The sequence below is a fragment of the Haemorhous mexicanus genome, chromosome 16 (genome assembly GCF_027477595.1).
Source record: "Haemorhous mexicanus isolate bHaeMex1 chromosome 16, bHaeMex1.pri, whole genome shotgun sequence".
NCBI classification, from domain to species: domain Eukaryota; kingdom Metazoa; phylum Chordata; class Aves; order Passeriformes; family Fringillidae; genus Haemorhous; species Haemorhous mexicanus.
This window is the reverse complement of record NC_082356.1, coordinates 14,448,814-14,520,667: the sequence shown is the minus strand read 5'-3', so window position 1 is coordinate 14,520,667 and position 71,854 is coordinate 14,448,814. Positions and strand designations below refer to the sequence as shown.

The 71,854-nt window shown below is 46.3% G+C and overlaps 1 protein-coding gene across 1 annotated transcript; it reads right to left on the bottom strand.

Moving 5' to 3' along the window:
* Nucleotides 1–53,156: 53,156 nt before the first annotated feature.
* Nucleotides 53,157–54,089, bottom strand: LOC132334993 (olfactory receptor 14C36-like). The gene has a single exon (XM_059861114.1). The coding sequence runs from the start codon at nt 54,087–54,089 to the stop codon at nt 53,157–53,159; it is 933 nt and encodes a 310-aa protein (XP_059717097.1).
* Between the last annotated feature and the right edge of the window lie 17,765 nt (nt 54,090–71,854).

Here is a 71,854-nt window from a genome sequence, read left to right as displayed (position 1 = left end):
TCTGGATTGAAGGGACTTGAGACAGTAATTCATCTTTGGACTCAAGTGTTTATTATTTCTTATCAGTAAAACAGTCTCATTAATGTGAGTTCAGCAGCTTTTCATTAGAAGGCACAAAATGGCTAACAATATCTTGTTCCAAGGTCTTTTAAGACTAAACTATCCAATTAAGAACTGACACCTAGATTATTTTCCCTTTTAACCCAATAGCTGATCCCAAAGAGCTTGCAATATGGAATTTCTGCCCAATTAGAAAAAGCCACCCAAACCCATGAAGAAGAAGGAAGAAGAAGCATGAAGAAGAAACCCAGGTTGACAACCTGTGCCATCCGTCTTGCTTCCATCCACAACATACTAAAAATCCCAAAACCTAAATTTCTCAGAATCAGAGTAGACCAAGGCCCAAAACCTGGAGGTGATAAGAATGGATTACAACTACAACCAAGGAATCTGCATGCTCTAAAAAGGCAGACCCAAGGAAGAGCCATGCGAAACAGTTCTTGAAACATGTAAACTGCTTTGGGGAAAAGTTTGCTATGCATGAGGGTCCATGAATATTCAACAGGCTGATGTAATGGAAAAGGTATTTCAGGGGGATCCCCGAAGGTAACAGGGTGCTCCTGGCTGAGTGCCAACATGCACCGGCTGTAATAACTTTTACTCCATGGTCCTGGTCTCCCATTGTCCTTTATTAAACATTTTACATTTTCACAGGAGAGTGAACGTGTTTTTCACATTTAGGAATGGTTTAAGTTTTTTCACTTTTCACGGGAGGGAGTCTTGAAGAGCTACAAGTGGCTAATCTGCCTGCAACAAGGACCATTCCACGGGCTCTTGTCACCTTTCCCAACACGTCTGCTGCAGCTCATGGAGGGTGAAGCCCTGGAGGCTCCTTAGGGGTGGTTATGGACGATTGCAGGCAGTGCCTCGATGCCCTGGATCAGCGGTGCCCCATCCTGGGAACCCCCACGTTTTCCAAACAGGCATCATCTCCTTCAGGGTGCTTCCTTAAGAATCTGAGCTGTACATTGATGACAGAGGTTACAATCTAAACCATTCCCATCAGTCAGTAATATAATTCAGGTGTTAAGATGTTGGAATGTTGGAGGACAGAAGACAGATGATGGACTTTGGACCTGGTTAACATAAGAGATTTGATACCAGGATGCCTTGGCAAAAGCAAACAGAACTTTGAAAATTAGACCTAGATTGCAAGAAGATTGAGTCAGATGGGTTTACTGGAAAAAGAAAATCCCATTAAACTCTGCAAGCAAGGGATGTTGTTTTATGCATAAGTTTGTGTAGGTAATTGTAACCTAATCATTGTAGTAGACATTACTAGTCTCCCTAAAATAGTATATAAGTGCTTGTATCCCACAATAAAATCGGATTCTGATCACCAAGTCAGTCTCCCAATCTCTCTCCATTGCTGACACTTCCCTAATAAAGAACTGTTATTCCTGCTCCCATAGTTTTACCTGAGAGCCCCCCTTAATTTAAATTTATACAATTCTGAAGGAAGGGGTTTCCATTTTTCCATTTCAAGAAAGGCTCCTGCCTTCCTTAGCAAACATCTGTCTTTCCAAACCAAGACACAGGAGCCACCTGTATTATACATGGAAATACTTCACACAAAAAACCAAGAGCCTCAAAAAGGCAAAACAGCTTGGTAATTTGTACAAAGTAACTCTGATCAGAAATAAAATGTCTTAATAGATCGGTCTGAAGATGACATTCACAATTTTCCTGGTGACATTGTGCACTGTACTGTAGCAGTGGACAGTCACTGGACATAGCCAGTAGGATAACTGGATATGCTTTTCAAACTTATTCTTAGTATTCATTGAATTATTCATTGAATCCTCATCCTTCGGTACACTTCAGCTCTGCTGTAAACTTCAGAGACATTTTTTCACAAGCTTCTAACAAGTTACTCTGGCTCCATAATTCCTGAGACCAAATGGAATCCAAATGCCAAGTGGGATTACTCTTTTCAAAGCCTGGAGTCACACAGAATGAAGCAGCACTTAAATCATCCTGTGCATCCCATACACATAACAGTCCAGTCACTGACCATCTGCAATAATTTTTTACTTTTGCTACAAATTACTTTCAAGAATAAGCTACAAATAATATCTTGATCCGGTTTAAATTTAGGGACAGCATTGCATTTGCCCAAAAAAATTCTAAGGGCACCTAGTGCTGTTGCAGTAATACAAGAGAACTGTAAGTGTGTATTTCTAGTTGTTATTCATATTAGGTAAAAATGGCTCAGCTCAGCTTTGCAAAGTAAGAAACAAAACATGGAGAGTTGAAATGATGGAGTTGGGACAGTGCAGCCCGTCTGCTTTTTGTGATAGATGCTCTTAAGCAGTGGCAGTTTTAATGCACTTGTCTCCTGTAACTTTGCTCCTTGTGATCTACTGTCCACCTCAGCAACTTTTTCTGCTCTTTTTTTTCCTTTATTTTTTCAGCTGAGTACCAAAAGGAAAAGACAGAACTGCAATGTAACTACCAAAATAATAGATTTTTTTTCAAACTAAAAAATACTCACAGCTTTTAGAAAACACATCAGAAGTGTTGGAAAGTATAAGCAATACAAGGTATTGAACAGTATTTTTACATTATACTACATCAGCCAAACAAATGGATAGTAGGGCTTGAGGATCAAGGATATCATTGAAGTTTTGTTAAAAGGGCTTCTTTTGGTCTCAGTGTGGTAACTGTCATCACCCTGATGTAAATACTTCACAATCTATTTACATTTTCCTAAGTTGTAATATTTTGCATCATTGATCAGCTATGGTTTTTTAGATTTCTCTAGTACCCATCATTGAATTATCTGAGCACAACCTCCAAATAAGACAAATGGCAAAGTAGCAAAGGTCTGCAATAACTGAGCAGCCAACAGGATTAGCCACACTGGCATCTCTTGGCTTTGCCAAATCCTCAGTGAGTGCTTTCGTTTCTTTTCCTCTTTGGTTTAAAATGCAACACATTTTCATTATTTCTGATGTCTCACCTCTGAAAGAAAAACATAGATATTCTTGTTAGCAGTGTCTTATTGGCCAACAAATCCTTAGAAGCTCTTGTAACTAGAAGTCTTGCGGCCTTGTGAGCCGTGCAGTGGAAATGGGAGCCAAACTCACCCTTTCTATCTATGCAGAAGATAAGGAAAAGAAATGGCATCATCTAAAAAACTCAGAGGTCTGCTCTCTAGCTCCTTCCTTACTCCTTCAAATCTCCCAAAGTGTGAATTAGTGACAAACAGATGGCAAGGACTTGTAATGCTGGCTCTTTGACTCCAAAGCAGCTGCTTTAGAATCTTTCACATAACCCTGTGTAGTTATGTGCCAGAAATGTATCATTTGAAGAAACTTTCCCAACTGACTTGAACAGAGGTTTGTTTGAAAGGTGTTTGAGGAGAAAGCCTCCCAGCAGAGGTCTGGCCTTTGGCCTAGCTGTGTCCCTGCTGATTGTGAAGTGTGCCATCAGCTGCAGGGCTTTCTGGGCTAAAAATAGCATCAAGTCACTTGAACTTGCTCCTTTTGGCCTATAAAAGCTGGAGCCACTTTCGGGGCAAATTTGGAGATGTCATCTATGGGTGGATGGAGCACCTAGGATTTTCCAAATTGCTGGGAATGGTTCTCCAGGTCCCCGGTGTAAAACGGGGCTCCCCAGCAAAATGAGAAACAATTGTCTTGGTTTGAAAAGACAGGTGTCTGCTAAGGAAGGCAGAAGCCATGTCTGAAATGGAAAATGTAAATCCCCTCCCTTCAAATGTTTATAATTTAGAAATTAAAATGCTCTCAAGTAAAGCTATGGGAATAGGACTGAGCCCGTAGAGCAGGGCAGCGTTTGCTGATGGTCTGAGCCCTTCCTAAAGATCCTGTCGGGCTGTCTTAGACCCCTGGGGCCAGGGATTCCTTCCAACCTGGGACAGTTTGGGCGGGCTGGGGGCAGCCCCAGGGCAGGTGGCAGCGTGTGCAAGGGCCCTGGGTAGCACGCTGCAGCACGGTCACCATGGCACGGAACGGAAGCCGGTGTCCAAGGGCCTTTGTGACGCGTGGGAAATAGAAGCTTGCCCGGGTGCTCGGAACACCCAACGGCTCAGAACTGGACAGAGCGGATCCGTGAGGAGCCCCTGCACAGCGCACTCGTTCCCGTCTGACCCGGAGCTTTTCTGTGGCCTTGTTCCTGAGGCTGAGCTTGAGGCCTGAATACAGGACTCGCTGACCAGTGGCCTTCCGAGGCTTCTGTTCTGCACCTGCCCTCAAGGGCAGAGCGTGGGACTTGGTGCCCTGGAGCTTTTCCAGGACATCTCTCCTGCAAATATCTCCAGTCAGTGGCATGGAGCAGAGACCCCCGAGCGTTCCCAAGCTGGCCTGCCTGGGGGAGGTGGAGGAGGAAGAAGGCCCTGGAGCTGCCCCAGCACAGGAGACTGAAGAGATGGTGCCGTTCCATCCACCACAGGAGGGTGAGTGGCAGATCTGGGCCGCAGAGCTGGAGCCTGCAGCCAACTTGGCCCCATCCCATGCCATCCCATTCCCTGGGGACATGCCCACAGAGAGGACGGAAGAGGGGTCAGGCACACACCCCGCAGTGGCCGTGATCCATCCTCCTGGGGCATCCCAGGGCTCTCCCTGCCTGGGAAGCGCAGGGCTGGGCTGTGTTCTCCGGCCTCTCCCGCAGCCCCTCAGCTCTGGCTGCGCTCACTCTTTGCCAGATGCAGCCCTAGAGTGCACACGAGAGCAGGAATCCAGCCGTGGCCGCTTCCGCAGCACAGCACAGGTACCTGCAGCCATCCCCACCTGGGCTGGGCCTGCTGTCCCTGCTCAGCCGAGCACCGTGTGTAGAGCAGTCCATGCAACATCCCCGGCTTCTTGCCCTTCTCCTACAGCTCGTTTGCAAGTTCCTCCACAGCGTCCGGCAGGGAGAGACCAGCACCACGGGCACTGGGCTCAGAGCTCACTCAGAGCTCCTGGGACATGAGACCAGTGCCGCCCTGCTGGATTTGCTCATGGAGAGGGGTGTTTCCAGGCCAGAACAAGTAAGCAGCCTTTGGCCAGGCTTCAATTCCCCCATGAGTCACATGGCTTCCCAAGCTGTGCCTGCTGGTCCCTGGGTGCCTTTGAGGCCATTGCAGTGCGCTGGGAAGGGAAGCACTTCTCTGGGGATGCTGGGGACCTCGCTCCCTCTGGCAGATTACCAAGCCTCCCTGTGCCTTCTCCAGGTGCCCACCACGGTGAGGTACATTCACCGATGGCTCCTGGCCAATGCTTCTGCTGAGCACCGGCTGGACAAGACCCTGCTGAGTGTCACCAAAGAACACCCAGGTGACACAGTCGTGACTCTCCTGCGTGTGGCCCCGTCCTGTGACAGGTATGGGGCCCACCTGCCCAGAGGGCTCAGGGCTCCCCAGCCCATCACCCTGTACAACCTCCTGTCCCAGGTGTCTGACCAACAGAGAATTCCAGGGCCCTCCTTTCCCAGCCCTGGCACGTCAGCTGCCAAGCCTGCTGCCATGCTCCCTTGCCGCCCCTCAGGGCTCTGTCCCCACAGGGCTGGGCTGCCCGGGTGCCGCTGGTAAGGGGCAGTGGGCAGAGGCAGAGCCAGCGGTCAGCCCTGGCCCCTAGGGATGCCCAGGCCACAGTGCTGTGTCTGAGACCCACCCTGAGACAGAGCTCTAACCCCACAGAGCTGCCATGGCCATGTGGAAGACCATCATGGGCTCAGCCAGGACTGTGGAGCCAGTGCTGCTGATCCTCCTGGATGTGCTGGGGAGCTGGCCAGAGCGCAGCATTTGCACCTCCGATGGGGACAAAACGGGTGTCGTTGCCCTGGCTGTGAGTTTCTGACGCAGGCCTTTGCTGGCCCCAAGGCCACCTCTCCAGCAGCTCTGCTTCCTCCTTCCCCCACTGCATCTCCCCACCTCAGGCGCTGGCCTAAAACCTGGCCCAGGGGCAGCTTCAGGCCCGCCAGGCCCCGTGCTCCCCTGGCACGGTCTCTCCGGGCTTCTCCCTGCCAAGCTCGGGCCCTGCCACACGGACACCTCGGCACTGAGCGCTGTCTTGGGGGCCTTTGTCCTTTGCAGGCAACCGTGGTGATGTGGAAGTTCCTCCAGGAGCCCCGCATCTTACATGTAGTGACGGCATACTTTCCCTGCCTTTTTGTGCATCTGCTCTTCCAAGTCTTCTTCAGAACAGAAGAGATGCCAAAGGAGGTCGATACCTTCTGGAAGCAATGCCAGGAAGAGCACGGCCTTGCCACCAGCCCAAACAGGTGCTCCATCCAAGTCCTCCTGTCTCTGGCACATGGCCTGCGAAGGAGCCAGTGCTGCCAGTGTGACCTGGGCTTTGCTCTGCACACAGGTTTGCAGTGCGGACCCTGAAGTCCCTGCTCTGCCGAAAGGAGCACACGGATGTGTTGGTGTCAATGGAACGCAAGCATTGCTGGGACACGCTGCTCTGTGCTGACACCCGCCACTATGCCGTGGGTCTGCTGGCCAGGTGAGACTCCCCTTCTGCCCACTGCTCCCGGCATTTGTGCTCTGTGCCAGGGGTGTCCCACACAGTCCCCGTGGCCCTGGGACACAGGGCCTTGTCACTGAGGGACAGCTAAGCAGACTGGAAAAGGCTGGGAGGGGAGAGAGCACTCGAGGAGACACCTCCTCAATGGCCCAGGTGCCTTTGCAGGATGGTGGTGCAAGACCACCAGGCTCTGTGAGCCTGTCCTTGGAGAGATTTGCTCAGGTTCCTGGTCTCTTTTTCACCCTCCTAGGGAGATGCGCCATGCTTATCCTCGCTTGTGTTCCAGTATTGCACTCCACCTCCTCTGGCTCCTCAGCACGCAGGAGCCACACTGGGATCTGCCCGCCCTGGCATTCCTTGTGGAGGTGAGCCGGGTGTCCAGCGCTGCCTCGCTGAGCTGCCTCCCAGCTCCCTGCCCTCTCGTCACCACAGCCACCTGGGACGGTGCCTGCACCCTGTGCTGCTGCCCGTACCCAACCCTGTGTGGCTCCGGGGTCCTGCTGGCTGGGCCCCCCATCACTGCCCTGTGCCTTTCAGGTCCTCGAGTGCCTGGATTCAAGTGAATGTGCTGACAGTGTTGTGAAGGTCTCATCAAGGTACCTGCAGAGCGAGTGCAGGGAGAGGCGTCGCCTGGCGCTCAGGGCCCTTCTCGAGCTCATTGATGATCCCTCAATGGTGAGAAGGGGGCAGTGGCTGAAGCTGCGCTGGGAACGCAGTCGCTTGGCCTTGCCTGGGCTTTGGGTGCTGGGGCAGCTGCTCCCAGCTCTCCTGCCTCCCACTTCAGCTGCCCGAGTGCTTCGGGACAGGCCTTTGGCCTCTGGGCCCTGGGGCAGCAGGGTGGGGTTTCACAGACTTGTGTTCCGCACAGGACGAAAGAATGTGGAGCTTGACCGAAAGCCTCATGGACCTACTGTGGGACAATGATGCAGAGATAGCTATGATGACACTCAGCTTTATATTCCTGCACAAATACATTCTGATGTCAACCCCCATTGCCCTGCAGCTGGCTGAGGCGCTCCTGCCGCTCTTTGACCACGTAAGGCCCTGTGCCCCCAGCCACAGCCACTGGGTGCTGCCTGGAAACTGTGTGCCCTGTGCACTTCCAGGCCTGTGCCCAGGAAGGCCTGGAGGAGCCAATGCTGACGTATTTTTGCCTTTTTTTTTTATAGAGGATAACAGCCAGGTACAGCTGCTCTCCATAAAACTCTTCCAAGACATGATGGACTTTTTGGAAGAGAGAGAAAAACCTTTGGAAAGCCCTGTGCACCAGAGCCTGCTTCCACTGCTCTTCCACTGCCATGATGAGAATCAGCACGTGGCAGAGGTGAGGACTCGAGGGCTGCTGCTGTGCCCCTGGGAGGGGGCTCGGCTGCATCCTGCCCTGGTGCCTGCTGGACCGCAGCCTCCTCCAGGCCGTGGCACAGGGAGGCTGGTCCCATGCCCCGGGCTCTGGGACCATCTCCAAGTCTCTGCTGCTCTCCAGGCTTCCCGGGAAACACTGCTTTGTGTGGTCAAGTTCATGAAGAGGAGGGATCTCAAAAAGCTGTTGAAGGAGGAGAAACTGTGGAAGTTCAGCAAGTGCCTGGTAAGGACGACCAAGAATGCCCAGCCTCAGCCTGGAGAAGGCCCCCGAGGGCGATGCTCAGAGTGCGGGGGTGGCAGCTGTGCCCCTGCCCGCTGCTGCACGCAGAGGCCGCGCGGGCTCTTCTCCAGGCTCCCGTGGGCCAGAGCCGGATGCCCGTGGAGCCCCGGCCCGGAAGAGCTGCAGGGCGGGCCGGCACCGCCGCTCCCCGGGCAGCAGCCGGCCCTCTGGCTCCTCCCCTCGGGAGCCCGGCGCCGGCGGCTGCTGGCCGCGCCTCAGGGCTGTGCGGGCAGGGGAGGCCGGGGCTGGGCGCAGGCAGCGCCCGGCCGAGGGGCTGAGCCCGCGCCAACCCTTCCTTCCCTCCCGCCGCTCTCTCCAGCTGGCAGAGGACAGGAGCAGCGCGGCCGAGCACCTGCGCCGGGCCCTGCACTACCTGAAGAGCCCACAGGAGCCCCTGCGAGAGGCGGCCATCAGGTTCATGGGTGAGCCACGAGCCCGGGCTCCCTCCCCGGCCCGCCGCAGCTCGGCCCCAGCCCCGCCTGCTGCCCCGGCAGTGCTGTCCGGGCCCGGCGCCGTGGAGCTCCGGCTGGCCTCGGCGCTGCTGCCGCCCTCTGGCAGCCGTGCCCTGGGGCGGCAGCGTGCGGCCAGGGCCCGGGCTGAGCCCCGCCGGGCCAGCAGGCCGTGTGGCCACAGCGCCGGCAGCGCCGCTGGCAGGGAGCTGTGCCGCTGGGGCCGTGACAGGCTCTGTGTTCACAGGGATTGCCGGGCAGAGCTGGAGTGGGCAGCAGCAAGAGCTCCAGCTGATCTGCAGTGGTGAGTGAGGGCAGTGGGCTGAGCGCGGGGGCTGACAGCGGGTGGAGAACTGCGAGCCCTGCCCTGGCTGCAGTGGGCTCTGCTCCCGTGGGCAGAGCACACAGAGATTTCAGGGCCACGTGTGCCATTCGTCGCCGGCAGCTTCGGGCTGATCCCCTGGGTCCCTGCTTTCTCCTGGCCATGGCAAGAGCCGGCTGGCATGGCCTTGGCCGGGGGCTCTCCTGGGGTCCCTGACCATCTGGGATCTGACTGTGGCTCTCTGTTGCAGCCCTTGAAGAGCAAACAAATGATGTCAGCCTCGCTGTCAGAAGCCTGGCAATTCAAACACTCTTCATCCTCAAGTCATCAGATCCGGCTCCGATCTCCATGTTCCAGCGGCTTCGAACTCACCTGCGCAGGGCATGGAAGATGCGGCATCGCCTGTCACGGCTCAGCTGCCTGCCCTGCCGGAGCTCTGTGGAGAGCTGATCCACAGGCTCTTTTTTGTGAGGCCACCTGAGTCAGGAGGCATTTTTTTTTTTCTTCAGAAATGTTCTTTTCTAGCCTTTTTCTTTGTTTTTTTGTTTTGGTTTTTTTTTTTATTTGTTTCCTTTTACAATGTAAATATAGACTGTGTTATAATACACAGACTGCCAGGATCTTTCTTTTGCTGCCCAGGGTCCACAGGGCATAGGGGAAGAGCGGGAAAAGGGTGCTTGTGCTCAGCCAGCTGCCCAGGTGTGCAGTGCCTCAGGGGAAATGCCCAGAAGCCCCTTGGCCTTTGGTGGTTCTGCTGAAGCCTTTGTGCTGCCGACCGAGAGGCCGGGCAGGGGCCGGAGCTGCGGGGATCCCTGCGAGAGCGGTGCCTGGAGATGGCCACAAGCCCTGTGCCAGGCAGGAAGCGCCATCCGTGTCCTCCTGCCCGTGTCCTGCTGCCTGCGTTGCTGAGGGCTCCGAGGTCCCTCTGGCTGGTGGGGTGTCCTCTGGAGCTGCTATGGGGCAGCTTGGCTGGGCTGGGGCAGACCCTGAGGGGCTGGGGCACTGAGAAGCCCTGAGCAATTGGGTGTCAGAGGCCATAAGCAGCCCTCTGGCAGCCACCTTGCTCCTGCCGGAGCTGACTTGCAAGACGGATCCTGGGCGCTCTGGAACTAACAGCATCCGTGTTGTTGGAAACCTGTGGGGGGAACGGTGCGGGATGCAGAGGTTCAGCAATATCACAGGACAACCAATATGATCCAGTGAAGCCAAATTTATTATCCCTCAAAAGACTGTATTTATAATAATTCTGTACTGTCCACGCGTCTCTAGCTAATACATGATTGGCCAGGCCTAGCTGTTCACGCGTCTAAGATAGGATGCTGATTCGATCATCTAACTTTTCACACGTCTGGCTGTGGTTTTCTGTCCCACCGATGAACTGTCTTTTTTCCTCACTTTCCCAAGCTCACTGATAAACTTGCTGAGTCCATTTGACTCTTCTTCTTGTATCAAGTATATACCAACCCTTTTTTCTGAATACGTCCATTATCCCAAGCAGGCTGGATTGTGCATCATCTGAATATGGCCATTGTTTTTCAAAAACTCCTCAATCTCCAACAAATCCTCAACATTTCCCCTGCTTTCTTTTTGCACAAGCCAGACTGATTTAAAAGCACAGTCATTTAGTTTCTGCACCCAGCATAGTAAGCAAGGCACTATAAGCAGAAGTGACAAATGAATACAAAGTATCATTATGCCAAAACGCACAAAGTCCTTGAGCCAGCCTGTTATTCCCCAGGATTTTAGCCACACATCAAAGGAATTGTCAACAACTGTGAGCTTTTACGCATTCTTCTTAAGAAGTGTCTGTTTTTTGTGAATAAATTCAGAGCGGTCAGAGAAATTCATGCAACACATCCCTTCAAAATCCTCACACCCATGTCCTTGTGCTAGCAACAAAAAATCTATAGCAGCCCTGTCTTGTAGCACAGCGTGGCGTATGCTACCTACATCAGTGGTAAGCTCATTCAGTAATTTAGATGTAATGTTATTTTGTTTTCCTGTCCAACAAGCCAATCGTGTTAATTGTGTAAGGGCCTGTGAAGAAGCTACGCCTGATGTAAAAAGTGATGCCAGTATAGCCGAAGGCCTCTTCCCCAGTTCTACATTATCCTTACAGCCTGAGCCTAATGAATGCACACTACATTTCTGATGTTGGTATTTGTGCCTGATGTTAAGCATCTGTTGAATGCTAGGGGCAAACAGTGTCAGTTTCCCAAAATAGCAAAGTCCTCCTAATGCTTTCTGAGGAATTGCAGTCCAAGCTCTATCTCCACAAATGAGAAAAACTCCAGGAGGCAACATGCTTGCTGATTTTTGTTTTGGGGGGTACAGACCGTGTCCAGTTGGCACAGTATGCCGTGGTATTGTAATACCACAAAGAAACAGGAGATATCCAAGTGCTGTCATCTCCGGGCTTTCCTGACCTCTCCCTAATCATCTCTCTGCCCTTGAAGTACTCAAAGAACAAACAATAATTTCCTGGCACTGATCCCAGAATATCCAGCTCCTGCGGCTCCTGACTTGTAGTATTTAAATTTTCAGTGATTTTAAATGCCTGAGCTCCTAAAGGATTTCTAGGGATTTTTTGTTTTTCACACCAATTTTCTGTGATTATTCCATTTTGATTAGTACACCAATTTGACTAGGCCTTACTTAAGTCACCATAAATTTGAGCTCTGGTCCATTTTCCAAATTCTTCCATTGTGTCTAGGGGAACTCCAATTAAGCAGGTACAAAATGGATCCGAAGGTGTATGTTAAGCCTATGTGGAGTTGCTAGTACTTCCTCAGCATACTCCAGCACACTTGGTAGATACTCCGATCGTTGCTCAGCTGTCAGGTGTTGGAGAAGTGGATTCAGGGCTGTCTGGAATCGGTGCTTTTGTCTCTGGACACAGCATGGGTTGATGACGGTGGTTTCAGATAGGGCTTCACCCACTTGGCTGGGATCCAACAAATGCCTTTATCTGTAAGCAAGCACATATGACCTCTGCCTATTTGTTTTACTGTAGCTGGTCCTTCCCACACCCCTGTTTCTGGGCTTTTGAACATGACCTGAATACCGTCAGGCAATTCCTCCCTTGGATTACTGTGAGGGCATGATGCACAAGAATAGGTGGATCTTCCCTATCTCTTGTTGTTCTAAGGTAATTAAGCACAAAGATGGCTTTAGCTGTTTTTTCCTCAGGAGATAACCCTGTAGTTCCCCCTTTTGTTTTTGCAGCATGCCCTTGAATGTCTGATGAGCACGCTCAATAACTGCCTGACTAGTAGGGTTGTGAGGAATACCAGTGTCATGTTGAATACCCCATAAATTACAGAAACGCTTGAATCTTAAGGAACAGTAAGCAGGACCAGTGTCAGTCTTGATTGCTAAGGGGACACCTAATATGGCAAAGCAATTGTACAAATATTTCTCAACATGACGTGCTGCCTCACCTGTTAAGGGAGTAGCCCATGTAACACAAGAATAGGTATCAATGCAAACATGTACAAACTTTTTCTGACCAAATTCTGCTACATGAGTTACATCCATTTGCCACAATTGCAAAGGTTGAGGACCCCTAGGGTTAACACCAGTGCCTAAACCAATGCCATCTTGTTGACAATCAGGACAGGATTGCACAATACCAGAAGCATCAGTAAAGGGAACACCAAATTGTTTAACTAACGTTTTAGCAGATTGATGAAGAAAAGCGTGGGAAGTTTTAGCCTGCTGGAATTTATCAGGGTTTGGCATTGGCCAGACAGTGGCTACCAACTGATCAGCTCGAGCGTTACCTTCAGACAGACCAGGGAGAGCTTGATGACTTTGAATAAGAGTAATAAAGTATTCCTGCCACCATTGGTTTAAGTTTTTAAGTGTTTCCCTCAAACACCTCACTCGTTGGTGACTCCACCAGCGCCCCCAGGGCAGAGCATTCCCATATCTAGTGCCCCTTTCTGGGCCAAAGTTCTCCCTAAAGTCCAATGTAAACCTCTCTTGGCCCAGCATTAGCCCTCCTTGGCATCTGCTCTCTCGTGTCCTCGCCCATCTCTGGGAAGGCTGGCGCTGCCGTGTTGGTCGCTCGCTGGCTGTGGGAGGAGAGGCTGTGCCAACGAGTGCTGCTCAGCTTTTAGCCACTCAAAGGAGCACTGGGTTGTGCCTGCAGGGGAAAGGACCATTCCTGCATGTTGGCATTTCTTACAGGTTTTGTCAGATTTTCATGGACAGCTGTCCTAGTGGAAGCAGGTCTGTTTTCATGAGTATTTGGAGGGTAATGGAACACAATGCCATCCAGGGAAATTCTGCTGGTTTCGTTTCTCTGAAGTTTTGAGATAGTTGCAAATCCCCAAAATTTTCTCCTTGGGGAAGTAGTGATTTCCACAGTTTAGGTGGTGGGGATATTGATTACCCAATGTTGACGACCTAATGTAACTTTCAGCACCAAAAATTTTAAACATCCAGTGGTTGTCCTTGAAACAAAAACATTTTACATCTTTTCTGTAGACAGGAATTGCTTCTGTGTTATTTCACTTAATCCATTAAAAATCTCACGCCTGGAAAAAGTCCATAGTGCTGTGTGATTTCCTTGGTTCTCTGTGGTTCCACTGTTCTCTGGAATGGCTTTGCCCCATTTTCTGAAGCTGCCCACAGAAAGGTAACAGATGTGTGAGAAGTTCTGAAAGGCAAACTGGTGTAGGTCTTGGCCTCCTGTTTAGAGGTCTGTGGTGAGCTGTGAGTCAAAGAACTGATTTCACAAGATGTTGAAAACCCAATTGAACCTTTTTGCAGCAGGATGTATTTGTAGAATCAAAGCAGAGCATGGCTGACACTAGTAAATGAATTAAAATGCAAATCTGGAATGTGTTTATTTGATTGTTATGCTGATATTGTGGTAGTAATTACAAGGTCTGAGTACTAACCAAGCTAGCACCTGATCTGTAGCTGCTTTTCTGTCTCTAATGTAGGGAATATGTTTTTAAAAATTATGTTTTCTCTTATAGCTGAGCAATGTCTTGTTCCCAGGCTGCATCTTAATATCAGTTTGCTTTTGCAGAAGAGCCAGTTTCACCTGAAGATGATTTTCCTTGCCCTCACTTTTAATTTTTACTTGATGTGTTATTGTCCAGCAGGTTGACTTTTTCAGATTCTGTGCTGTGAAATGTTGCTGCTATGGAGAGTTGGTGCTTTTCTGGCTTTTATTTCAAATATTGAGAGATTCAAGGATCCTATGGTGGTTTTTTTGCAGAAGAGACGTTAAATTGATGGAAAATTGTATTATTTGATAGTGTTTGTATTCTGTGTCTACAGCAGTGTGCAATATTTGGGTCAGACTGTTTTTGAGTGGTTAATTGTCTGCCCAACTGAATGCTCAAGCATAATCAGGCTGATTATGTTCAAGCAGTTGAAAGTTCAATGTACAGTGAGAAACAGGATAGCAATTATCTTCTGAATTCCTTTATATGAGCCACAGGAGGTACTTTTGCTCCGGTCTGGAATCCTGGATAATTTGTATCATCAACACAGTTTGTTCCTAACATGTTTTTGAGAAAAAAAAACCAGCATGCAAATGATTGAAGTTAATTTTTATGTTAATCCTCAGGCAGATATGAGTGGGAGGCACCTGTGATTTCAGACTTCTAAAACAATTCATAGTTCAGTAGTTAAAATTCTGAGCCCTGAAAGTACAAGAGAACTGCTTATTCCAGGTATTCATGAAAACCACATTCCAGCACAGCCCAAAGAAGGTGCCTTTGCATTAGAAGTACGGGATTACATGAGGCTTTTTAAACACTTTGGTTTTTTGGCCTTTGAATATATGTGATATTTCTTAAGAGGGCTCTTTCCCAAGATGTATTTGGTGCAAGGAATATGCTCTCAGAATCAGTAATTTGATATTAGAAGTTATTTCTCTTGGTTTTCTAGAAATCTAAGCTTGGAAGTTTTTCTATCAAATGCTCCCAGTCTGAAGGGAAATATTTTTCCCTCTGGGTTTTGGGCAAAGGTGCCTTACTGAACACCTGGGGCTGTTTTGTTTGGCCATTCTGGCTGATGTCACACGGATTCTCTGAGCACAGCTGAGAATAACAGAAGGACAGTAGAGAATTTTTAAGTTCTTGAGACTGTATCTTTAATACAGAATCAACTTCTGCTTAATCAGCTTCATGATGGGTGAATATATTCAAATAACAAATATGTGTAAATAAGTTTTTTTCTGAATCAGTTTCATTTCTTTTTCCAGCAGATCTACACCTGTTGATTTAATCTAGTTGAAGGGGTTTTTTTTTTCCAAACAGAACTTTAAAAAGTTATCATTTTTCCAGTTTTCTTGTAAAGCAATATTCTCTTCAAAAAGATCACACAGATGCTCAGAAGCACTGAGGTCCCTGTGCATTTGAATGAATCCAATGGCATTCTCATTGTGTTCTTACATTAAATCATAGCCATGTGTTAATTTTATTTGGTTTGAACCCCTTTGACCTGGTTCGCTTGGAGCAGTGATACAAAGCTGAGGTAAATTTAAAAGAAAAAGGAAATGTAAAGTCTGCTTTTTGTCAATACATCTTTATGATCTATCCTCCACAAGAGGCTCCTGCTCCTCTGATAATGTGGGATGATAGCTAATGGGGGAATTGTTCTGCTGCTGAGCTGATCATCAAAACAGGAGGAGATGAATGAAGTCATCAAACAGGTTTAAAACAGCAGCTTTTATTTCACAGCACCTTTAAGACAGTGCTTCAGAAAAGCTGTGACATCTTGCTCCAAAGCCTCATGGTGCTGAAAATGTAAATTGCTTGAGAGGTTTAAACCCAGCACTTGTTCTGTGTTTTCTAGACTGTTCTTTCACCGTTTTCTGAATTCTCCATGTTGATGGCAAGTGCCTTGGTAACAGTAGGTGATGGCTGGTTGTATGGAATTTTCCCCTGAAATATGTAATTTAAACATTATCTGTGATGGACACAGGCTCCTGCTGGTAGATACTAGTTCAAAGTAGAGCTCATATCCATCCTCAATACCAAGTTTACTTGTTTTAATGGGGTATTCCTCTGCATTTTCACGTTGTCCTAAGTTCTCCTTCCTCACCTACTTGCACTTCAGATGGGTGATCTTTCTTCCTAAAAATTAATTTCCCAGAGTCCCCTTATTACTTCTCCAACCTGGGTATCTCCTAAGCATAAATGACCACTCTGACATGGGTGTTCCCATCTGTTCCAAAGCTTATTCTGCTTTTGGTTCAATGGAGGATTTATTCAGTGAGGAGGAAATACCTCCTGAGAATCATTCAGGGGCTACCCCAGCACCTATAGAAAGAGCCCTCCCCTTCTGAGCTGGAAGGATCTCCCTTCCTTCCAAGAAAGCCCCATCTGAAATTGTTTCCTCACACAAACTTTGCTCGTGCATTCTCCATCTCGCTGGACAGGCTCCAGCACTCCCTGTGGGTGACACAAATGTGCTGAGAATGCCAAGTGCCCCCTGTTCTCAGTCACAAAGGCACTGGCAGAGACTAAATGGTCAAAAGAAAATTTGTTGAAACATGTTGAGAAGTAAAATAGCAACAATCCCGACGGGCAGATGGTGCTCACAGAAAGCTTGAAAGAAATCACTGTTCTGTAGGCTGGTAACAAAAATATGTTTGCTGTATTTAAATGAAGATACTTTACTGAAGAGTTTCAGAGTAATTAGAATTTTCCTAAAACTCTCTGTCAAAATTACACTGAAAGAACTGTGGGCCAGATGATTCAGACCCAAAGAACTAGGTTCAAGCTTTAGGTGCTCAGCCCAAACGTTCTCCCCTTCCTTGTCTTTCCTGTTCAATATTTTAGCCCTCGTGGCTTCACTTGGTGAAGTATTTGATAGAAGATTTTAATTCAAGTATCAAAGAAAAGAGTAAAGCCACACTGTGCAGCCACACTGTGCAGTAAGCTGCAAGCTAATGTATTTTAGTGTTTTATAAATTGCTGCTCTGAGCCCTGATCTCAGTGACATCCCCAATGGTTTCAGCTGAGCCATGATTCTTAGCTCTGGCAATCCTATTTATTCACTGTTGCTTTCACTACCAGATTACAGTTTAAGTGGCAGTGAAAAGCTTCTTCATTCCTTGAGACAGCTTTCTGTGTTTTCACCTTTCAAATATATTTAAAGACTCATTAAACAAGTCTTTAGGAGTTCTGCTACAATAATTCAGATGCTTTTGGTGCTTTTTTGTTTCTTACACATTTCCTTCTATTTTTAAATTTTTTTGTCATTATGCCATTGTCACATTTTCCACTGAAATCAGTGAACTCTGCAGTAAACTTCACATTTCTCACAATTAAAAAAAAAACCAAAACCAACCACCACCAGCCAATTCCAACCATGCCACATCTTCCTTTCCATAAATGAATGTGAGTTTCTCTAATTTACTCTTGAACAACTTGCAGGGGGAAAGAACTAAAAAAAAGGAAATGGCTGATCTTTCTTCCTTCTTCCTTTTCCTCAAAGGAGAGGACAACAGGATTTCTGATAGATTTTCCCTTAGAAGACAAATGAGAGCATTCCAAGCTTTGAGGATTGGAAATCAATGTGCATAAAGCAAGAAAAATGGGCAATGTTATCAAGCCCAGAGTTTGCACAGGCAGTGAACTGCAGAGAAAATGGGCTGTTTCCCATCTCTGTCTAAGCTGGCAAGCTCCAACAAAACTGGCTCCATCTGAGATTGCCCTTCCTGCCCCAGCACACGGTGTTGGTGCTGCCTTCGACTGACCCACCTGTATCCTGAGAAAGTTCAGTGCAGTTTTTGGTATGATCCAGTGTTGGGTCAGGTTTTTACAAAGTAGTCATCAATAGTATTATTCTTCTGTATACAAAATGGTTGCCCAAACTTTGTGTGTCATATTTTAAATCTTTCTTTTCTAGACTTTACCGATAACTTCCCTGTCTTCGCTACAGTGAAGTTCCATAATGGCAACCAAATTAGGGAAAATATTTGTAGCTAAGAGCATCCACCTAAATCCAATTGACTTCTGGGGTGATGCATAAGTCCCACAAGCAATTTTAAGACAGAGCATTAATTGTTCTTTCCATCAGGGACATAACATCAGCAAGGTTTTGTACCAATCTGTTGTGCTTTTTAAGTATGACAGAGGCTCTTGTAATTCTTAGCCATTCTGTCCTGGCATATTACATGTGTGGAATGTAATTAGGTTTATTTGGAGGACTCTACAGAATGTCTGTGAAGGGAAAGTGTGTGGGTGGAATCCTGGCCCTGTTAAAAGAGATGAGAAGTTTCCCTTGCCTGGAATGAAGTTCCATTTTTTAACTGGGGTTTTGTACGCATGAGATAAGCAGCAGGCAAAGCTCCTTGGTGGTGGATATTTCTTATCTCAGAGGGAAGTTGTCCTAAGAAATGAAGCATTTAGAATCCTCTGACATGTACATTACTGTCAATTCTCAGAGTGGCAAGAGAGCTACCACTTGAGTCTGTGAAAAATCTGGGTAGTTGTAGCATCAAGGGTACATCTTTAGGAATATTCCTTACAGTCACACTGAGTGGGATTTCTTGGCACTGAAGCTCTCATTATGTATTGGAAAATGTGTTTCTTCATTTCTATGAGATAAGAATTTAATGAAAATCTCTTTCCCTGGAGAGGGAGTTCTTTCATTAGTGCCGGAGTAACTGTAGGTTAATTTTAAAGGTTTATGCAGTCAAATTATTCTAATCTGCCAGAAAATTTACCTGGATGCATATGAAGACATCACCTATTCACATTCATTTGAATAACAGACAGTCACACTATTTTTTTTACTTAATCTGTGAAGCAATAGTCAGTCTAAATCCCTAAAATTGCACTGCTGCCTTAAAATGTCAATGCTATAGAGGAAATCAGAGCTGGGGAAAGTTCTGGACTCTTTTCCATGGAAACAGCATTGGTCATTATCCCTGGGATAGTGAAGATTTTAAAGCTAAACCAAAGAAGCTCTGCCCTCTTTCAGTATCCCAATAAGTCTGAAAAATTTATGGGATAATGTATAGATAATCAATCAATGTTATTTCTTTGCTTCTAAATAATGCTACAATCAGCTCCACAAATTGAGTTCTATTCTCAGCCTCTCTTCTGTTGTCAAAAGAATTTAAAATCTGCCAAATTGAAAACAAGCAAGTAAAGCACACTTGGCTTTTTTTGCCTTGAGTATATAATAACTTTCCTCAGTCTGCTGGCTGTGCCACTCTGAAATAAATGACACTTGTTTTTGCAATAGAGGAGAGTAGCTGTTGATCGTATACCATCTTGTCATCCATTGCAAAATCATTTGTGGCTCCTGATAGCTCTGGAGTCTTGAATTTTGATTAAGCAATTCATTTTTGAAATGACTGCTTCCCACTTGTCTTAAATGTTCCATTACAAAAGGCTTCAATGCAATTTGATTTTCATTTCCTTGGATCTCCTTCATCAATTAAAGGTAAAAAAGATGGAAATCCACCACTAAAGGTCCTTTGGAAAGGAATAGAGATTATGAAAATACATGTCCACATCTAGAACCATGTGTGCAGTTCCAGTTTCTTTGTCTCAGGAAGTGCATCTGAAGTAGGGAACAGATTCTCCTTTCTATGTAGAAGATGGTGTCTTTACATGGATATGTGTCCATGTAAAGAGACTTTTACTGGCATTGAGGGGAACAGGAGATGGGAAATGAGCCAAGAACAGAACTGGAGGCAGACTGGAGTGCAGAGTGGGGCTGGTGATATGCCAAGTCCAGAAATGGGGAGGTTCTGTTGTTAAAAAGAGTCACATCTCTCCCAAAGGACAGTGAAAACAGGAGTGACCAAATTTTTGTCGCTTCTTATGAGTCAAAGGAAACATATTTCCATCAAATCCTGCCTGTTCTTTCATGAATCTGAGGTTCTAGCATGTGTCTCATTCCTGTTTTCTGCTTTGGTCAGTTTTGTATGTTTTGTGGCATATTTTGCTGCAATAATCTCAAGATGGAAAGGGCAGAGATGGGTACTGCAAAGATGATCATCACAGCAGGCAGCTGGTAAGAGACAGCACGTAGGAAATAATTAGGAGCCCAGTAATGATGAGGAGACAAATAAAAAGTACTAGAGAAAAATACCAGCACACACAGTTCAAACCATGGGGAGATCAAGAAGGAAAGCAAATCCATGGATATTTTGCAGCTGTTGCTATTCTAATTTAATTTCATTCTCTTCCCCTGGTGTGTATATGAAAATAGAGTATCTGGCACTGGCAGAAATTTCCTTCGCTTGTGTTGAACATTTGAGAAAAAAAGTCAATATTTTATCTGGACTGTCTTGTACCAATTTTTCAAAAATATTTTTGTTTTCTTGAAAGGGGAAAAGCTGGGTTTTACTGAGTGACCAGACCAGACTCTATAATCAACATTGCTAGGAAAGGAATCAGTCCAAGCTGAATTTAGTGGTAAGGGAACCTAACAGTGTTGTTTCTCTGGTAACAGAAAAATTGTGCAAAGAGATCAATGTGTTCACAGGCAAGGCCATTAAAATTCTTTTACTGCAGTACAGTTTTGCTTTATTGCTGATATCTTTTTCTCTGCTCTTCTCACTGGCTTTCTAAATTCAAGTGAAAATGAATCTTGTTTTGTTTCACAGATAAAATTATTTTTCAGCTGTAAAGAAAACCAGGGTTTTTTTCCTAGATTAAATAGCCTGAAGTTTGTTGGATTATTTGTAAATGCAAATTTGAGCTGTGACTTTGGCCTGATCAATGCATTGCTCAGCCTCCAGCTCTGTGCTCCTGCCTGGCCCCAGGTCCCTGTTTGTGTGACTGGATGTCAGCTTTGGGAAATGCCCTGGCCTGGCACGGGGCTGAGGGGTGTGTGCTCTCTTTGGAGATAAAGGCTGGGAACTGGGAAAAGCTGTTACTGATTTGTGTGCTTGTTTATGGCAATAGGAAATGAAATATTCCTGGATGGCAGAAAGAGCAACATGGAACCAGAACAGCCTGTTAAAGGTGAGAATGGTACTTGGATAAACAGTGCCCACAGTGTCACCAGGAAAAAGAGGCTGCTTTTTAATTCAAGGAGCAAAATGGAGGCGCTTGGTAAATTGATGAAAACTACTTATTTATTTATACTACTGCAAAAAGCAACAGGTGGAATAACATACACATGTCTTAAAGGTTTTGCATAGTACAGGGAAGGAAAATGGCAGTCAGAAAAGTATATAGGATCCAGATGAAGGATGAGTTGGTTCATTATAAGTGAGAACTGTAGGCAGGAACATATCTGTGACTGAAGTTGTCGCTTTTAAAGGACATATTTTGGTTTGCAAGAGCTCTTAGTGTGAAGTCAATTGCTTGGATATAAACGGGGAAACACTTTGAGTTAAAAGATGAAAACCTATCAAAAATGCATATAAAAAGTGTGGGAAAGGGAAGGAAAAGTATATAAAAAACTCTAAAAAGAATGAGAAGATGATTTCCAGAAAAGTGTAGGATTGAGTAAGAACCCCCAAAGACTAGAATTGAATGGATTGATGAAGAAAACAGTCAAGTTGTGGAGATCAAGAAACACAGGGCTAAAACCAGATCTGACGAAAGTAAAACCAAGTCGGATTTTACAAAGACGACTAAAACATGTTTTCAAGTTGGCTTGGAGTGATTCTGAAGGCAGCCTGCTCCACGATCCTCAGCTTTCTGTCCCAAATGGTTGCTGATCCGTGAGGGGCCGGGCCCGCGGCCTTGGGGCTCTCTCGGCCGAGCTTGGGAAGCCTCAGGGCCCAGCACTTCTGTCTGGCTCGGCCAGCTCGGTTTTATGGACCCTGAGCAAAAAGCTTTTCCCTTCCTGGCTCGGAGGAGCTGCAGGAGCGATCTTCCAGCTGCCTCTGCAGAACTGAGGCCGGAAAGCACAGGGAGGGGGAGAGGGAGAGCAGAGACACAAGGAGAGGCTCCAGCCCCGCGGCTCCGCCCGCCCCGGCTGCGGGGAGAGGGGATCGGCCCCAGAGAGCCCCGGCAGGGCCGGCATCGGGCTGGAGCTGCGCCTCCCTCCGAGGGAAAAGGGAAGCTCCGTGGAAGCTCCATTTCCCTCAAGGTAAAAAGGGAAGCTCCGTGGAAGCTCCATTTCCCTCAAGGTAAAAAGGGAAGCTCCGTGGAAGCTCCATTTCCCTCAGAGGGAAAAGGGAAGCTCCGTGGAAGCTCCATTTCTCTCAGAGGGAAAAGGGAAGCTCTCTGGAAGCTCCATTTCCCTCAGAGGGAAAAGGGAAGCTCTCTGGAAGCTCCATTTCCCTCAGAGGGAAGAGGGAAGCTCCGTGGAAGCTCCATTTCCCTCAGAGGGAAAAGGGAAGCTCCGTGGAAGCTCCATTTCCCTCAGAGGGAAGAGGGAAGCTCCGTGGAAGCTCCATTTCCCTCAGAGGGAAAGCCGGCACACCACAAGTCAGGCAGGGAGATTTCTTCAACATCTGCTTTATTCTCCAGCATTCTGTTGTTAATAAACTTTTTGGTTTGGGGTTTTTTCCCCACTTTATTAGTAATAATTTTCCCTTGGTGGAAGGGAATTGTTGAAACTGTTTAGAGAAGAGTACTCATTGCAGAGTGTCCTCTCTTACGTTTGTCTCAAAACTGAGACACAAGTGTATTTTAATCTACATAAAATAAAAAGAGAGTAAAATCTGGGACATTATCAACTAGAAAATTAGCAAATCATTCAGAGACAACTGAATTCTCTTCAAAACTAAAATACTGGGATTTATAAAACGAGGTAATGCTTTCTTGATGACAGGTAGCAAGAATTTACATCAAGAACTGAAGACATGGTCTGGAGGAAACGATAGAGATGGAGGAGGACCAGCTGTGAATACCAGAAGATACACACCAAAACAGTGAGGAAAAGGCAGATGTGGTTGAAGAGCACATCCAGCAAGGTAATTCCTACAGAAAAATATTGATACTATTGGGAAAGAATGATGGGATCTCACTTGGGAAGCCATTTTCAGTCTGAGTCCCCCACACGGGAAGGATGGGACTGGAGAGATGCAGAGGGCCCAGGAGGGAATGGAAAATGAGGAGCAGAGCAGTGTTTGATAGGCTGGGACACAGGGGAGACAGACAGACAATATTATATATACGTGTTAAAACTGCATCAGATGTGTGGATACTAGAGGCAGAAGAACAAACACCCGTTGTTTCAACAACTAGAACAATCAACAATTTTTCAACTAGTTACGTGTAACTCGACTCTGAAAGTTAGAAGTGGGTTTCTAATCATGAAATGTGGCAAAGTTTGCAGCAGTCCTCATAAAAGAGCAGTGAAATAATTGCAGAAATTGACCAAGTCTGAAGTTGGCAGCAACTGAAAGGTTTTATATTTTGCTAAGTAATTGTCAATTTCTTGGTTTAGTTTCTCTCACTATATATATTTAACCTTTTATGAGTAGCCACTCAAAAGTGAAGCTTTTGATCTTGTGAGACTCCTTTTCAGGCCCTGCAGTCAGATATTTATTCATTAAACTCTGTGATGCCTCAGAGCTACTTGTCTGCTCTTGGATACCATGAATACAAACATTCACCATCGGGTTGTTTACAGTGTCAGCCCTGAATAAACACGCAGGAATTACCAGGTGGTTACAGTGTTTTAGGTATGACAGATCCATGGCCTGGTATTCCTGGTTTATTATCTGTTTCTTTTAAGACACCTTATTTAGTGCCAGGGGAGCAGACTCCTCTGAAGCAATAAACATCTGTTGCTGCTGTTAGCCTGAGCATTTGCAGCCCATAATGTTCTTGTCCCCTCTGGCAGCCGAAGGTAGATAAGGGAACATCACTCAAGTGTCAGTGTGGAGGGACCCGGGTGAGGAAGGGGGGACAATGTGTGACTACAGAATTAGGTCTGAATTCTCTTCCTGAAAACATATTTTCCATGGAAGTTCACATATAAATAATATGAAAGTTTGAATTTAAACAACAGTCTAAAAGAAAAAAATAATCAAAATGCATATATTAGTTTTGCATAAGTATATTTCTGAAAAAAACCCCAAGCAACCCTCCCAATAAACCAGGAGTGAATATTGCTGCCTTGGGTCTATGCTTCCTAAACTGCAGTCAGACTTCCACTCAGTTTAGGCTGTTTCCTTGCAGCCTCTGAGTGTGAAAAGATGGTGAGGGTCATGTATTTACATCAGGTAATTGGTATTCCATAGATAGGGAAGGTGGGCTTGTTAGTGCCCTTTATTGTCACCATCCCCATCACATTTTATTCTAAGACCTTATTTTCAGGTGGGTTGTAGCTTCAAAGTGCCTGTGACCTTCCCTCCTTCCCCTGCCACTGTCTCCTTTCAGATAACTTCTTCCTGCTATTGCAGCTGAAATAGCCATTTTCTGAATCTGAATTGAGGAAAAATTCTTACTAGCCATGCTAATAAAACCACATGAGCATTTAATCCAAATGATCTCATCCCCTCTGCATGGTGGAGCACAGGCTTGAGATCAGAGGAGCAATCTTTGCCTGGGATGAGTTCTTTCTGTCTCTGTGAAATTTGCCTATCAAGTCACCAGCCTCTGAAAAATCCCATTTTACAGACATTTACTAGAAACATGTGGATTTTGGTAGCTGCAGTCTCTGAAAATGCCCTGGGCACAGAACCTTCTCCAGAAATACAGCCTCTGAGCGAGCTGCTGCTGTTATCACTGCTTTCCTCTGCAGTTGTTTTCCTGCAGGGATTGGGACCGCAGGGACCATGACCCACCTTGGCTGTTCCTGCTGTCACCAGTTCTGGACTGCAACATGAAACATTCAGGGTCTAGTTTGGATAGCTTTGGATGCTTTTCCTTTATATTTTTCTTCTGCAAAACATTTCTAGGGAAAGGAAGGAGGAAAACAAAAGTGTGTCCTAGCTTTATTATTTTTTTCTTTTTAAGGCAATTTATTTTCTCTACCATTTTAATCTTAGTGTTTAACAGTAGAAAAGTACTTGGAATGACTAGGAAAGAAATGGTGCCCTTTCAGGAAATACAAGGCCTTTTGTTCAGCCCTGTGTTTAGCCACAGAGTGAGGGCAGGTAATTAAATAATGAATAAGTGCTCACTTAGCACACAGGACACAGACATGAAAATACTCTTGCAGTCAGAGCACCTTCAGCGTGGACCTCCTCACATTCCAAAGCTATGACACCTTTACATGATGTTGTGCCATAACAATGGGAAGATAACCTCAGTTTTCTGCCCATTCATTTTTCTTGTCTTCACACAAATTATTAAACAAAAAGTGATAAACACAGCAATTTCAGCATTCAGTGAAACTGCAGTTTTTTCTTATTCCATCTTTCTCTGAGAGATATTTCTCAAGTCCTGGTTTCTTTATACATTTGGAAAGAATGCAAAGCATAAACCCTTCTGAATGATACTTTCTAAGCCATTTTGTCATCTCTGTTATTCTCATCTGCTTGGCTTTCAATTTGTCTTTTTGAAATGTCATGTCCCAAACTGAATCACATCAGTGCTGCTGCTGAAGCCTGAGCACTGCTGAGCAGAGCAGGATTATTGTGCTGCTTGAGACAAACTGTTATTGTTAATATAATCATGGGCAGCATTTGTCCTTTGTTGTGTAAGCATCTTATATGTGAATTGCAAGCAGTGTATGATTTAACTTCTAATAACTGTGTCTTGGTAGGAGTGTTCCTTGGCCCACATTGCTCATAAATATTTGCTTTGGGTTCAGCAGTCACTAGCATTGCTGCAGTCTTCTGGACTGTAAAAAGAAATCTATTTTAAAGAGTACATATGAAATGCATTAGGCAATGGAAGGCTAAGACAAAATGGCTCTCTGTGGCAGGGAATATGCACGGAATATCACAGAATCACAGGGATTTTTTGTGGCAGCCCAGCAATCCAAAGGTATTTTTTCATGGCTGTTTAATGAATCTGAATTAACTGGATTGTCATGGGGAATACAGCCAGCCCTGCATGCTGCATTTTCATCACCCTGACAGACTGCTCAGAGCTCAGGGCCTTTGCTGTTACTTCAGGGGAGAGGAGCACACTGATGGTGACATTTGAAACAGGAGGGACAGTAGGCACTTCATGCTAGAGTACAGAAATGTGCTACCAAGAATTTCACAGCTGCAGATAGCATCTCCTGAGTGTTGAAATGAATGTGGGAATCAGTAGCTGAAATAAACTGAAACTGCTACTCTAGGTCACTTTTCTTTCTCACTGCCAAATATTCTGCCTTCTTATATCTTAAGACGGAATATAAGTACTACAGAGGCCATAGTCCAACTTCTATTTTCTCTCCTGTGACAACACTGACTACACCTCAGAGGGAAAAAATAATACTCAAGCTCTTCAAGTCCCTGGCACCTCTCAGAGCAGATTATATACAATTTTAGTAGTTTCTCCACAGATCAGAGAAAAAAAGAACATTGATCTTTTCTGAGACCCTCAGAGTTCAAAGTGGTAGATCAAGAGCTTGTGCTTGTCAGGAGAAGGTAATAAGACAGTCAGTGCTCAGATGTTAAAAATATCAGATCAGAAATATGAGGTAACCACTCATTGACTGCTCCTAATGAAAAAAAAAAAAACCCAATATTTACTTGGAGATGAATAATGTTAAGGAAACATGTTATTTAGAATAAAATGGAATTAGTGCATGGGTCTAGCTGTAAAATATGTTGAGCAGCCCCAGTTCCCATTGTGTGGCAATTCTGCAGTAGCTCCACTGTGGGCACAGTAATTTCCACACCAGGAATATTTTTGTATGGACTAAATGTGGCCACACGTGGGGGTAATGGAGAACAGCTACTAGACTTGAAATTCCTTCCCTGATTTATCCCACCGTGGCTTCCATCTGCAGACAATCTGCTCTTGTTCCTTATGCCTCATTTGTGGAAACTCCTGCAAGGGAAGCCAAGAGAAGAATGAGAGCAGGTTAAAATCTCAGAATGTGGATGATTTCTCTGAGAGTTGGGGGCACTTAGCACCTGCAGGATTGAGCCTCAAGGCACTTATTTTTCCTTCACATTCAGACAAGTCTTCAGTTCTTGAAAAACGGATGCTCAGGGTCCCTGTTGCTGTAATTCTGTTCGGGAAAATGGCTGGAATATGAGGGAAGCCAAATGTTACATGAACACATTGAGTAGTCCTAGCAGTATCCAGCTTCCCTTGCTGTTCATTGCAAAAGCAGTGGAGTCAGCTTTGCATGGCAGTTTTCAGCATTGTGGAATGAAGGGTAAGGCATCCACTCAGTTCTCCCCTGGACCATTTTCTCTGGGTGAAATTCAGGACAATGATTTCTGCAGAGGAAGAGAATCCTTGAGAGCAAAAACTCTTCCCCGCAGTGTACTCAGCTTGATTCCATACACAAAAGCCCAGATTAAGGTTTTACAATTTTAGGTGTGGTGTGCCCAGTCAAAATTCTGCCATGTGATTACAGTGACAAGTAAAATTTTATGATAAAGAGAAAAAAAAAGGAGAAATCCTTGTAAATTGATATTTTGGTAAGAAGGTGAATATCCTGATTTTGGTTATGTTAACCATCTAAACCTCCCATTTTTGGTGTCAATCCATGTAAAGCCAATACCCACTCAGTGGCACTTAGGAGGTTCTGAGCCTGGACATATTTTCAAATGCAGATATCATGGAGTAGACTTTAAAATACAAATACATTTTCTGTTACTAAAACTGAAGTTGCACATAGTGACAATCTGAGTTACAAATTATGAGGGTTTGGGGGTTTTTTTAGATTATGACTTAAATAAGTCTTTCACCATTACATTCTGGATACTTTGAGGAGGGATTATAAAGAAATGGGAGAATGTTATAAAATAGAAATTGATAAAAGGCTTATTTGGTGTTTGGGAGTCCTGTGCAAGCAGATGAAAAAGCCTCTGGAACAGAACCAATCTCTGTGAAACCTTTTTTGATTACACAGAGAAAAGTCCATTTTAAACACTTTCATAGCCCTGTGTTGCCTGAGGAAACAAAATCTATTGCACTCAGATTTCAGATTATGAACTTTTTGTTTATGAACTCAGCTGTCTTAATGGGCAGCTGGAAGAAAGCAGCATTATTTTTTCTTCTGTCTCTAAAGCCGAGTTATCCAAAAGCCCATATTTCTCCAGGTGTCTGCCCCTGCTGTTCTCAGGCCATCCATAGTGTGAGGTGCTCTGCCTCACGCTGCAGCTGGAGCTGGAATGGCTGGCTCCTGGAATGGCTTTCCAGGTCAGGGAGCCTCTCAGGTGCCCCCACACTTCCAGTGGGCAGGATCTGGGCTGGGCTCCCTGATCAGTGTTTGTGTAATTGCTCTGCTTGCTCCAGGCTTTTTTCACGCTCCGGGTTGTTGTGTTGCGTTAGGAGAATGACTCAGATCTATCCGTGGTTAAATAAGCTGTGAAATAAGCTGCCCAAAGAACTCTCACTCATCGGGGTGATAATGCTGCTCTACACGAGGATGTCCACCTCTCTTTGATCTAAGGAAAGGTCTAAGCCAGAGAGATGGGAGAGGAAAAGTGATTGCTTTTCTTTGCCTTTCCTTAAAAGGGTGAATGTCAGGCTGCAGTGGAGGAGATCTGGGTTGGGAAGCTGCACGAAATTTCCACATCCTGGGGAAAAGAACAGAAGCTGCTGGGGGGCTGGGAAAGAGGAGAGCAGGGCAGGGCAGGGCTCAGCAAGGCAGCGGGGGGGTCTCTCTCTCAGCTGAGCTCAGCCGTGCCTCTGGAACTCGGGGTTGTGCGGGGCGGCTCTGCCTGCGGTGTCTGGGACTGCAGCCAGGGGGGCTGCACTGACTCCTGGAGAGCAGGAAAGGGCAACCTTGTGTGTGCCCTGTGGTCACGTTTCTGCTGGCCTCCAGTGGTGGGGCTGACATTTGGCATCTCGCTGAGGGTGAAATGATGTGACCTGCTTGTTCTAGCCCCAGGTCTTTTATACTTTTGGCTTCATACCATCCATCCAGCTGAAATTGGTACCTGTGAGTGCTATAAGTCTCAGGACTGTGAAGGTGATTAAATTGACTCTGAACCAGCATCTTCAAACACTTCTGCCTATCCCCTCCATTTCCCCAAAGCTCAAAGTGTGCAGAGAAGGGGTAAAAATGATGAAATGCCTAACTTGGTTCCATCTAGATCTTTCCTTGGAGCTTACAGTTCTTTTCCCTCAACCTGACCCTCATTTCTGACTGTGAGAAACAGACTGTGCTGTTCACAGCATGTTTTCTCTCTCCTCTTGTGATACCGTGCCAGCCCGACAAGTTTTAATGACTCCTTGACATTTGTTTTTTATTTTTTTCAGCAAAAAAATAGAAAAGGATGTGAGAAAGATTTCTCACTGGTAATATCAAAAGTTAGAGCCTGCTCATTTGGCCAATAGCACCAGGTCACTGCACTTTTACCATGGATTTATGTCTCATGGAAAATGTGGATAAACACAGAAATAACTGGGGAGATGCCTCAAAGCACTCACAGTTCTATTCTCTTGTACTCAGCTTCTCTTTTCAGTATAGTTCTGAATGGAAGCTTTAGCAGAAGAGTTCTGGCAGATTGTCAGGCATTCAAGAGATTTAACTTCTTTCTTAGGCTGAACACTGTAGGAAAGATTTGATGGAGAATTAGAAAATAATGGAATGAAATTATAGCATTCCTACAAAATTAACAAACTCCCTACATTTAGCATCTAGGCATACCAGCTTTAATTTTTGTTAGCTGTGATCTTGTGGGGTTTTTAAGACAGTTTTACAGAGGTAAATTTAAAATAGAAAACATTTACAACTTTCCAAAACCAGTGCGTGAGGATTCTGCAGCATTTGGCTCTGTACAAGCCCCAGTCAAAATTAATCAAAATGTTCACTCTTGGTGTGAGCAATAACGGCTTGCAAAAGTTGCTGCAAGTGTAGCAAAAAGTGTGATAGGATGAGGGGGAACTGTTTTTTCCTCAAAATGGCTTTATTTTGGGAAGTTTTTTACCAGCAGAGACTCAGAGATGACTGTGCACTGGTATCTGAAAGCAGTTTAGAAGAAATTCCAGATCTTCCATGGCAGGCAGTATGGGAGTCACTGCTTTTTAGGGGAAGATCAGTCCTGATTTCAGTGAATTAGACTTTTCACCTACTAAAAATTAATAATAAAAATGCATCTATAGAATTCTGTCTCACCAAATGGGTGTTTTTGTTTCATTGCTGCTGCAAGAGTGTTTGGGGAAACTGTTAATTTCATTAAGCCATGTTTCATTAAAGGTGTTTTACTCCAGTTTAGAATTTACCAAGAGCTTTATAGCTGCTGAAACTGCTCTGTGATTGAACAAGGGCCTCTAAAGAAATGGTTGTGATCTTTAAACAAATTGCCTTGATTGGAGGTTTGTCTGTCTGGCAACACCTGATGTCTCTGTGTTGTCTAAAACTGTGCTGCCTGAAAGGAGGGACAGTATTGACCAACTTTAAATGGGTCTGTTTGGTTTTACTGAATTTTAATTAAAAAAGAATTGGAGTTCTTGAAAGTGGACATTGGAAAGGAAGATTATATTGGTGAAAAATTGTGTGGGTAATTTACAAATATGTCTTCTAATAGCAGCCAGACATTTTCAGTGCAAACCAGACCTAGCAGGCTAGGTTAGTCAAATTTAATTAATTTTCCTTCATGTATCTTTTGGCATGTTGTTCATCTTCCTCTGAGGTTTACACAGCTTTACCAACCAGAGCAGAAGCATGGCTCTGTGAACAGGTGCTGTGGGCTGGAGACAGCTTTGAACACCAGGTGTGTGCTGACAGGGAGTTAGAATGGCTCAGATTCCTTCTCTGAGCCTTTCCTAGGAAGGGAGGTATTGGCCTGAACTGTCAGAAATGGGCAGAAGGGGTTTTACCCAGACTTTCTGCTCCTTGTACCTCAATCACCTCATGTAAGCACATGCATCAGTCACAAGGGTTTGCCCCACAAGTGTGGGAGCAGCACAGAACAGGGCATTGCCCAGAGCCCCTCTGTGCAGCAGAGCTGATTCAGCTGTTCTGAGCAGGTGTCAGTGTGAGACTTGGGTGACGGAAGAACCACTGTCCTGAAGGTTTGCTGTCTTCCCTGTAACCATTTATTTTCAGGAAACGCTCTGAGTTCATTACTTTCAGCTGGTATTTTTTGTTCTATTTGTAATCTCAAGACTCCAGGTTAGAGTTTGATTTAGTAAGTGAGCAATGGCTTGTGTGCTGTGATTAAAAAAATCCCAACAGATTCCAGAGATGAAGAGCAGCAATGTAAATAAGTAAGGTAAAAGGAAAAATTTGGTTTCCATTTCTCTCTGCAAATTGGTTTAGCTTTTTGTCTGGGCAGACTTTTGATAGATTGCAGCCCTGGAACTGCAGAAATAAAACTTTTATTTATCAGCAATGTTATATCAGCAGTGTGTGGTAAAGGCTTGCTTGGCCCCCTCACCTCCCATATCTCCTCTCTAATTTATTATCAACACAGAGCAGTCTAGATCTTCCAAGTAAGTTTCTATAGCCATGCCAATTCATGCAAATTCTTAAAAAATAACTTCAAAAATTAAGTACTTACCTCATTAGTCTGATCTTCTGGAAATAGACCATTATTAATTCTAAATAAAATACTTTAAATACAGTTTAATTAGTTCAATTTGTAGAGCATTAACTAAATATGGTTCTGCTATTACAAAAATAATGCTAAGATAGCCATAATATGTTTACCTTAATAAGCTAAATATTTCAACTTCCCTTTTAAATGGGCACCCTTATGCCTCATCTCTGATCCCTTTGAGGCTGGACTTCACTCAGCATCTTTATTCCTAGTATCATTTCCTTACTCTGTCATTGTTTACTGCAGGATTAAGTTTGTTGTTTGCTCTGCTTAGAAGCAGTAACAGCTTTGCTCTGAACCAACAGCTTGGTTTCCAAAGTTCATCTGTAGTGATTCATTCAGAGCATCAAAAATGAGCTCTCTGGATTTGAATTGTCGGAATTGACATCCTTGTGCAAAACTCTGGACAAAAGGACAGCAGGTGCTACTGGTGTGAAGAGGGAGAAGGTGCTCAGTCAGAGGTTGAGCCTAAAAAGGCACCTCAGTGCAAACTGGAGGGAGAATGAGACAGGCTCTGCAAGGAAGAGTTAAAAGAACAGCCAGGCCACGGGCAGAATAAGAAGCAAAGGTGAGCTGAGGGAAGTCAGGCTAGCAGCAGAATGAAAAGAAGTAGAAATAAGGTTGAAAAATGATAAGTGTGACTGCCGGGTCAGAGGGTGTGCAAACCCCCCCCCAGTGATGGATCAGAGGCTGGAAAGGAGAAGTCCCTGCAGACTGGCAAGAGGAATTTCTGTTCTCAGCTGGGTTTGGGCTGCTGTGGAGGGGAAGGGGCCTCGGGCATTTTCTGTGACCAATGAGCTCCCAGGTGAGAGGGAGATCAGAGATACTTGGGATATTTAGTCGTGGGGAGGGTGGAGCCTGGGGCACCAGTCCCTGCATCCAGACAGGCCAGGGAAATCACCCAGGAGCAGCAAGGGGGGGCAGACTGGAGGAGAAAAGCTGATTCTGCTGGGCCAGCTCATCTGCACATTCAGTTCCAGCCCAAAGAGAGCAAGGGCTTCACAGCCAGGTTATAAAATGTGACTGGAGAATGCAGAGGTGGGGTAAATTCACTACTTGGCTTTGGTGTCAGGGAGACACTGCCATTGTCAGCTGCACTTCCACACTGAAGGGAAGGTGATGGATGGAATTTGATTATTTCAGAGCAAGAGTTTGAGGCTTTAAATTGTTGGGTTCTGTAATCCATGGACACACATTTTATGTGTTATGAATATGGTAAAAGCATTTACTGATGCAAATTGAAGGAATGGCTAGGATAACATGCTGAAATTTCTGTATGAAACAGGTTTTTATCTTTGAAATTATCATCTGAGATACTGTGAAAATAATGTTTTTTCCTTGTTGTGTCTTAGTGATAGATGCTTTTTTTTCTATGGAGCTTTCAGATATCAAGCTAGGTTTATGGAGAACTGGCGTTCTCCTACATTATGTGGATCTCTTAATGAAGGTTCTGGGTGATAAGAACGCTATCATATCTGAACAACCAGATCACATTAATCTCTAAAGGGCTTTTTTATATATTTTAGTAACATGATTAAAGAAGGCAAAATGCCAGACCTATATTTGTCCTTTCAGAAGACACCAGATACTAAAAAAAAGCCTTTTTAGCAAGTGAATTTCTATGATATAAGCTGGGCATGAATGCAAACCACAATTACACTCGGAACATAAATGTGTTAAACTGAAATAACAAAATTAGGGCAGACAATAAATAAAACTGGTGGGGGGGTGTGCTTTTACTGCCTTAGCACAGTGAACTCCTCATAATGATGGAAATTATCCCAATATCACTAATGGCGGGATCTTTCTGGGACACAGACCAGACTGTCTCATTCCAGAACATTCAGACATTATCTATGGGGTCCAGTCAGTGCCATTCTTCTATCTGTTGCCAAGTGCCCCATACAATTGGTGATATTTATACAGTGCTTGTGATGAAAGGATCAGCCAGCAGCAGCAAAGTCCCAAAAGTCTACTCCAGAGCAAATCCCTCTCAGTTCATTCATGCCACTGGAGAATGGCACCACCCTCCTAAACAGATGGGGAGCATTTAACACTACAGTATAGTAAAAAATCCTTAATCAAAGAAGAGTACATTAAAAGAATTAGAGAAGGTTAATACTGGTGGCTTAATGCAGGGGAACAGCTTTTTTATTGAATTCCTTTGGAACACATTTTGCCTTTGTGCACACTGCAGCATGCAGCATTAGCTGAGGGAAATTGTGGTTGAGAACAGGACAAGGACAGAGAGGCAGAAAGTGAAGAAAGAACTGATGTCAGGAGAGAACCAAGCATACTTCCTGATCAGGCTGAGACTGGCATGTGTTGTTTGATATTTAATTGTAGAGCTCTTAATTAAAAGCATCCTCCCATACCTTTGGATGCTGTTTTCACAAAGGGGATGTTTGAACTCATTCCAGGGGAAACCCGTAGAGCCTCCTGATGCTGTTGTATATGGCTGCCAAATCAAAGTCTCTCTGGATCCAAATTCTGAGGAAGTCTGTTTGAGAAATGACCAGGACACAGGGATGTGTATTTAAGAGTTTTCCCGGTGGACAATTGGTGTGTGAAAGCAAGAGGGCAGATGTGAGTGTAGATTTAAGAAGTGCATTTCCACTGAGTTCCTGATACCTGTTCTGAATTTCTGTAGTGTTCCTGGCAAATCACATCCAGTAAAAATATTCCTTTAATTTTTTCTCCTATTTCAGCACGAATCTATACTTTTTCAGCCTCCTATTGCAATAAAATGCTATTCTGTTTTTAGATCCTGCTTCCAAGCATCTGCTATTTCTTATTTTCACAATTTGGATGCTAATGGTAAAACACTAGAAATAACAGTCCTTGAAATGAATTTATTCTTGTTTTTAAATTTTTCTTATGACTTTGATACTGCATTCTTTAGGAATTAAAAAGTCCTCTTTTGTTGCCTGTTTCATTTTTTATTCTATAACAGCTTTTGCTTGGTGTGTGCAGGAAAGTGCTGGAAATTTGAATGTTTCTATTAGATATATGAACCCTATTGATTGTGTCTAATGCTTCTCAAATGTACAGAGTATGACTAAAATCAGGTCAGTCTACATCTGTATTATTATTTTCATTAAACCCAGGGTATTGTTCATCTGGTTTTCCTTGAATTTCCCCAGAGAGCACACGTAAAATATGAATGTAACATTTACTTTTAACAGCTATATAATCTGAGTAATACTGGTCAGGAGAAACATTGTTGAGATTTTTTCTGTAAATATTTTGTAGTGATTGTCAACATGCACCCAACTGATTGCCTGTGATTATTTAAATTGCAAGTATTACATTGGGATGTGTGTTCTGTTTCCTATCTCTTTCACTGACTTTCAGAAAGAAAAGGCAAAATAATATTAGTGGTGTCCATGGATATTAAATGGTTATATTTTGCAGCTGAAAGTTGAAATTGAAGGAACTAATTTCAGTATTATTGACTCTGTAGGGTTCTTTGCATCCGTGCCAGATCCTGAGGACAGAATTTGTCTTGAGTCACAAGACATTGCATGTTGTGGCATTTCTAGGGTTTCCATTTGCTATTTCTTTGCCACATGTTGCTGCCTGTGAGCTCTCAAATACAGACAAAAAAAAAAAAAAAAAAAAAACCCAACCAAAAAGCCCCCCAAAAACCTAAAAACCCTAACAGAAAATCTCCAACAACAGTTACAACTAAAACAAATAATGTATAGAATCTGTAATTCTGTTTATTTCTTTCTGAAGATCATTAATTTTGTGATCTAGTCTCTGTAGAATCTCTTTAAATTGCAGTCAGTTTGTTAGTGTTCAGGAACACATAATCACAGGAAATTATTATATGCAGGTGCTTTTATTGAAGAGCTCTGGGTGTCAGGAGTACAAACCCAAATCTGACTCCGACATAAGTTCGGGATGAATGTGTTTTTATATTCTACTGTTATATAACTTTCATGTTAATTTTTAAGCTTACATTGTTCTATCGTATACATAGATCTCAGCCAAGCATAGCCTCCTTAGATTAGGAACATACAGTTTCTCATGGTTCTTCTTATGATTATACAATAATTATTTTTATTACTAAACAATCATCAAATCTAGCAATTATATCATTTATCATACTACTTATGCAGGTGAAACGCAAAGCTTAACATTTCAGAGTTTTATCTTAACATTTTTCCAGGGCCTCACTATCATTATCCCCCCTTTGAAAGCATTTTCACTTCACTATAGGTGTAAATGTTTTCACTTGATACAGTCCTTTACTTCTCAATTTATGCTTGATGTTCTTCAAATCCAGGGTTGATGTAAACGTTGTCGTGGATGCTGTCACGGGCTGGAGAACCAGAAGATAGTGGGTGTGGATCTCGTGTCAGTGCCTTTATTATTTTCTGCTTCCAAGACATTTTCTTCTGTATCTCTCTCCTTAAAATGCTGTAAACTAACCAAATTGCTAAGAATACAATTAGTAAGATTATCACACTCTCAATGATAGATTTAATCCATGAACTCACATTCCACCCTAACCCTTTAAAGATTTTTCCTAACCAACTTGTAGTCAAATCCTTTTGCTCTTCTTGTGCTTCATACTCTGTGTCAACCGATTGATGTCATATTCTACATCTGCAGTTACATTTGGGATGTGAACGCAGCAATGATCAACTTGTCTCTTTAAAAATCCATATACTCCATGCTCCTTTAGGAGTAACAAATCTAAGGCTAATCGATAATGCAAAGTCATTTTTGTGGTGGCTTGTAATTGTGCATTTAATTCTCTAAATCTTTCCTGGGTGACTCTTGCTAGTCTATCTACCTGACCTGTAAATTTGTACAGCATCTCTCTACTCTGATAGTTTGCTATAGGACCAAGTAAAGACTCTAGGGCCCACCCAAGTTTCACTCTACTAGAGGGTTCTTGCCAAGTGTCATCTGGATTTTTGTTGTCTAGAACTTCTTGTCTTGCTCTTTCTGCAGAAGGACTTTTTCCAAATTGGACATAAGGTTGGGAGGCCCAAAGTAATTTCCTTTACTTTCCCGTCTACAGGCAGATGTGTTGTCCAGGTACCATCGCTTGTTGCCCATACAAATTGTCCTGGACTTTTAATTGTACTCCTGGTACATCCTATAATCACTTTATAATTCATTTTGCCTTGTTTATGTTTGATCCCTCTGCAAGCACAACTAATCTGTAGGGCTATTGCCAGGGGTGGTATCTGTTTTATCTCTGCATCATCAGAAGTGCAGTCATAAGTTTTATTGCATGCCCACCAACTTACTTTGTCTGCCCACGTTCTGCTACTCGTGGCAGTGTGTGTTACTGCTGGATCTGTTTCACTCTCAGAACCTTCCCACTTAATACACCAAGGGGTGTTTGCCATATATTGGAATTTTGAAGTATACTCACAGACTATGCACTGTCTCAAGGCTCTATCTGATCTTTCTGATCCTCGGCCTCACACTTCCATACCAGAGCAGTTTCTGTAACATTTTCTATGATCTTTTTATAGTGTGGCAAATAGCATTGCCATTGTGTGATGCCTCCTGACTGTCCCAAAGGGGTTCCTAGTATGCCATCACTTAGAATACAGTCTTTCTGGCTCATAGGTCTCATCCATGTTCCTACTTTCTCCCAAGTTTCCTTGACCACCTGTCTCGACTCGGGTACCTGTTTGCATGCAATTGTTTTGTTCTTTTGTATTTCAGGTAGCTTTGATGTTATGATTCCCCAATTTACTGGATCTCCTACTGCCTTTGGTATTGGCAGACAGGCAGTTATTCTACTGGTGTTTTGTATTTTGGCAAAATCTTTGACTAATCCAATCATTACATTCTCAGCTCGAACTGCGTTAGAGATTTTTATCACTTGTGTTTCTGCCTCTCTCTTCATTCTAGAATGAAGAGTGGTTAGTTGATCTTTTTGCATCCCACATCCCAAAGACAATAATGACCATAAAATTAGCACAATCACTAATAGCATTCTCAAAGTAATTAAACACATCTTATCTGCAGTCTCGGTTCCACAGTTTACACAGTCTGTGATCCAGGATGGACTTTCTTCACTCGGGTATAGTGAATCCAGGGGTCCACACTGGCTACTTTCACTGCTGTAAAGGTGGTCAGCAGTACCTGATAGGGTCCACTCCACTTTTCTTTCAGCGGTTCTTCGTTCCAGTTTTTAATGTACACCTCGTCTCCTGGAAGTATGTTATGAACTGGGTTCTCAAGAGTTATTGGTCTATTCCACACGAGGATGCTCCGGAGCCGAGCTAAAGTTTTCCCAAGAGACAGAACATAATTATACACTTTCTGTTTTCCTGTAACGTGTACATTAGGGTTAGGCTCAGGAGATTCATATGGTTTCCCATACAATATCTCATATGGACTGACTGACATCCCGCTCCTAGGTTTTATCCTAATCCTCAACAGTGCTATTGGCAAAGCCTGGGGCCACTGCAGCTTGGCTTCTTGGCATATTTTACTGATTTGCCTTTTTAGTGTCTGATTCATCCTCGCTACCTGTCCACTTGGCTGGGGTCTCCACGGTGTGTGGAGGTCCCAAGTTATCCCCAGCAATCTACTTACTTCTTTTACTACTGTAGCTATGAAATGGGGCCCCCTATCTGACGATACCCCTAGGGGTACCCTGAACCTGGGAATAATTTACTGTAGTAACCACTTAACTGTTTCTTTTGCTTGGTTTGTGCGACAGGGAAGGGCTTCTGGCCATCTGGAAAATGTGTCAACCCCTACTAACAGGTATTTGTGTCCTCGAGTTCTTGGCAATTCTACGAAATCTACCTGCCAATAATCTCCTGGCTCTATTCCTATCCGAATTCTTCCTAGCTGTGCCTGTCACCTAGCCACTGGGTTGTTTTTCAAGCAGATATCACATTTTGACATGACTGATTTTGCCATTGTTTACATCCGTACCGAAATTAAATTCTGCTTTAGCAATTTTACCAATGCCTCTGCACCCCAATGACATTCGTTATGTTTAATTTGTAGAACTTCTCTCATTATCAAGGGGGGTACCATTATTTGTCCTTGTGCAGTTAAATACTATCTTTCTGAGTTCTTTTGTGCATTTAGTAAACGTGCCAGTCTCTCATCTTCTACTGAATATCTTGGTTTTGGAGGCAGATTAAATTGGGATATATTGAGCTTTGAAGGTATCAATGCCATTGTTGTTTGCACCTCCCAAGCAAATTGTCGGGCTGCCCAGTCTGCCTTTCGATTTCCTTCACAGATTTTGGAGTTTCCTGATTGGTGTGCTTTACAGTGTATAATTGCCACTTGCTCAGGTTTTTGTACTGCTTTTATCAATTGCAGGACTGCATCTTGGTGTTTAATGTGTGTACTTCGAGAAGACAATAATCCCCTTTCTTTCCACAGTGCTCCGTGTACATGCGCCACCCCAAAGGCATATTTTGAGTCAGTCCATAGATTTACCTTTTTTCCTTCACTTAATTCTAGTGCTCTGGTTAGAGCAACCAGTTCTGCCTTCTGGGCAGATGTATTTGGTGGTAATGCCTTTGCTTCTACTACTGTGCTGACTGTTGTTACCGCATATCCAGCGTATCTGGTTCCGTTTTCCATGAAGCTGCTTCCATCTGTAAATAGCTCCCACTCTGGCTGCTCTAGCGGGACGTCTTTCAAGTCTTCTCTTGCTGAATAGGTGTACTCTATTACTTCTACACAGTCATGTTCCAATGGGCCTTCTTCAGTTGTGGTACCTAGGAACAAAGCTGGATTCAAAAGGTTAGTTGTTTTTAATGTGACATCATCCTGCTCAGTCAGGACTACCTGGAATTTTTTCATCCTGCTTGGAGATAGCCAATGGCCCCCCTTCTGTTCTAAGACAGTGGTTACCATGTGTGGCACATAGACATCTATGTGTCTTCCCATAGTAAGCTTCCTGGCTTCTTGTATCAGCATCACGGTGGCTGCGACCGCCTGCAGACATGGAGGCCACCCCGCACTTATGTTGTCAAGTTGTTTGGAAAAGTAGCCCACCGGCCTTTTCCAACTTCCCAGACGCTGGGTCAGGACTCCTAGTGCTAGGCGTAGCCTTTCATGTACAAACAGCTGAAAATCTTTAGACAGATCAGGTAACCCTAATGCTGGAGCAGTCGTCAGTGCCTCTTTTAGTTTTAGGAAGGCTTCCTTCTGTGGCTTGCCCCAGGTGAATGGCTGCGTCCTCTGAGCTTCGTACAGGGGTTTCACAATCAGTCCATAGTCCATGATCCACAAGCGACACCATCCTTCCATCCCGAGGAAGACTCGCAGCTCATGTAAGTTCTGGGGCTCTGGAATAGCACAGATAGCTTGGATACCTTGGTTAGTACCTAGTTTTCGTTGCCCTTGTGAATTTCACATCCCAGGTAGATCACAGTCTGTTGGGCAATTTGTGCCTTTCCTCTGGATACTTTGTAACCTCCCATTCCCAGTGAATTTAAAATCTCAATGGTTACCTTTATACAGGTTGCTTTTTCTTCGGTAGCTATTAGTATATCATTAACATACTGCAACAATAGGTATTGGTCTCTTGGTACTTGCCCATTTTTGTTCCAAATATCCAGCTCCTTTGCCAGTTGGTTTCTGAATAGGGTCGGACAGTTTTTGTCCCTTGTAGAAGTCATGTCCAGATGAGTTGGGTCTTTCTTCTGTTTCCTGGGTTTTCCCACTCAAAGGCAAACAGTTTCCTACTTTCTTTGTCAAGGGGAATGCAGAAAAAGGCATCTTTTAAATCAATTACAGTAAACCATTTATATATCTCCTTTACGGATGTTAGCAATGTGTAGGGATTTGTTACCACTGGATAAATGTCTTTTGTTATTTTATTTATTGCTCTCAAATCCTGCACTAATCTATATTCTCCGTTTGGTTTCTTTACTGGAAATATTGGTGTGTTAAATTCTGATTCACATTCTTCTAAAATTTGGTACTTTAAGAATTTCTCAATAGTTTTTACTCTTCCTTGCCGTGCTTCTGGTTTTATGGGATACTGTTTGATTTGTACAGCCCTTGCCCCTTCCTTTAACTCTACATGCACTGGTTGTGCCAATTTAGATTTCCCTGGTATATCCGTTTCCCATACAGAAGGAATCACTGCATCATCTACCTCTCTAGGGATAGAGGGAACTGGTTTTTCTTTGATCATTAAAATCTCTCCCGTCTTTGATTCAGGTATTTTCATTACAAGCTCCCTGTTTTCAAAGGTTATTACCGCATCAAGTTTCGCCAGCAGATCCCTCCCTAAAAGCGGAATTGGACACTCAGGTACATATAGGAATTCATGCATTAAAGTCTTGTTCCCAAAGCACAAATCTAGGGGTTGCAAGAATGGCCGATTTTCCTCCTTCCCTGTAGCCCCAACTATTGTTGTCTGCTTATTTCCAATTTCTCCTTGTAGATCATTCAGCACAGAGTAGGTAGCTCCAGTATCCACTAGAAATTTGACTTCCTTATGCCCCAGCTGTATAGTTATGAAAGGTTCTTTAACCTGTTTTACGGGTTCCACGTCTAGCCAGCTGTTATATTCACCTAACACCATTGCCTTGGCAATGTTTTCCTGCTGGAACTGATTGCCCTGGTGAAACCGGTTGTTTGGCTTGTTTGGGCACTCTCTCTTCCAATGCCCCTCCTGCTTGCAATACGCACATTGATTTAGGCTTAACCCTTGCATAATTGGTCCTCTACCACGACTACCTCTGCCACATCCCCTGAAATTTGGGTTACCCTTCCCTTGTATTACTGCCAAAAGATTTTGCTGTTGCCTTTTACTAGCTTCTCTTTCGCGATTGATATATACCTTCCAGGCTACCTCAAGTAGCTTATCCAGATTCCTTACTTCCTCCCCTTCTAATTTTTGCAATTTCTTCCGAATATCATCTTGTGATTGTCCCAAGAATATGAGAGCGAGCTGAACCTTTGCTTGTTCTGTGTCTGTTTGGAGATCTGTATATTTCCTTGCTGCCTCCTTAAGCCTCTCTAAAAACGCAGTGGGAGATTCTTTCTTTTCCTGCCGAACCTCATATAGTTTAGGCCAATTTATGGTTTTGGGCACTGCATTCTGAACTCCTATTTGGATCCACTCCTGATATTTCTGTAGTCTCCTCATATCACAAAGTAAATTAGGATTCCATTTTGGATCCTCAGTTGGGAAATTGAGATCTAAATTTCCTGTTACGAGCCCATTTCTGATATCCTCCCTTGCCCTTTCTTTGGCTGCTTTAAGTACCATCTCTTTCTCTGTGGAGTCCATTATTGTATCTAATATTACTTGTATATCATCTCAGTCAGGATTCTGAGTTTTCATGATCATTTTTACTACCCATGCCACCTTATCAGGGTTTTCTCTATAAGTTCCAGCTGACTGTTTCCAAATAATTAAATCTGCAGGAGAAAAGAGCACTTTTACAAACACTGGCCCTTCTGCTCCTACACCTTGTCGCAAGGGGGCAATCACAGTCCATTTTTGTCTGCCTACGTCTTTTCTTTCCACAACCGGGGCAAGCTCTGACCGGCTTCGGGTTCTGTGGGCTACCGGGGTTACTGATTTATTACCATTGCTATTCCTTTCACTCGCATCCCTCCCCCTCCTTTCTATCACAGTTCAGTTTTGCTCATCTTCCGAGGAAAAGGGGTCAGGTGACGATGGGAGAGGAGAAAAAAGAGGGAAAGGTGTACTAGATGAGACAGGCTCAGGATTGGGTGAGGTATGGAAAGGCAGTGGGATAGGGACAGATGAAACAGGTGGGGTAGGGCTGGGCTCCCTTGGTCTTATTGGAGCTACCTGTAAATCAATATCTGCATCATTTTCCCTGCTCAGATTTTCTTTCAACGCCAAGTGTTTTAGACAACGTTCCTCGCAAACCCCGCACTTATTACTTGCAGACGCTCTAACCACCATTAATCCACATTCATCTTGCCATTCTGGCTTTTCCCGTAAATAGAAAAACAAATCAACATACGGAACCTCATCCCATTTTCCTTCTTTCTTACAAAATGACATTAACTGTGAAATGGTGCTATATTGCAAAGTGCCGTATTTTGGCCATTTTTTGCCATTCTCCAAGATATATTCTGGCCACCATGTATTACAATAATCAATCAACTTAGCTTTACGTAATTCTTCCCCAAAATTATCCTGTTTCCAATGTGCTATTAAGCACCACAAAGAAGAAGTTTGTGGAATAGAGGCATTGCTACCCAAAATTCCTTTGAGTTTCTCCATCCAGAATACCAAATGCCGAACCTGCAACGCTTTCTTGATTGTCTTACGGAACAGCACCTAGGCAATACCACCAGGAATTCCTTAGCCCAACCAAGCGCAGCTTTTGCTGCGTCTTACTGGCAGGCACCCAAACCAGAATAAAAGCACCTTACCTCTCTCCCGGGGACATTGTGAGCGGCAGAGGCGGTCGTGGCCGATGGGCTCCCCGAGAATCCCTTGGTGCCGGCTGGAGCGTGATCGAGTTGCGAACTCGCCCAGCAGCACTCACAGGGTCCCATCTGGGTCACCAAAAATGTTAGCGTTCAGGAACACATAATCACGAGAAATGATTATATGCAGGTGCTTTTATTGAAGAGCTCTGGGTGTCAGGGGTACAAACTGAAATCTGACTCCGACATAAGTTCGGGATGAACATGTTTTTATATTCTATCGTTATAGAACTTTCATGTTAATTATTCAACTTGTATTGTTCAATTGTATACATCGATTTTGGCCAAGCATAGCCTCCTTAGATTAGGAACATACAGTTTCTCATGGTTCTTCTTATGATTATACAATAATTATTTTTAATTACTAAACAATCATCACATCTAACAATTATATCATTTATCATAATACTTACGCAGGTGAAACGCAAACCTTGACATTTCAGAATCTATCTTAACATTTTTCCAGGGCCCCACTATCATTAAGAGTGACTCTGCTCCTGACTGGACGCTTCAGGCACGCCAAGACAACAAAGCAACAACAAAACCAAACAGAATCCAGGCAATCCAACCAGAAATGAACTGAGAACTGTCTCAGTGGGTGTGTGTGACAAAAGGACAGTGAGGGCAAGGATAAAACAAAAAAAAGAGATAAAAGCTTAACAGACCTCAAACTAACCATGACTTAACACATGCCTTAACCTTAATTGATACCTTCACTTCACAATTTAGCAAAGAACAGCACTTTACAGTATTTATCCTAACTTAAATCCTATGACTTAGCAATTTAACAGAGGAATAACACTTAACAATATTTAAGTTAGCTAGTAACTTAAACTTAACAGCATGGCAAAAGAACAACTCTTAAGAGCATTTAACTTAGCTTAGACCTCGTGACTTAACCTCACTTGCTGATATCTGGATATCTGACTGACTCAGCTATGCAAGGCACTCAAACCCCTCAGAGAGCAGCATTTCTGCCACATTTCCCCAGCACAGGCACTCCTGTGTGCACACAGACACAAAGAGTCAGTGCAAGGCACCTGGGAGAAATTCCCCTCAGGGCAGGGAATGCTCCCTGTGGATCCTTTGGCATCTCCCCAGCAGGCCAAGGGTTGAGCCTGGAGCAGTGGGGGGATCAGCCCAGGCTCTGTCATTGTTCAGGATCCCCGAGTGCAGCAAACGGGAGAGTTCCCGGCTGGGAGAGGCCCCACTCAGAGGGAGTCGCTGGCCCAGGAGAGCTCCAAGGGCTCCTTTTGGAGCGCTGTTTGCAGGGCCCCACCAGAGGGGCTTCAGTCCCAGCAATGGTTCATCCTGGCCACACTTGGCATCAGCAGCTTTCTTTGGCACTGTGAGAACAGGGATGTTGTGCCACGGAGGGAACAAAACCAGTTCCCAGGGCTGCTCCTACAGAAAGCAGGAGCTGGTTGGGCAGCAGCAGTGCCTGGAGCAGACAGTGTTTGTGATGAGCTGCAGAGGAGCTGAGCCCAGGGGCTGCTGGCCAAGGCTGAGGCCCAAGGAGCATTTCTCAGCTGGCAGGGCGGGCTGAGAAGGGGAGGGGGGAATGCAGCAGCACAGGGCCATGGAACCAAGGGAGCATTGTGACACTGTGGGGCCCTGTGAGACCAAGGGACCATTGTGACACTGTGGGGCCCTGTGGGACCAATGGAGCATTGTGACACTGTGGGGCCTTATGGAACTGTGGCTCCATTATGACATTTTGGGGTGTCATGGGACCAAGAGGCCATTGTGGCATTCCAAGGCCTCATGGAACCATGGAGACACCATTAAGAGACTTCACAGCCTCATGGAACCAAGGGACCTTTGTGACACTGAGGGGACTCTTGGAATCATGGGGACTATTGTGACACTGTGAGACTCCATGGAAAAAGCAAAGCCTTGTGACACTGTGAGGCCTCATGGCACCAGTGAGACCCTTGTGACCCTGGAGGTCCCCACAGAACCAAGAGGACCATTGTGATACTGTGGGGCCTCGTGAAACCAGGAGGCCTTTGTGACACTGCAGGGCTGCATGGAACCAAAGCTCCATTGTGACATTGCAGGGCCTGATGTCATCATTGGTCCATTGTGACACTGTGGAGCCAAAGCAGATCATTGTGACACCGCAAACGCCCAGGGTCCAAAGGACCATTGTGACATTCCGGGCCTTATGGAACAGAGGAGTCACGAGACATTTGGGGCCTGTGGAACCATGGACACCATTATGACACAGCAGGGACCCATGGAACCAAGGTGCCATTGTGACACTTCAGAGCCCCATGGAACCAAGGGAACATGGAACAGGTCTGGCTGGTTTGGCCTCCCAGGGGCTGCCTGACAGCTGGCCTTGGCATGTGGAGGATCTCTTCTCATCTGCTATTCAAACGATGGAGCTCTGGGCTTTCCTTCCTAAGGAAAAGATCTCTCCTTCTCCTCCTCCAGGCATCCATGGACAGGATTGGGATTTCCTTGCCAAATTTCCTTATGTTCAGGGATCGTTCCCATAGGAAAATTGCCAGGACAAGTCTGGCTGGCCATGGTTTCACAAGGGTCAGCTCTCATCTGTCCCTAAAACCCTGGGGAAGGCTCCATGCTTTCCTTTCTATATAAAAGAACTGTCCTTCTCCAGGTACCCATGGCCGAGATTGAGGTTCCACCTTCAGATTTCCCTAAATCCAAAGACAGCCCCCAGACAAAATCTGCCATTACTGACAAGTCTGGCTGGCCTTGAACTAGTGAGGCTCTCACCTGCCTTCCAAACACTGGGGCTCTGTGCTTTCCTTCATGTGGAAAAGAATTGTCCTCCTCGTCTAGGTGCCCATGGCTGGAATTGGGATTTCACCACCAACATTGCCTACTGTGACAGACTGGAGGAGATTCTTGGCTTGAAACATTTCAAGCGTGCCAGGGACAAAGGGGAAGGTCCAGCCTTTCCTTGCCCTTTAAGACCCAGCACTGCCCTGCCCTGGAACCCCAATCCCCCCTCCAGAGCCTCCATCCCAGCCCAGCAGTGTCTGCCAGTCCCTGGCACAGCACAGGCAATGCTCCACAGCCACCTCTGGAGCCCCCAGCCCAGCTCCTGAGGGACCAAATGAGCCCAAGTCCCACCTGGGGGAAGGACCCAGGAAGACCAAGGGGTATTGAAGGCTGAGCACAAGGCATGCACACAGCTTGACCCTACCTCCTCTTGGAATTGCCATCTGAACACTGCTGGAATCCAGGAGTTGGTAGCTGTGTGTGCGTGTGTCTCTGTATCTTTTTTTTCTTTCTTTCTGTGTCTTCTTCTTATTCCCTCTTCTTGCAAATTTTGATTAACATTACATTGAACAGGCTTAGAGTTTGTGAAGTTGAATGAGCCAAGTCAATGATTTGAGAAGTGTTTTTTGTTGATTGAATTGTGTATTAAACCTTTTGACAAAGTTTTTCTTATTTTCCTAAGTTGCGAGTAAAGTTTCTTTTATTGTTTTGATGTCTTGAGAATCTCTTGTTGGCATTTCTCCAATGATTCCAACTCAGAATACACAAACAATTGTAATTCCTTTTAAATGTCCCCTTTGAGAGAGTTTTTTTGGTGATGCGGGTCAGGGCTTGTCTGTCCTGCTTGGCCCAGCCCAGGCAGGGCTTTCCCAGCCCCATTCCACACTCCATTTCCCAGCTGGAGCCCCTGGTGCCTCTGAGTTGTGCTGCCCCAGCCCCAGGGACGCTCTCCTTGGCTGCCCATTCCCCCACGGGCTCTGGGCAGGGATGGCCTCAGTGGGGGCTGCTGACATCCTCAGCAACTTGGAGGCTGCTGCTGAATTTCACTGCTGCAGAGGCTTGTTCAGCCTTCAGCTCTTCAGTGCAGGAATTCAGTGTCCCAGGGCTCATTAACATTCAGAACACCTTAACAAGCCAAGCCTCTGGGGATTTTAATTTGATTTCAATTTTCAAATCCTTTGTGGTTAATTAGAGAGATGTCAGAAGCCAATTTAAAGTGACTACACGATATTTAAACAGAAAGGCAGAAAAGATCTTTTTTACGTCCTGTTTAGTTTTTTTTCCCAGTTGATAAATTAATATATGCAATCTGCAATTGACACTGAATCCAAGTACCTCCTCATGCAGTTTAATAGATAAGAAAATCAAGACCCTTCATGGCTGACAATCAATCAGACTCTGTCCCTACCCCCACCCCACCATTTCCCCCATCCAAGCCCTGGCACTCAGAGCAGCCTTGTGCAAATCTGAGCTCCCTCCAGCCCAGGCTGCACCTGCAGCTTTCAGCTCCTTGGCTCCAACTCCCACCTGCTTTCCTTGGAGAAGGAGCTGCCTGAGACACAGAGGGAAGTTCATTTCTTGTCAGCCAACCAAGCCAAGGGAAGAGACAGTTCCATCAAATGCAAAAGTCATTCCTCTGTTGGATAATAAATCCACTTTCCACAGCAGACAGTCTCAGAGCAATGGAAAACACCTTCTGTGCCCAGCACAGATCCCAAGGTCCCCCCAAACCCTCCCTGCCCCGATTCTGCCCAGATTTGCTCTTTGCACACACAAGTCACAGGCTGAAGTCAGGAGCTCCCTCCATGCCCAGAGGGAGGAAAAGAGAGAAAGGGGATGAAGAGCTCTCCTGTGCAGAGCCAAGGTCCAAGTGCAGTCCCTGCAGTGGGAACCACAACTCCTCAGGTTTGTGTCCTTTGGGCTCAGGGCCTGGTGACACTCAGAGGCACAGAAAGGTTTCTTGCCAACAAACACAAGTTGAACATTTGAACAGTTTAATAACCATCTCAGCTCTTCCCTCAGCTCTCTGGAATGTCCCAGCAGCATCTGACATGTCCACCATCCTCCAGGGATTTCCAGTCAGGAACAGTTCTAGAAAAAGACATAAGACAACACAATTTTGTGATAAATATAAACACAAACGAGATGATGATTAATTACTTTAATCATCATAATGAAAAAAAATAATAATTAATTTTTATTTTAACTTCAGAAATATTGGGCAACTTCTTGCAGACCAAAGAACTAAAACAGTCATTTGAGAACTACTTGAATGACAGGAGAGTACCTAGAAGAGAAAATCTGGGACCAGCAGGAAGTACATAGATCCACCTGCTCTAAATGAAGAGTTGTCCTTAGACAGGCCCATTTAAACAGGAGAGCTGGAAACACCTGAAGGAAGAGGGAGATTAAATAATAGACCGAATATTGGTGACATAAGTAGAGGGGAAGATCAGTATTTCTTCTCCTTCTGCCATCAATACACTTCTAGGAAATCCCTGTTCCTTATGGGAAATCTCTCCCATTTCTTAAAAGTACTCAAATGACCCAGATAATAAAGATTTGCTTGTATATTATGGAGCTAACACCTGTGTCCCTTTCCAGGCAGACATCAGTTGTGTGCCCATGAACAGGCAGTGCCACTTGTGCCCTGAGGTGCCCAGCTGGGATTGGATCTCTCCCAGAGCACCTGAGGGAGAGCAGAGCACCTTGCAAGCTGCAGGTCCCTGACAGCCCCACAGGGCTCCTGTCCCATAAACATCTGCTCTGCTCCTGTCTGAAACAGGGCCCAGCATGGTGCTGGGATCATCAGAGAGCTGAGGTGTGTGCTGGAATTCAATGCCCTCCCCATCCCGCAGCAGCCCTGCATTTCCCTCCTGCAGCCTTGGTCTCCAGCACAGCCATGGAGGCTCTTTGGGCTCTGGACTGTTCCTGCAGCCCCCAAGGGCAGCTGAGCTCTGCCTTTGGCACAGTCAGCCCCGGCCAGCACAGGCCATGCTCAGCAATTCCCTGTGTGTGCCTGGCCTTGCTGTCAGCCCCGGCAGAGGCTGCGTGGCCCCTTTGTGGCCCTGTGCTGGCCCAGCCATGGTGGCCCAGCCCCTGTGCAGGCCCAGCCCAGGCCAGGAGCATTGCGGCTGGGAAGGGCCCCTGTGCCATGGTGCCCACAGCAGCCTTGGGGCTCTGTGCCCCATGGCCTCCCTGCTGGGCAGCCTCTGCCAGCTCCTGCAGAGCCCGTGGCACCTGTGGGCCTGCACAGACAGCCCTGCCCTGGGCTCTGCCAGCCTCTGGGCCAACAGAGAGGCAGCCAGGGCTGGCCATGGCTGGGAAAAGGCCCTGAGCCCCACAGGAGGATGGAGCTGGGCCACAGCCAAACTCAGCCCAGGGCAAAGCTGGGCTCAGCAGCCAGGGCTGCCAAGGGCTGGGGACAGAGGCTGGCCCTGACAAATGTCCTGGGCCCCCTCCCTGCTCTGTCCATGCCCCCAAGGGCACAGAGCAGCCTCCTCTCTGGCCCACTTGCCTGTTTTCAATGCCTGGCACAGGCGCTGGCCCTGCCCCACAAGGCCTGGCCTGAGTCCTGCCCCTGCACGCTCAGCCAGGCTGAGATGGACGCTGATGGTGTCTGTACCATGCTCTCTGAGCCCAGCCCAGCTCCCTGCAAGCTCTCCCAGCTGCCCTGAGCTCTGGGCAGCACCAAGGGCCTCTCCCCAGCCCAGCCCAGCCGGCTCTGGCCCCACAGCTCTGCTCAGGCCAGGCTGCTCTGGGCACTGCCCCACGGCCTCAGCCCTGGCCAGGGCACAGCAGCAGCTGCAGCTCCCCCAGGACTCAGCCCCAGCCACGGGGGAAGGGGCTTGGCCAAGGCACAAGGAGGCTCCCTGGGTGCCCTGCTCCCCTCTGGCTGAGGTGCTGAGAGCTCTGCAGCCCCTGCTGCCATCCCATCTGCCCAGGGCAGCACAAGAGCCCCGGCCTTGGGGCCCTCCAGAGCTGCTCCTGCTCCAGGCCCAGGGCCCATGCCAGAGCTGGGGCAGCCCCAAAGCTGTGCCCATTTCTGTTCATTGCTGCTCTGATGGGGATGGATCCTCAGCCACTGGGAGGTTGCTGATGAATTTTCCTACTCTAGAGGCCTGTTCTTTTTTGAGCTCTTCACAACAGAAATTCAGTGAGAAAAGCTCATAAACATTTGTTCATTACATCAAAAAAGAAAAGTCCCAGAGAATCACTTAATTTTTCAATTTTCCTCTGGTTAATTAGTCATATTTCTGAAGTGTATTTGAAGTGAATATACTGTATTGAAAACAATGCAGGGAGAATTGTTTTGTCCTGTTACTTTTTTTTTTTTCAGTTTAGAGATTGATATCAGCAATGTCCAGTTGATATTGATCCCCAGCACCTTTTAATGCAGTCTGAATAGATATGAAAATCAAGACCTTCAATGGCTGGCAATCAATAACACTTTGCCCCTATCCCCTCTCCACCATTTACCTTATCCAACACCTGACACTCCTATGGATCAGGAATGGTGTGGCCAGCAGGAGCAGGGCAGTGATTCTTCCCCTGTGCTCAGCACTGTTTGGTGTTAGGTCACAGGAATTGGCTGGCCAAGGAGGTGGGTGAGTCACCATCCCTGGACGTGTTTAAGGAAAGACTGGATAGGGCACTCAGTGCCATGGTCTGGGTGACAAGGTGGTGTTGGGTCCCAGGATGGACTTGATGCTCTCCAAGGTCTTTTCCAGCCGGGTTGATTTTCTGATGATTGTGACACTGCAGGGCCCTGGGGAAGCCAGGGGCCATGGTGACACTGCGGGGCCTGGTGGCACTAAGAGGACCATGGTGACACTGTGTACGACATGGCAGCACAGAGCCAAGGGGCCGTGGTGACACTGAGGGGCTGAAGGGAAGCAAGGAGTCCATTGTGACAGTCTGGGACCTGGTGCAACCACAGAGGCCACTGTGACACTGTGTGGCCCTGTTGAACCAAGGGGCCATTGTGCCACTGCAGAACCAAGGAGACCCTTGGGAGAGCCTGGGGACAATGGAATCAAGGGGCCATTGCTCCATTTACACAACTCTGGGAACTGAGGGAACAATTGTGAAACTGTGGTGCCCCATGGAACCAAGGGTCCCTGGTGACACTGCAGGATCTTGAGTCACCAGGGCTCCATTGTGAACACTGCAGCACCAAGGAATTCCTTGTGGCACTCTGAGGCCTCATGGAACCAAGAGGCCACTGTGACCCTGCAGGGCCTTGTGGAACCATGCAGAGCATTGTGACAGAGCAGGACGTGGTGTCATGTTGGGACCATTGTGACACTGCAGGGCCCCATGGAACCAAGGGCCAGTGCTGCTCCCCAAGGACTCCTGGAAGGAAGCAAAAAACTTTGACACCATGGTGACCCTTGGGACTGAGAGGCCACTGTGACATGGTGGGATGAAGGAGAGCATTGCTGCACTGCCAGACCTCATGGAACCAAGGATCCATTGTGACACTGCAGGGCCTTGGGGGACCAAGGCGCTATTGTGACACTGTGGGGCTCAAGGATCCAAAGGACTTGGTGACACCAAAGGGTCCCATGGAACCAAAGGGACACTGACCCTGAGAGGCATCATGGAATCATGGTGACAATGAATTGGCTGGGAGTCTTGAACTGGTGGATGGTAGGGGGCCTCCTTGCTCAGGGCCCTGGACAGACTGGATCTACGGACCAAATCCAACAAAGTGAGGTTTAACAAGTCCAAGTGCCGAGTCCTGCACTTTGGCCACAACAACCCCTGCAGCACTAAAGACTGGGGACAGAGTGGCTGGAGAGCAGCCAGGCAGAAAAGGACCTGCAGGGACTGATGGACAGCAGGCTGGACATGAGGCAGCAGTGTGCCCAGGTGGCCAAGAAGGCCAGTGGCTCCTGGCCTGGATTAGGAATGGTGTAGCCAGCAGGAGCAGGGAAGTGATCCTTCCCCTGTGCTCAGCACTGGTTGGGCAGCACTTCAAGTGCTGTGTCCATTTCTGTGCCCAGAATTTAGGAAGGACATGGAGGAGCTGGAGCGTGTCCAGAGAAGGGCAACAAGGCTTGGGAGGGGTCTGGAGCACAAGTCCTGTAAGGAGCAACTAAGGGAGCTGGGGTTGTTTATCCTGGAGAAGAGGAGGCTCAGGGGAGAAAAGGCGGTGTCAGGGCACAGGTTGGAGTTGATGATCTCCAAGGTCTTTTCCAACCTTGCTGATTCTGGGATTCTCTGAAACCACCCTTGCAGCAGTTGCAGGATGAGCCCTGGGCCTCCTCTTCAGGAGCTCCAGCAGCCCAGGTCCCTCAGCTTCTCCTGCCAGGCCCAAAGCCCATCCTGTCAGTCCTGCAGAGCCTCTGCAGCTCCTCCTCATTGCCCAGAACAGGGAGCCCCAGAGTCAGACACAGCAGCCCAGATGTGCCCCCCTGGCCTGTGGTGCCTCTGGCAAGGGAGCAGCAGGAGGCACTGCTGGAGCCTGCAGACAATTCCTGCAGCACTTGGAGGATGATCCTGCTTCCCAAGGGACATTCCCATGGGGCCAAGTCAGGAACTACAATTGGGAGTGGGGCCAGAGACAAAAGGGTAAACAGGGATGGGCTGTTTAAAGGAGTGGGAAAAGGGGTGGGCAAGAGGAAGAAATTTGTAGCAGGGAAGAGTAAAGAAAGCAAAAGTGAAGCAGAGGAAATGCTCAGGGCAGTTTGGGGGTGGCTGCCAGGCAGCCCTGGCTCTGAGCAACAGCGTCTGCAGTGGGACAGGAAACTCCCAGCTGATGGGAGCAAACTTTCTGTCTGACTGCAGAGGCCAGGACAAAGCTGAGTGGTTTCCCTGGTGTCCCCCAGCCCTTGCTGGCCCCAGGGGCTGATGGCATTTGTGCTCCCTCAGGTTCATGTCCCCACACCAACAGCCTAGGGCTGCTCATGGGGGTTTTCTGTGCTGAGCATTGGCCTGGCCGTGTTTCTGAGAGGGCCTGGGCAAGAAGCCTGGAGCCCCCAGGGCCTGGCCTGAGGCGTCAGCGCTGCCCCAGCAGTGCCCATGGCCTGTCCCTGCTGCATCCCTGGCACTGCCACCCGCAGGGCTGTGCCCAGCCCCGAGAGCACTCAGGCCCTACAGCAACACCAGGGCCACCAGGGCAGCGGGGCAGGGCCACAGGAGCAGCACTGGCAACACCAAGTGCTGCTGCTGCTGGGCACAGCTGCTGGGCCAGCACTGATCTGCCCCCAGCTCTGCACACAGACATTGCTGCTGCAGCTCCAGAGAAGGGAACAAAAGGGCATCTCTGCAGAAAACTTTGCTGGGAGATCCTTTACTTCCATTAAAGCCAGTGAGACCACAGCCCCTCATTAATACAGTCTTTGGCCACAGGGAAGGTGAAGAGAAACAAAATGACAAATGGCACAAATCATGACACTTTTGTGGAGCAGATTTTAAAATAAAAACAGAGAAGACAAACCTCCAAAATTAAACCAACTATGTGTCAAAGATCACTTTTATTAGAAGCAAGCTTTAGAAACTGACCATCACTTTAGTGTTTCCGAAAGCATCCAGTCATCAGTGTCCACACTGCAGCCTTGAGCTCCTGGTTCCTCAGGATGTAGATGAGGGGGTTCAGGGCTGGAGGCACCACCGAGTACAGAACTGACATGGCCAGATCCAGGGATGGGGAGGACATGGAGGGGGGCTTCAGGTGAGCAAATATGCCAGTGCTGATGAACAGGGAGAGCCCGACCAGGTGAGGGAGGCAGGTGGAAAAGGCTTTGTGCCGTCCCTGCTCAGAGGGGATCCTCAGCACAGACCTGAAGATCTGCGCATAGGAGAAAACAATGAACACAAAACAACCAAGTCCTAAACAGGAACTAACAATAATGAGACCAAGTTCCCTGAGATAGGAATTTGAGCAGGAGAGCTTGACGATCGTGGGGATTTCACAGAAGAACTGGCCCAGCACATTGCCATGGCACAGGGGCAGGGAAAATGTATTGGCCGTGTGCAGCAGAGCATTGAGAAAGGCACTGGCCCAGGCAGCTGCTGCCATGTGGGCACAAGCTCTGCTGCCCAGGAGGGTCCAGTAGTGCAGGGGTTTGCAGATGGACACGTAGCGGTCATAGCACATGATGGTCAGGAGGAAATATTCTGCTGAGATGAAGAAATACAAAACAAAGAGCTGTGCAGCACATCCTGAGTAGGAGATGGTCCTGGTGTCCCAGAGGGAACTGTGCATGGCTTTGGGGACAGTGGTGCAGATGCAGCCCAGGTCAGCGAGGGCCAGGTTGAGCAGGAAGAAGAACATGGGCGTGTGCAGGTGGTGGCCGCAGGCTACGGCGCTGATGATGAGGCCGTTGCCCAGGAGGGCAGCCAGGGAGATGGCCAGCAAGAGGCAGAAGTGCAGGAGCTGCAGCTGCCGCGTGTCTGCCAATGCCAGCAGGAGGAAGTGCCTGATGGAGCTGCTGCTGGACATTTGCTGGGGCTGCACATGGGGACCTGTTCATGGAGAAAAGTACAGTGAAGTGTTAGAGGAGATACATGTACCAAAATCAAAGCCATTTCCATTACCCCCTCCTGTGTAACACAGATGGACATGCTTTGTTGTTCAAGTGTTCTTGCGTTTTTTAGAGGTCCCCCATCTTCGCTGGTGTTCTTGGATATTAGAAACCCTCAGCATTTCTGGGAGAACAGAGCAAGTTCTGTGAGGCAAAGTGATGAGCAGGGATTTGAGGAGATGGTCTGTCATTCTGACCTGTTCAAAGTTTTTCTATATTTTATCCTTTGTCAGGTGGAGGCTGATCACCTTCCCATTCTTCACATAAAATGCCACCAGGTACTGCTGAGAGCAGATGGATCCACCACAGCCCAGCTCCACATTTGTAGCCAAGGACTCACTTTGATCATTTCACCAACCCCACAGCATTTTCAGTGTCACAACACCTCTGCCTTTTCCTATCAATCTTATAACTCAGAGATGCTCTAGGACAGGTTTGCACCGTGGATTGAAGCTCCCAGCTTGGACTGAAATCTCAGGGAGACTTCCAAGTGCCCTAATGATGGCATTGGATTGAGGGAGATGCAGCTCCTTCCCTGGCTGCACTGACAGCATTGCCCAGAGCCAGGCACTGGGGACAGCGTCACCCTGAGCCAGCTGTGCCCCCTGCCAGAGCCCTCAGGGCTGGGCAGCTGCTCCCAGCCCTGTGCTCTGCAGAGGGAACTGGGCCTGGGGCTGCAGAGCTGCCTCACGGCTCTGCTGCAGCTCTGCCTGCACAGGAGGGGCTGCACACCTTGGAGCCCTGGCCCTGAGGGCAGAGGCTTGGCTGGGAGCACAGGAGGGAGGGGGCTTGTTCAGAGGGAGGGGCTGCACTGCAGGGGCTCCTGTGGAGATCCCTAAATTCTCCCTGCCACAGCATTTCTGGGCTTTGTTTTCTCCCACTGCCTGATCTCTCTGCTTCCTGAAGATTTTCCTCCTGCAGGTGTTTCCCTGTGCCTGATCTCTCTGTGCCAGCACTCACAGACCCCAAATCTCTGTGCACACTCCTTGGCCCTACAGAACCCTGCCTGTTTGCATGGCAATGGATGGGGGCAGGTTCTGTTTGCAGCTTGGAGAAAGGACAGCTCAGACTGAGCCTGATGGGTCCAGCAAAGGTGATGCTGGTGCTGTCCAAGGGCAGAGTGGCTGAAAGCACATTAGGGATCTCCTGTGAACCTATGGATCACTAAAAGTAACAGTTCAGATCTCTCAGCCTGTTGTCAAAATTCATCATTATTACTTCCTAATGAACCTTTAATATTTATCCCTTCTCCCTGCAATTCCCTAATATTATGAAAATGAATATAAAGCCTTACAAAATTTCCTCTTTTTTATCAAAATCCTTGTCTTGGAAATATTCTATGACTGTCCAGAACCCCTCAGCATGTCAGAGCTTCATGAGCATTTCACCTCCCCTGCACCAGAAATACCCAGAGTTGCACTCACAGGGTCTGTAGGCATTGGGATGTTCTAGCTTTAGGAGATCACTGCAGGAGCTGCAGCTGCATTGTCCTGTAGCCAAGGGCTGGCAGGGATTGTGCCCCAGGCACTTCTCAGCACCTTCCCAGCCCTGACTGATTGAAGCTCTCTGTGCCTCTGTGCTGTGCCCAGGGTGGCTGCAGGCAGTGCCCCAGCCCTGCTGGGCTGGGAGAAGAGCTGCTCATCAAGAGAAATGTGCTTTTGAAGCTCTGCTTGGTTACCAGGAGCTGCCTCTGTGCCAGGAGCCCAGCCCAGCTCAGCAGCACAGACACAGCACAAGGACTTGAATGACTCTCTGGGGCTTTGTGCTCAGGCCCTGAACATCAGTCCCTGAGAGGGAGCTGAAGAAACCTCTCAGGAACTCCAAGTCAGAATCCAACTCCAAAGGTTCTTGGACTTTTAATGGGTCCCACTGAGGGACACAACTGAGAAAGTGTCCCCAGGCCCCAGGCAGAGCAGAAAACTGCAGGCACTGATGACAGGTGGGGACAAAGAGAAGCCAAGTCTTGGTGCCCTGGGGCACAGCAGGGTCTGTGCCACCAAGGGCTGGGAGGAGACACCTTGTCCTGAGGCACTGGGACCTCCTGGCACAGCCCCAGCCAGGCTGGGCACTGTCAGCCCCTTGTCCTGCCCTCAGCATCCCCCCCCAGCCCACATCCCAGTGGCCTCAAGGATCTGCTGGAAGGAGTCCCTGGGGAGCCTTGCTCAGCAATGGCCCTGGGGGCTCCTGAATGCTCCCAGGGACTGCAGGGTTTTCAAAGGACTTTGGGTTTGGCTTTTGCCTTGGAGTCTCTGAGAGGTTTGTGCAATCATGGCCTCCAATTATCTGCTGTAATTAGTCCCTGGAGAGGCTTTGTCAGTAACAACACTCATTGGGGCTCATTAATACTTAGGGTACTTCAGTTTTTTAGGCTACTTGGTAGATGCAGACTCTATATGAAAGATTGTGCAGTCATAGCCTGCAATTATCTGCTTTAATTAGTCCCTTGAGAGCTTTGTATTGACACTCAGTGGGGCTCATTAATGCTTTGAGATACTCAGGGTTTTTAAAGTACTTTGGAGTTTCTTTTCCATTCTGAATTTTTGAGAGGTTTTTTGTGGAATCCTGGCCTCCAATTTTCTACTCCAAGGAGTCCATCAGGAGCCTGTGTTGGGGATGGATCTCAGTGGGACCCATTCATGCCTGGAGACACCTTGTGGTTTTCTTCTGACTTGGATTCCTAGAAAGGTTTTTGCAATCTTCTCTCAGGCCCTGAGATTCAAGGTCTCAGCTTCAAATGCACCACAGGGCTCATAAGGATCAAGCAAGTCCTGACAAATCATGGCTCTGCCTTGATTTCCCACTGCTCTAGTGCAGTTCATCAGAAAGGTTTCCTTTTACAGTTATGGAGAAATAGTGCAAAGAGCTTCTAGGAAACGTATTCCTATCTTAAAGGGTGTCATGTATTGCTGTTCTTATTATACAAGAGGTGATTGCATGCAGTATTCTGTGATTGATATTGATCCAGGGCTGTTCAGAAGGAGGTCTGGCCAGGTCAGTGAAGTTGTACCTTGGAGCTCACCCTGTGTGGACAACCTTGCCCCACATTCCCCAACCCCACGTGAGAAATGATTTTTACTTTCAAAAATTTAAATGGTTTATTAAGATCTTATCAAAATACAACAGAAGACTGAAAAAAGAAAAGAACACAGCACCAGGACCAAAGCATTCAGTCACCATGTGCTGAATGGAAAACAAAATGGATGTTCTGTCTTTTATACCTCTAGCCTCTCCCAAAGTCTTGTCAATCGAGTCCTTCTTCGGTGTCCACTGGTGGAGATCCCTTTCTTACACCTTGATTGGAGGTCAGGTGCTGCCATAGTAAAAAGCCAGCCCTCCCAAATGCCCCAACCACTGAGGCCATCCCGTGAGAACAATGCAAGGGGGAGGGAAAGGATAACTCTACATCTACAGAACTAATCTTAACATATATTTAATATTCACCCCTGATTGTGAGAGTCAACCATAGGATTACTCATCTATAACAAACGCCCCTTTTCTTTTTCAATATTTTTTTTCTTGAAAAATTAGGTAAAAAACTTGGTCTCTCTTGAATGATTCATACCAGCATCTGTTGATGTGGGCAAGGACAGTGGGAACAGGAGAAAAAAATCTCAGGTTTTCCTTGGACACACTTATTTGGAATGGACAAAAAGGCCATCACAGAGGTCCAGTATGGCTTTGACTCCCACCTACCATGCCTATGTGGCTGCTACCCATAGTCAGTGTATCTTAGGGGTGAGTACAGAGCCCAACTGGTCCGGCCCTCCAGTCCCTGTTGAATTAAAAGATAACTGAGGAATGTCAGAGGTCTGGTCTGGCCTTTTGTCCCTACCTTACCATGCCTACGGGGTTGCTACCCACAGCAGGGCTATGGAGCCTTCTTGGTAGCAAACAAAGGGGCCAACCCGGTCTTGCCCTCCTCCCTTTGTCCTATTTTCTTAAAGAAGCTGTCCCATTACCTTTTACAGTCCCTTGTGTACTTCCCCTCAACAGGTGCTGGTAATTCTCACCCATTAAAACAGAAGACAGTTCTCGAGTTGGTTGGTGGAAGCTTGACTCTACTTTTTGGGCATCTTGGTGTTTCTCTGGTTGTCTTTCAGTCTCTGCTTGAGAGTCAATCTCGTTTCACCCAGCCTGCATGTTTTAGTCCACTCTTTGGGTTCTTCTCCTGGGCCTTTGGCTCTGTTGGCATGAGTCCATCCCCGCTCTGCAGTTCGCACGGCCGATTCGGTGGTGAGCAGTACCTGAAAGGGACCTTCCCACTGAGGAGTTGGAGGCTGATCTCTCCATGATTTAATCATCACCCAATCCCCAGGATTAATATTATGGATTCTGAAATCCAGGGTGGCAGTCTGAGGAATTGCCCCTTTATGTCTTAGCCCTTCTAAGGTTTGTGCTATAGACATAACTTATTTCTTGGCATTGGCTTCCCCTTCCTCAGAGGTGGCAACCCTCTGGGGTGAGGTCAGAAAGGGCAACCCAAACATCATTTCATAGGGTGACATCCCCAGATCTGACTGGGGTTGGTTCCTGCTTCTTAATAAGGCCAACGTGAGACATTTTATCCATGACATTGGAGTTTCAATCATCAGCTGAACGAGAGCACTTTTAAGAGATTGAATCATCCTTACAACATGACTGGAACTCTGTGGATGCCATGGAGTGTTTACTCCCAGGGCCTAAACAACTTTCTGCAATATCTTAGATGTGAATGAGTTCCCCGGTCTGAATCAATCCTGTTTGCTATCCCATATCAGGGAATGATTGATTCTAGAAGTGTTTTACTAACAACATTGGCATTGGCTTTCTACCCAAGGAGTCACATGATCTACTATCATTGGCAAAAACTTCCACCATTGTACCTGGAGAAGCTTGGTAAAGTTGACTTGGATGTTTTGAAAGGACCTTAAGGCTAGTTTTTACCCTCCTCTGAATGTTTTCCTCATGATTTCCTTAATCACCTGTTGACATATCACATGCCATTCAGTTACTTGTTTAGTTATACCGAAAGTTCCTATGCAGCCCCAATCCCTTAGAAATTGATCACTTAGCACTTGTGTACCCCAATGTGTTGTTCCATGTACGCCTTCTAGCATTTTCTTATTCAACACTTGCCTCCCATCTGCTAATCTCCACTTCCCTTCGTTACCTTTCCTGGCTCCTATTTTAAGCAGTTCTTCTGTCGCTATCGAACACGAAAGAACGAGACGCACACCGCTGGCTCCAAGGTGAAGGGCAAAAGAGGAAGTTTATTTTCTGACTCCAACATTTATAGTTTTCCAAAGGTGACAGTGGATTGGAGGGTGACCGTGCCACCTCTCCAATGTCACTGGTCAAACCAACAGTCCAACAAGTCTCTCTTCCTCCGTAAAGGAATGCAAAACAATGTGTTATCTCCAGACAGTGTGCGATAAAGTTCTCCACAAGGAGGTAAAAATCAGAAGGCTCAGAAAATCCTAGAAAATCATGGCGACATTCTTCCTCTTCTGTCCCACTGAATACGGGGACTTCTTGCATTTCTCTCATGAGGCTTAATGCTATCATTAATTTTTCTGCCCTTGATTCAGTTGCATTCTTAGCATCTAAATCTCCTAATTTGTCCCTTTGTGCTTCATGAGCCACCCCTTTTTGATGTCCTTTAACATACACCACTGCTATTTCTGGCAGTTGTAACATTTTTAATAACTCTTAAAAGGTTTTTTGTAAATCAGTCCCTTTCCCTTTGAATTTAATAGCCCCCTCCCTTCCCAAATTTTTCCAAAGGTATGCATTCCTCCAAAAGTGTATTTTCAGTCTGTATATATGGTTCCCTTTTTCTGTGCTAATATTTCCAGCACTCACTTTAGGGCATATAGCTCACACGCTATGGCTGACCAGTTGGAAGGTAACTTTCTCTTTTCTGTGGCTACCAACCCTTCATGCACTAGAGCATACCCGATACCCTGTGCCCCTTTATTACTTGTGAAGATCCATTGATGTACAATTGTTTCCCACCTTGGAGTGGTTGATCTGTTAGATCCTCTCTTACTTCAGTTTGATAGTTTATAACCTCTAGGCAATTTTGTATTAGTTCCTCACCTGGTTCTCCATACAAGAACTAGGCAGGGTTGAGTTGGTTACTCACGATTAGCTCTAAATCACTATTTATTAAGATGGCTTTATAGTTTAGCACTTGGGAATCACTGAGCCATTTCTCAGCCTTTTGGCTATTTCTAACTGAGTGAGGGGTGTATACTTTCAATTTTCCCCCAAGGTTAATTTTTTGCTTTCCTCTACAAGTACGGCAGTTGCTGCCACTGTCTGAATGCAGGTTGGCCACCCCTGGCTGACAGGGCCTAGGAATTTTGATAAATAGGCCACTGGTTTCCTGGATCCTCCTCAGTCTTAGCACTCCATATGCTACCCCTCTTTCTACATATACAAACAGATAAAAAGCTTTGTCTAAGGCAGGAAGACTCAGTGCTGGTGCACTGACTAATCTTTGCTTTAAAACTTCAAACTTTTGTTCATCACCTTTTTCCAATGTAATCTCTTCTTCAACTAACTTTTCATAGAGGAACTTGATGTCCTGCGTGTCTCCTTCAATCCATAGCCTACAATATCCCAACAGGCCTAAAAGCCTCCTGACTTCCCTCTTAGTTTTTGGCCGTGGGAGTGAGACTATCCCCATACTGCTCTCAGGGTTCAGGTTCAGCCACCAGCTCCCTTGACCAATCACATCTCCTAGGTATTTTACTTCCCATTCTATAAATTGGAGTTTCTTTTTAGATGCACGAAGTCCTTGGTCCCACAGAAAATTTAGCAACACTATGGTGGATTCCCAAACTTCTTTTTCTTCCTGTCCTGAGAAAAGCAAATTATTTACATATTGGATGAGCTTTATCTCAGATTTCATGGAGAAGAGTTGTAGTCCTTCTCCTAGGGCTTGACCAAAGAAATTTGGGGATTCGGAAAACCCTTGGGGTAACCCAGTCCACCGAAGCTGTTGCTTCTTCCTGGAATCAGGGTCCTCCCAATCAAGGGCAAATATATCCCACTTTTCTCTGCCAGTGGGCACACCCAAAAAGCATCTTTTAGGTCTATCACACTGAACCACTGGGATGTTTCTCAGTAGCATATAGGGATTAGGCACAACTGGGTATGGATTCACTGTTCTTTGTTCACTTCTCTCAAATCTTGGACAAGCCTGCAAGTCCCATCTGACTTCTTTACTGGTAATACGGGTGTATTATGGGGGGACATACATGGTTCTAAGGTCCTGTCCTCAAGTAGGTCCTGGATCACCGGCCGTAGTCCTCATCTCCCCTCCAGAGAGAGTGGATATTGTCGTACCCAAACTGGATGGTTTTCATTAACTATCTTTATTACTAAAGGTTTGATGTTTAATTTACCTCAGTTTTTTAGTTTTGGTCACATAATCTCATGAATTTTTTCCTTATTTTCTTCCCTTAACTGGAGAAGCTTAAGTACCATTTTTTCTTTCTCTGGGAGCTCTACAATGTCAAACTGCACCTGTCAATCCCATCCTAATAAATTTCACCTTGCATCTGGAACTAACAGAATATCCCCAGTTCCTATTTTATTTGCTCCTTCAAACATTTATGGGAATTAAAACTGAGGCTTTGAACCTTTCCCCTTGACTTGGTTTGAAAAGACCCGTGTCTGCTAATGAAGGCAGGAGCTGCCCCTGAAATGGAAAATGTAAAACCCCTCCCTCAGAATTGTTATAATTTTGAAATTGAGGGGGCTCTCAGGTACAGATATGGGAGCAGGAATAACAGTTCTTTATTAGGGAAGAAAATAAAAATAAAAGAAACAATGCAGTAATACAAAACAACACTGACAGAGTCAGACTATGACCTGACACCCTGTGGGTCAGGGTGTTGGTAGCAGTGCAATTTAAATGGTGGCTGCAGTCCTCCTGCAGTCTTCCTGCAGACAGATGTGGTTCTGTTGGAGCAGTGATCCTGTAGAAGGGTGTAGTCTTCCTCTGAAGGTCCAGTGGTGGTATAGATGGGCCTTGTCTTCCTCTGGGAATCCAGTGGAAAAGGCTGCTGCTCCTCTGGGAATAAAGTGGAAACGCTGTTGGGGTGTCCCAAAATCTCAGATTCTATCCAGGTAGGACTGCTTGGCTCCTCCCTCTGGGTAGAGCATCTCACAATGGGATGATGTAACTGTTATCAGTCATGCAGTGATATTCATTAGCCCATTAACAGCAGATGTCTCCTCAGAGGGAGGATTGGTGTGGAAGAGATAAAGAAAAACTGCCCAATTTACAAAAGATAACTGTCCTACCTCTAAAAGATGGGAATAGAACACACATTACCTTGCAGTCTAGGACATTATCCACCCCTTATTCTAGTTCCATCTGCATCACAATGAAACCTTACACACAGAACTCAGTTCTTAAGACTAGGTTTCCCTGTGGTACACAACGGCTTTCTCCACCTTTCTACATTAACCACCAAGTGTAACCAGGTCCTTGAGCAAAACCAATCCCATGGATGGGTTTGTCTTTGCCTGAGGTGGGAGTAATCCAAACAGTCTTTCCTAAAATACCTTTCATGTGTACAACAGGGACTTTATCTCCATCCACTGTGTGCAAGGGTTCAGACTGGGCAGGACCAGCTTGATTGATGGACCCTCAGGTGTTGACCATCCAGGTGGCTTTTGCTGAGTTCATTTCCCAATTTCCAAAAGTTCTTCTCCCAAGTGCCTTCAGGGCAGTCCTAAGCAGTCCATTGCACCATTCAACTTTCCCTGCAGCTGGTGCATGATAGGGGATATGATATATCCATTCAATACCATGTTCCCTGGCCCAGGTGTTTATAAGTCCATTCTTGAAATGAGTCCCGTTGTCCGACTCAATTCTCTCAGGGGTGCTATGTCTTCACAGGACTTGCTTTTCAAGGCCCAGGATGGTTTTCCGGGCAGTGGCATGAGGCACAGGGTAGGTCTCCAACCACCCAGTGGTGGCTTCCACCATGGTCAGCACGTAGCACTTGCCTTGGCATGTCTGGGGCAGTGTGATGTAGTCGATCTGCCAGGCCTCCCCATACTTGTACTTGGACCACCACCCACCATACCATAGGGGCTTCACCCGCTGGGCCTGTTTATGGCAGCACACGTCTCACAGTCATGGATAACCTGAGAAATACTGTCCATGGTTAGATCCACCCCTCAGTCTCGTGCCCACCTCTAGGTGCATCTCTGCTGTTATGACCTGAGGCATCATGGGCCCATCGAGCTATGAACAGCTCCCCCTTGTGTTGCCAATCTAGGTCTATCTTGGACACCTCTATTTTTGCTGCCTGCTCTCCCTGTTTATTGTTTTGGTGTTGCTCATTAGCCCGACCCTTGGGGACATGGACATCTACATGGTGGACTTTCACAGGTAGCTTCTCCAACCAAGTGGCAATGTCTTTCCATTCATCAGCAGCCCAGATTGGTTTTCCCCTACGCTGCCAATTGGCCAATTTCCACCTCTCTAGCCGTCCCCACAGAGCATTGGCTGCCATCCATGAATCGGTGTAAAGGTAGAGCTTTGGCCATTTCTCTCTCTCAGCAATGTCCAGGGCCAGCTGAACAGCTTTGAGTTCAGCAAGTTGGCTTGATCCACCTTCTCCTTCGGTAGCTTGTGCAACCTGTCCTGTGGGGCTCCATACGGCTGCTTTCCACTTCCAGTTCATCCCTACGATGCGACAGGAACTGTCTGTGAAAAGAGCATAGCGTGTTTCCTCTGGGGACAGTTGGTTGTATGGTGGAGCTTCTTCAGCATGTGTCACTGGTTCTTGTTCCTCTTCATCAGTGAGATCAAAGTTTTCACCTTCCAGCCAGTATGTAACTATCTCCTAAATCCCAGGGGTGATTCAGGTTTCCAATATGGGCATGCTGTGTGATCAGAGCAATCCATTTACTCCATGTAGCATCAGTGGCGTGGTGGGTAGTGGGAACCTTTCTCTTAAACATCCAGCCCAGCACTGGTAGTCGGGGTGCCTGGAGGAGTTGTGTTCTGTGCCAATCACCTCTGATGCAGCTTGAACTCCTTCACAGGCAGCCAAGATTTCTTTCTCTGTGGGACTGTAGTTGGCTTTGGACCTTCTGCAGCTTTGACTCTAAAATCCCAGTGGTCGGCCTTGAGCCTCCCCAGGCACCTTCTGCCAAAGGCTCCAGGACAAACCATTGTTCCCAGCTGAAGAGTAGAGCACGTGCTTCACCTCTGGTCCCGTCCTGACTGGGCCAAGGGCTACTGCATGAGCGATCTCCTGTTTGATCTGGGCAAAAGCTTGTTGCTATTCAGGGCCTCAGTGGAACTCGTTCTTCTTGCGGGTGACCAGGTAAAGAGGGCTCATGATCTGACTGTACTCGAGAATGTGCATTCTCCAAAAGCCTATGGCACCCAGGAAAGCTTGTCTTTCCTTCTTGCTAGTTGGTGGAGACATTGTGGTGATCTTGCTGATGACCTCAATGGGAATCTGACGCCGTCTGTCTTGCCACTTCACTCCCAGAAACTGGATCTCTTGGGAAGGGTCTCTTGACTTTGCTCTTCTTGATGGCGCAACTGGCTTCTAGCAGAATCTGGATGATTTTCTTTCCTTTCTTAAATACTTCTACTGCTGTGTTCCCCCACACAATGATGTCATCAATGTATTGCAGATGTTCTGGAGCCTCACCCTTTTCCAGTGCAGTCTGGAGCAGTCTATGGCAGATGGTGGGGCTGCGCTTCCATCCCTGGGGCAGTTGGTTCCAGGTGTACTGCACGCCCCTCCAAGGGAAGGCACACTGAGGCCTGCATTCTGCTGCCAGAAGAATGGAAAAAAAACACATTGGAAATGTAAATAGTGGCGTACCACTTTGCTGCCTTGGACTCCAGCTCATACTGGAGTTCCAGCATGTCCGGCACAGCAGCACTCAGTGGTGGAGTCACTTCATTCAAGGCACGATAGTCCACAGTCAATCTCCATTCTCTGTCAGACTTGTGCACAGGCCTGATGGGACTGTTGAAAAGTGAGTGGGTTTTGCTGACCACCCCGTGGCTCTCCAGCTCACGAAACATTTTGTGGATGGGGATCACAGCATCTCGATTCATCCGATACTGCTGGCGGTGCACTGTTGAGGTGGCCATTGGCACTTGTTGCTTTTCCACCTTCAGGAGTTCTAGTGCGGATGGATTTTCTGACAGTCCAGGCAAAGTGTTCAACTGCTTAATGTTTTCTGCCTCTACAGCAGCTATGCCAAAAGCCCCCATGAGTCTCTTTGGGTCATTGTAATAGCCATTCCAGAGAAAGTCTATGCCCAGAACACACGGGGCCTCTGGGCCAGTCACAATAGGATGTTTCTTTCACTCTTTCCCAGTCAGGCTCACCTCAGCTTCCAACAGGGTCAATTGCTGTGATCCCCCCGTCACCCTGGCAATGGAAACAGGTTCTGCCCCCACATATCCCGATGGTATCAGGGTACACTGCGCACCAGTATCTAAAGCATCGTATTTTTGTGGTTCTGATGTGCCAGGCCATCGGATCCACATCATCCAGAAGATCGGTTTTCCCATGCCTCTCCTTGGCTAGAGGCAGGGCCCCTCTAACCCTGGGTATTATTTCTTTCTTGGGCATAGATGGTAGAGGTTCCTTCAAGGGGATGTGACAGATCATACTCAGCAGCTCAGTCATGGGAGGCTGAGGCTACCTTCACTTTACTGGAGTTCCCTTGATTAGTGTTTCCCTCCTTGAGTTCACACACCCGTGCTGCCAGGACAGAAGTAGGTTTTCCATCCCTCCTTCCCATGTCTGCCCCATGATTCCGCAGAAAGAACCACAGGTCAGCCCGTGGGGGGTACCCTCTCTCTCTGGCTGGGGAACGTTGGGCTCTGACTATAGGGCCTGTGACTCACACTGCTGCAATGTGGGAACTGTTCCTCCTCATCTCCTCCTTCATCTCCACTCTGAGTTCTTGAACCATGGCAGAGACATGAGCCTGCATCAGGCCATTGATCATACTCTCATAATTTCTAAGCTTGATGGCAACAGAGCCCACTGTCTCTCGCTTGGTATTGGCATTAATTGTTGCAATGAAGGTGATGTATTGAGATGGCCCCAGATTTGCCAGACTCCACAGCATTTGCCCTGTGCACCTGACCTTGTCGGGGTCATTATCATGTTGTCCATCCCTCCCAAAGAGTACCTCCAATACTGCCACTTCTCCCAGCTGTTGGATCCATTCCTCAAGAGTCCTCCAGCACATTCTATGGTGGTGCTCCTGCATTCTCCCCCTGTGGACAAACCTCTCTCTGACACTTACTAAAAGTCACTCCCAGAGAGAAAGGGACCCTGCCTCTCTTACAAAGATCTGTTTTTTTGCTGAATCCTGGGTCAAGGGTCCCAAATTCCTTGCCTCACCACCATCCAGCTGGATGCCTGTACCCATAAAGTCCCAGACCTGAAGTAGCCAGGGTGTATATGCCCCACGTCCGTGTCATAAAATGTCTTTGTGCAGATTACAGACATTTGTACTTCAGGGACTTGCAACCTCTGGCTCTCCTATGGGTTGTGAGGGCCTCCCCTATCTGGGTGCTCTGGTTTCATCTTAGATCTTGTTTCTACAGGGGTGTCTGCTGCTGGATGTGGCTGCCTCTGCAGATCATCTGGAACCTGGACAGTTGTAACATCTGTGGGTTCCACTGCTGCACTATTAGACTCTCACTCTTCAAGGCAGAGGGAGGGCTTCTCACCAGCTGGGGAAGTGTATTCCTTCAGCATCTGGCCCATCTCACACATCTCCTTCACCAGACCCCCGACCCAATCTGGGTAGTTCACATCTGGGGTGGGCTGTGGGGTAGGGTGAGGCTCTGGGGCAGCAGCATCCCTAGGCTCTGGTGCAGTGTCAGGTTCTGGGGTAGGTGTCAGCGTGGTTATCCAGGTTAATCTTCCCTTCTCTATAAATGCTAAATGGAACAGGCCTTTCAGCAACCCCAACCACTGTATGGTATCTTTAGCATTTAGAGTGGATCTGAACCCTTCAAAAACTGGTGGGGCAGACCCAAAGAGATGGTTAAAGGGTTGGGAGAAGATTTCCTCCAGTGTCATTTCCTTACAGCAGGTACCATTATTGAAGTAACCCCAAAAACAAAGAGTTAGTGTGTGCTAGCTGTGAATCCATGTGCCTGCTTTCCAAAGGAAGTCAAAAATCCATTAATTCCTCACCTTATTCACCCATTAAAAAACCTGGATAACAGGCACAGTAGCCTTGGTTATAGGACCCATGTTTAGATAAGGGCCTGCAAAGGGGACAAATACAGCCATGATCACGTGCCACCCAAACCAGGGCAAGCTGGACCACATGGTGTTGCTTAACGAGGTTTCTATAGCCAGACACCAAAAATTAGATTATTCAGGATCTGTTATTCCCTCTTTGTTTCTGTGCCCTTGAGCCTCACATTGGGCGCCAAAATCTGTCTTGGTTTGGAAAGACAGGTGCCTGCTAAAGAAGGCAGGAGCCTCCCCTGAAATGGAGAATGCAAATCCTCCCCACCCCTCTGAATTGCTATAAATTTCAAATTAAGGGGCTCTCAGGCAAAAAATATGGGAGCAGGGAATAACAATTCTTTAATAGCAAAGGAAATGAAAAGATAAAATAAACAATACAATAAACTAAAACAACACTGACAGAGTCAGAACAACACAACCTGACAACCTGTAGGTCAGGGCATTGGTCACAGGCCAATTGGAAGTGTGGCTGCAGTCCTCCTGGAGTGCCAGGTGTGGTTCTGTTGGAGAAGGGGTCCTGTAGAGAAAGGTGTCGCCTTCCTCTGATGATCCAGGGGAAGGGAGCAGCTGTTCCTCTGGGAAATGCAGTGGAGAAAGCCGTGCTAGTGTTCCAGAATCTCCACATTATATCGGGGTAGAATGCTGGCTCTTCCCTGTGGGTGGAGCATCTCACAATGGGATGCTGTAGTTCTTATCAGTCATGCAGTGACATTCAATAGCCTGTTATCAGCAGATGTCTCCCTGGTTGTGGAACAGATAAAGAAAATTGCTCACTTAACAGAAGACAACTCCCATACAGCTGGTAAATTGAATAAAATTTGCTTGACAATCCAGGACAGGACCTTAGAACCATGTATGTCCCCCCATAACACACCCATATTACCAGTAAAGAAGTCAGATGGGACTTACAGACTTGTTCAACATTTAAGAGAAATAAACAAAAGAACAGTGAATCGGTACACAGTAATGCCTACCCCTATACACTACTGAGTAACATCCCCCCATCACACCGGTGGTTCAGTGTGATAGACCTAAAAGATGTTTTTGGGTGAGACCACCGGCAGAGAAAAGCAGGGATATATTTACTTTTGAATGGGAAGACCCCGATTCCAGGAGGAAGCAACAGCTTTGGTGGACTAGGTTACTCCAAGGGTTTTCCGAATCCCCAAACCTGTTTGGTCAAACCCTAGGAGACTGCAACTCTTCTCCATTAAACCTGAGATAAAGCTCATCCAATATGTAAATTATTTGCTTCTCTCAGGGCACGAAGAAAAAGAAGTTTGGGAATCCACCACAGTGTTGTAAATTTTCTGGGGGACCAAGGACGTCGGGTATCAAAAGGGAAACTCCAATTTGTAGAGCAGGAGGTAAAATGCCTAGGACATGTGAATTGTGAAGGGAGCTGGTGGCTGAACCCTGAGAGAATTATGGGGATAGTCTCACTCCAGCCGCCAAAAACTAAGAGGGAAGTCAGAAGGTTTTTAGGCCTGTTGGAGTATTGTAGGCTATGGATTGAAGGATACATGCAGGACATCAAGTTCCTGCATGAAAAGTTAGTTGAAGAAGAGATTAGGTGGGAAAAAGGTGATGAACAAAGGTTTGAGGCTTTAAAGCAAAGATTAGTCAGTGCACCAGCACGGAGTCTTCCTGCCTTAGACAAACCCTTCTATCTGTTTGTGGATATAGAAAAAGGGGTAGCAAATGGAGTGTTAGCCCAAGACGGAGGAAGATCCAGGAAACCGGTGGCCTATTTATCAAAATTACTAGACCCTGTCAGCTGGGGATGGCCAACCTGCATTCAGGCAGTGGCAGCAACTGCTGTACTTGAAAGTGGCGCCCTGGAAAATGCTAAGATAAACTCTGAAATGTTAAGCCTTGTGTTTTACCTGCGTAAGTAGTATAATTGCTAGCTGAAATGACTGTTTAGTGATTAAAATAATTATTGTAAAATCATAAGAAGAACAATGAGAAACTGTACGTTCCTAGTCTAAGGTGGCCATCCTTGGCTGAAGTCTATGTATACTATAGAACAATGTAAGTTTAATAATTAACATGCAAGTTATATAACGATAGAATATAAAAGCATATCCATCCCGAACCTATGTCAGAGTCAGATTTGGGTCTTTAGCCCTGACACCCAGAGCTCTTCAATGAAAGCACCTGCATATATTCATTTCTCGTGATTATGTGATCCTGAACGCTAACATACTCATAGATGAAAGCAAGAAAGTAACCTTTGGGGGAAAATTGAAAGTATACACGCCTCACTCAGTTAGAAATATCCTAAGCTAAAAGGCTGAGAAATGGCTCACTGATTCCTGAGTGCTAAAGCATGAAGCCAGCTTCATAGAGAATGGTTTAGCGCGAATTGTGAATAACCAACTCAACCCTGCCCGGTTTTTATATGGAGAACCAGGTGAGGAACTAATACAAAATTGCCTAGAGGTTATAGACTATCAAACTAAAGTAAGAGAGGACCTAACAGATCAACCACTCCAAGGTGGGAAACGATTGTAAATCGATGGATCTTCACAGGTAATAAAGGAGCACAGGGTATCGGGGTACGCTGTAGTGGATGAAGGGTTGGTAGCCACAGAAAAGAGAAAGTTACCTTCCAACTGGTCAGCCATAGCGTGTGAATTGTATGCCCTAAAAGGAGCTCTGGAAATATTAGCACAGAAAAGGGGAACAATATATACAGACTGGAAAGACACTTTTATAGTAGTGCGTACCTCTGGAAAAATTTGAGAAGAGAGTGGGCTATTCAATTCAAAGGGAAAGGGACTGATTCACAAAAAATTTCTTTTAGAAGAGTTAGAAACCTTAAAATTACCAGAGGAAGTAGTAGTGGTGTATGTTAAAAGACATAAAAAGAGGGTGGCTAAGGAGGCGCAACAGAACAATTTAGCTGATTTAGAGGTTAAAAATGCAACTGAATCAGAGACAGAAAACCTAACAATAGTACTAACCCCCATGAGAGAAATGCAAAAAGTCCCCGTATTCAGTGGGACAGAAGAGGAAGAACTCCTTAAAATAGGAGCCAAGAAAGATAACAAAGGGAAGTGGAGATTGGCAGATGGGAGGCAAATGTTGAATAAACCCTATGCCAGGAAAATGCTAGAAGGCGTACATGGAACAGCACACTGGGGTACACAGGTGCTAAGTGATCAATTTCTAAGGGACTGAGGATGCATAGGAATTTTCAGAATAGCCAAGCAAGTAACTGAACAGTGTGTGAGATGTCAACAAGTTTATATGAAAATCATGAGGAAAACACCCCGAAGAGGAGGAGAGCTAGCCTTAAGTCTTTTTCAAAACTTTCAAGCAGACTTTACCAAGCTTCCCCAGGTACAACAGTGGAAACTTTTGCCAATGATAGTAGATCACATAACTCACTGGGTAGAGGTGGTACCCAATGTGAAAGCCAATGCCAATGTTGTGAGTAAAACACTTCTAGAATCAATCATTCCCAAATATGGGATGGCAAACAGGATTGATTCAGACCGAAGAAATCATTCACATAGAAGATATTGCAGAAAGTTGTTCAGACCCTGGGAGTAAAATGGGAATTACACACTCCATGGAATCCACAGAGTTCCAGTCATGTTGTAAGAATGATTCAAATTCTTAAAAGATCTCTAGTTAAGATAATGATTCCAAGCCAAATGTCATGGATAAAATGTCTCCCTTTGGCCTTATTAAGAATTAGGAACCAACCCCAGTCAGATCTGGGGGTGTCACCCTATGAAATGATGTTTGGGTTGCCTTTTCTGACCTCACCCCAGAGGGTTGCCACCTCTGAGGAAGGGGAAGCCAATGTCAAGAAATAAGTTATGTCTATAGCACAAACCTCAGAAGAACTAAGACATAAAGGGGCAATTCCTCAGACTGCCACCCTGGATTTCAGAATCCATAATATTAATCCTGGGGATTGGGTCATGATTAAGTCATGGAGAGATCAGCCTCTATCTCCTCAGTGGGAAGGTCCCTTTCAGGTACTGCTCACCACAGAATCGGACGTGCGAACTGCAGAGTGGGGATGGACTCATGGCAACAAAGTCAAAGGCCCAGTAGAAGAACCCAAAGAGTGGACTGTAACATCCAGGCTGGGTGAAACAAGATTGACTCTCAAGCAGAGACTGAAAGACAACCAGAGAAACAGCAGGAAGCCCAAAAAGTAGAGTCAAGCTTCCATCAACCAGCTCGAGAACTCTCTTCCTGTTTTCATGGGTGAGAATTACCAGCACCTTTTGAGGGGAAGTACACAAGGGACTGTAAAAGGTAATGGGACAGCTTCTTCAAGAAAATAGGACAAAGGGAGGAGGGTAAGACCAGGTTGGTCCCTTTGTTTGCTACCAAGAAGGCTCCATAGCCCTGCTGTGGGTAGCAATCCTGTAGGCATGGTAAGGTAGGGACAAAAG

Bases quoted from the DNA above. Each gene is read 5' to 3' on its own strand.
- LOC132334993 (XM_059861114.1), bottom strand. From the start codon at position 54,089: ATGTCCAGCAGCAGCTCCATCAGGCACTTCCTCCTGCTGGCATTGGCA.